The 71,111-nt window shown below is 42.6% G+C and overlaps 2 protein-coding genes across 8 annotated transcripts; one reads left to right on the top strand and one right to left on the bottom strand.

Moving 5' to 3' along the window:
- Positions 1-13,826: 13,826 nt before the first annotated feature.
- Positions 13,827-60,727, bottom strand: LOC115089759 (apoptogenic protein 1, mitochondrial). 2 transcript variants are annotated; one of them, XM_029598033.1, is made up of 6 exons: positions 60,448-60,727; positions 51,723-51,920; positions 48,329-48,392; positions 22,830-22,920; positions 20,140-20,505; positions 13,827-14,703 (listed from the first exon to the last, which is right to left on the bottom strand). In XM_029598033.1, the coding sequence occupies exons 1-5, from the start codon at positions 60,586-60,588 to the stop codon at positions 20,463-20,465; spliced, it is 537 nt and encodes a 178-aa protein (XP_029453893.1). In that variant the 5' UTR covers positions 60,589-60,727; the 3' UTR covers positions 13,827-14,703; positions 20,140-20,462. The 2 variants fall into 2 exon arrangements, with proteins under 2 accessions (XP_029453893.1, XP_029453892.1); XM_029598032.1 differs by lacking the exon at positions 20,140-20,505.
- Positions 60,728-60,893: 166 nt separating this feature from the next.
- On the top strand, positions 60,894-66,575 carry BAG5 (BCL2 associated athanogene 5). Of its 6 annotated transcripts, none has more exons than XM_029598026.1 (2): positions 60,894-61,228; positions 63,126-66,575. In XM_029598026.1, the coding sequence occupies exon 2, from the start codon at positions 63,159-63,161 to the stop codon at positions 64,512-64,514; it is 1,356 nt and encodes a 451-aa protein (XP_029453886.1). In that variant the 5' UTR covers positions 60,894-61,228; positions 63,126-63,158; the 3' UTR covers positions 64,515-66,575. The 6 variants fall into 6 exon arrangements, with proteins under 6 accessions (XP_029453886.1, XP_029453891.1, XP_029453889.1 ...); XM_029598031.1 differs by lacking the exon at positions 60,894-61,228 and adding an exon at positions 61,283-61,845; XM_029598029.1 differs by lacking the exon at positions 60,894-61,228 and adding an exon at positions 61,283-61,849.
- The last annotated feature ends 4,536 nt before the right edge of the window (positions 66,576-71,111 follow it).

Genomic DNA, 71,111 nt, shown 5'->3' with positions numbered 1-71,111 from the left:
CATTTGGAGATGCTTTGCTACTCTGAACTGGTTCATGAACTCCTGAACTCAGAACGTCTTAGGTAGCCACTCCTTGGGGGCCTTGTTACGTTCTGGCTATCTGCTCCTCGGAGGGCCTTCCTGCCTGGAGAATCCATTTATCCTTATTCGGGATCCTACCTGTTCAGCCTTGTGAGTGCCATTCTCGCTTCCATCCAGGGGCGGATTCACCTATCGGGAGATCGGACTTCCCCCAGTGGGCCGGTCTAGCGTGCAGCCTGCACTCAGCCCAGTGACCTCCATCAATTCAAGGTAGGTGGTGAATTGGTGATTGCAGCCTCGCAGGCCTAGCCAGTCCCCGCTAGAGACCAAGCAGCGGGGGCCGAAGAAATAAAAATCGTGACCGGCGGCGGCCGAAGAAAAGAAGATGGGCCGGCCCGGTGCCTCCCAGACAGCCCCCGTGGGAGACCAAGCCCGCAAGGGCCGAAAAATTGAAGATGGGCGCCGCCCAGCCAGCCCCCGCTAGAGACCAGCGGGGGCCTAAAAATCGTGGCTGGCGGCGGCGAAAAAATGAACACCGGTGCTGCTAACCCCCGCCGGAGACCAGCTGTTCTGCTAGGGGCCTTAGATCGGCAGAGTGCTTCTGTGTGTGTGTGTATGTGTAAAAGGAATGGCGCTTCTGGGTGTGTGTGTGTGTGTGTGAGAAAGGAATGGTGCTTCAGTGTGCTTCTGTGTGTGTGAGAAAGGAATGGTGCTTCTGTGTGTGAGGAAGGAATGGTGTGTGTGTGTGTGTGTGTGTGAGAAAGGAATGGTGCTTCTGTGTGTGTGTGTGTGTGAGAAAGGAATGGTGCTTCTGTGTGTGTGTGTGTGTGAGAAAGGAATGGTGCTTGTGTATGTGTGTGTGTGTGAGAAAGGAATGGTGCTTCTGTGTGTGTGGTGTATATGTGAGTCAGGGAGGGTGCTTGTGTGAGTCAATGCGTGTGTACGAGAGAGAGATGGAGCATGTTTTTGGCTGGCTTGTGGCTGTGATAGGAGGGCATGTGTGAATGAAATCCTGTGTATAAGTAAGGGGAGCGAGAGCATTGTGTGATTGAAATCCTGCGTGTAAGTAAGGAGAGCGAGAGCATTGTGTGATTGAGAGAGACTGGCCAGAGAGGCGACATATGTGTGAAACTGAACAGGGAGGGTGGTATGTGTGTGCTTGTGTGTGAGAGAGAGATACTGGTTGGGGAGATGATTGGTGTGTGAGAGACAGAAACTGGTCTTGAGGGTGTGACTGGTGTGTGTGTGAGAGAGAGAGAAGATACTGGTTATGGTCCCTAAGGAAGAGGACCATGAGGACAGCTTCAGCAGCTACTGCTGCTTCTGGTGTGGCCTGCAAGGGAAAGAAGTAGGAGAACTGCTGGAGAGGGTAAGTAAAGGTGACTTTTTTAATTCATTTTTCTTGACTACCATTTTAATTATTCGGTAGTGTGTGATGTCTTCTGTTTGAAATATTTTATTGGTGTTTTGATAAAGGTTTCAAAATTTGCTTGAGTCTTTAATTATTGGATATTCTATTCATCAGCTGTTTTGAAATTATTTTATTAGTATGAAATTATGATTCATGATTTATATATCTTGATTTTATTGATTGTTTCATGAAGAATGGTGACATTTTTGTTTTTCCATTGTTGCACTGTATAGAGTCTGGCGTGATACATTTTACAGTTTAGTTTTTGCCTGCGCATTTCTATTTATACTTTATGTGGCTTTATTCTGTATTTGGTGAGAGTTTGTGTTCTGCATGCAAAGTCTGAGATGAAGCATTCTTTTAGCATGTGGTTTCTCTGTAGGGATCTGTAGTAGCTTGGCCTGTTCTGTTTTCCTGATAGGAGGTGTATTGATATTTTAGATTCTGGTGTAATATTTGTGGTATTCTTTTTCATAGGTGGGGTTGTTATTCTTTGAGTTTTGGCAAATAGTACTGTGTTGATACGGGAGGACCATGCCAAAATATAGGGGTGTGTACATATATATGTAAATTATATATGTAAATGTAATTGGGTACCCATGGGCCAGTATGGAGAAAAATCCCCCGGGCCACTATTTTCCCTCAATCCGCCCCTGCTTCCATCATCTTGCTGATGGAACCACTGGTGTACCCCATGCCTCGAGCCACTACCGGATCTACCCTGAGAGGTGTGTCATCAAGAAAGGAGTTTCCTGCCGTTTCCCACTCCGCGGGCCACTACCAGGGATATCATCATTGAGCAGCCTTACTACTCTGGACTGTGTTTTCTTTCCACGCTGTTTTCTCTCACATCTGTGTCCGTCTCAGCTGAGGCCACGCCTATCGTAGTGAGTCCCCACAGGACTCCTCCCTGTGGGTGGAGTCAGCTCTCACTATGATCCAGGGTCCACAACCACACCAGATTATAACATTTTGAAGGCCCCTAAGTCAGCAAGGTCTAAAGTTTCAATGCCACATTTGATTTAGATTTAAAAATGGGTTTGAAGTCTTTGATACACCCTCTTTTGAATTAAGTTATGCTAGTCTTTACTTTTTTTGACAATCAAAGTTTTCTTCTTGCATATCATTTGTTCAACAAAAGGAGTTAATGAATTAAAAGCCTTGTCTTTAATGTCTCCATCTACATTTTTTTCAAAACCTGTTCCATTTGTTCCAAAATTTATTTTGCTTTTCATATTAATTAAAAGATTGTGTTGACAACGTAATCCAACTTCTCCCAAAGAGAAGGAACATTATTCTTTAGATGTTAGAAGAACTTTAAAGTTTTATTTATAAAAAAACAAAACTTTTAGAAAATCTGAAGTTGTTTATTCTTTATGGAACAAACTAAAAAAGTCTACTAGCCTTGAAGGCATCCATTTCTCAATAGATTGGATGTTGAATTTCAGAAGCATATGAAAGAATAAATGAAGGAACAGGCTTATTTCATAAGTCTCGATCTACAAAATCAATAGCTACCCTCTATGCAGAAAAAGCACAAGCAACTGTGAAAGATACAAACAGAACTTCAGCTTGAAGTTCCATGCATATCTACATTAAACATTACAGAACATAAGAACTGCCATACTGGATCAGACCAAGGGTCCTTTGAGCCCAATATCCTGTTTCCAGGTTACAAGTACCTGGCAAGATCCCAAATAGTAGATAAATTATATGCTGCTAATGTCCAGGGATAAGAAATGGCTTTCCCCAAGTCTACCTGGTTAATAATAGTTTATGAACGTCTCCTCCAGGAACTTGTCCAAACCTTTTTTAAACCCAGCTTTGTTTACCTTTATCACATCCTGCAGCGATGAATTGCAGAGTTTAATTGTGCATTGAGAAAAAAATAATTTTCTCCAATTTGTTTTAAATGTGCTACTTTCTAAGGTCATGAAGTATCTCCTAGTCTTTGTATTTATTGAGAGAGTAAATAACCAATATATACATTTACCCATTCTATTTCACTCATACTTTTAGAGACCTCGATCATGCCCCAGCACCAACCTCTTTAGCTTTTCCTCATAGAGGAACCTTTCCATGCCTTTTATCATTTTGGTCATCCTTCTCTGTAGCTTTTCCAGTTCAACTACCGTATATCTTTTTTGAAATGCAGTGACCAGAATTGCACACAGTAATCTAGGTGTGAAGCATACCATGAAGCCATACAGAAGCATTATGACATTCTCCATTTCTTTCCTAACATTTTATTTGCTTTCTTAACTGCTCTGTAAACTGAGCCAAGGATTTCAAAGTATTGTTCACAAATGCATCCACATTCTTTTCCTGGGTGGTAACTCCTAATAAGGACTCTAACTTCGTGTAATGACAGTGTGGGTTACTTTTTCCCAAGTGCATCACTTTGCATTGTCCACATTAAATTTCATCTGCCATCTGGATGCCGTCTCCCAGTCTTGCAATGTCCTCCTGCAATTTCTCACAGTCCACTTGTGATATAACAACTCAGAATAATTTTGTGTCATCTGCAGATTTGATCACTTCACTCATCATTCCCTTTTCTAGATCACTTATAAATATATTTAAAAAGCACCAGTCCCAGTATAGCTTCCTGAGGCATTTCACTGTTTACCTTTCCCCACTGAGAAAACTGACCATTTAGTCTTATACTCTGTTTCCTATCTTTTAAACAATTTGCAATCCACAACAGGATATTGCCTCCTATCCCTTTTCAATTTTCTCAGGAGTCTTTCATGGGGAGTTTTGTTAGACACCTTCTGAAAATCCAAAATTACTATATCCACTGGCTCACCATTATCCACGCTTATTAACCCCTTAAAAAATATAGCAGATTGGTGAGGCAAGTCTTCCCTTGGTTAAATGTGTTGGTCGTGTCCCATTAAACTATGTCTTTCTCTATTCTGTGACTATTTTCTTTAGAACAGTTTGTACAATTTTTCCTGGCTCTGAAGTCAGACTTACCAGTCTATAGCTTCCAAGATTACCCCTGGAGCCCTTTTTAAAGATCAGCATTACATTGGCCACCCTCCAATCTTCAGGTACAATAGATGATTTTATTGAAAGGCTACAAATTAGTAGTAATAGAGCTCCAATTTTATTTATGAGTGCCTTCAGAACTCTGGGGTGTAAATGATCTGGTCCAGATGATATGCTATTCTTTAGTTCAGGGGTGGCCAACTCCAGTACTCAAGAGCCATAAACAGACCTGGTTTTCTCGATATCCATGAGTCAGTATGCATGAGATAGAATTGCATAGGTTGGAGGCAGTGCATGCAAATGCGTATTCATTGTGAAAACCAGGCCACTTTGTAGTTCTTGAGGACCAGAATTGGCCACCCCTGCTTTAGTTTGTCAATCTGTCTTATTACATCTTCCAGGTTTACAATGATTGTCAGCATTCCCCTTGTTCTAGTTTAAAAACTGCTTTATATCCTTTTTAAAGGTTAGCGCCAGCAGCCTGGTTCTATCCTGGTTAAGGTGAAACCCATCTTTTCAGAATTGGCTTCCCCTTCCTCAAAATGTTGCTCATATCCTAACAAAGGTCCTGTTCCCTGCACCATCATCTCATTCATGCATCAAGACTCGAGTTCTGTCTGTCTCTAGGGTTCTTTGCATGGAACATGCAGCATTTCAGAGAATTCAAGCCTAGTGGTTCTAGATTTCAGCTTTCTACCCAAGCCCAAATTTGGCTTAATGTCTCCTTCTTATGTTTTTTGTGTCTACATGTACCTTGACAGCCTGCTTCTCCCCAGTACTGTCTAAAATCCTAGCTAGGTGACATATGAGGACTGCCACCTTAACACCAATAGATTCACCAACTGTGTCAGTCACTTTAACTCTTCCCTCCTGAATCCAAGCCCTTTGAGACCCTTCCTCTGTGCAAGAGGATAATTCATTACCTGGAGAACAGGTTCTAGCTCCAGGATCACTTCCTGATATACCAAGGTGAGGCTCTCCATCCACGTGATGTTGCTTCTCCAAGGCAGCACAAGGAGCGGCAGACTGGAGTTGAAACTTGGCTACTGTTTCCCTGAAGGTATCCTTTCTGTTTGCCTCAGCTCCTCCAGGTTTGCCATTCTAACATCTAGAGATCAAATTAATTCTCTGAGAGCCAGGAGCTCTCTGCACCAGGCAAGTGGTTCTCCTCAGAATGGTCTGCACCAGGTATAGCTTTTGTATTCCTTTTAGCACAGTGTGAGAGCAAAATGAAATAGAAATGTCTTGCCATCAATCCCCTTCCAGATTCCAAACATGATTATTGATTCTGTGAGTTGATACATACTTTGATATAATTAGTTACCTGAATAGCTATTTTATTGTGAAAATGAACTTTATTTTGAGCTGTTTTCAGATTACACAGCATGCTGGACAGATTAGTCTGATGTCAATGGGCAGCTGTGCTTGAGTTAATAGGTGGAAAAGTATTGAGTTCTGATAGAGAAACATCTTGACTGCATGCAATCACAAGTTACACAAACTTCTGCACCAATCAATTATTTGCAATAAATGCAGTGTGGTAAAAACAATCTGAGTCTTCCTTTTCTCTTTATCGTAGTACGAGATATGAAAGTAATGTCACAACAGAACGTTCAGGGAATATGAGAAAGGAAAGCAGTAATTACAAAGAAAAGAAATTCCAAGTTTTGTTCGAGTGGCAACTGACTGAAAAGTTCACTTGTCCCAGCTCTAGATGCAGTTGGGTTTTTTGGGGTTTTTTTTTTTCAAATGACTGCCATTGTGACACTGATTCTAAAAAGGCAATAAAGAGATTAACATAGTATGTGGTAGTGTGTGTGTATCAAGCTTTGCATGAAAGCTCCAGACTTTCTCCAACACCATGAAGAACAGGAATGAAGCTGGCTAAAAGACGAGCAGTCCAAGGAGACTTAAGCTAGCCAAAAATCACGTCAAAGCAAACAATATGTTAACACAGCAAAAACATTGCAACTTATAGTTAGCATTCTGTAACTTATATTTCATGTCTTAAAGTCCTTCAAAACATAGCAACAAAATTTGTTTACAGACTGAAGAAGTCTGACCATGTCACTCCATTTGCTGCCTGGATCTTGTTGAATAAAGTTCAAAACTCTGTCTTACAGTCCAGATTTCCACTTTATCTCTCAAAACCTTTGACTCCTTACTGCGTCTTGAGGTGGCTGAGGTGTTCAAAAGGGCCCCCCTCCCTATGTTATTAGACTAGAATCTACATGAGAAAGTTATTTTTCATATCAAACGTCTCTTTTACAGAACGCCCTCCCGATGGAGATAAGGGCAGACGTGGTCTTATAGAACTTTATATACTGCTTGCAAAACAAGTTATCCAGGCAGTTTACACAATAAAACATCCATAATATGAGGAAAAGTTAAAACAAAGTGTTAGAAACCATCTGCATCGACTAAAGCACAAACAGAACATCAGCAACTAGTCGAGTCAAAAGTGACTCTATAGCAAAGGTTCATTCTCACAAGCATTTGACAGCTAACACCTGAAAAATGAACCTTTGCTATAGTCACTTTTGACTCTAGTAGTTGCTGATGTTCTGTTTGTGCTTTAGTCGATGCAGATGGTTTCTAATGCTTTGTTTAACTTTTCCTCATATTATGGATATTTTATTGTGTAATCTGCCCAGCTAACTTGTTTTGCAAGCGGTATATAAAGTTCAATAAGTCCAAATCCAAGGTTAAATAGGAAAACCAAATTAATTAACAATTGTTTCCCAAAGAGCAACACTGCATTTTCATATATTATAGAGAGAGAGGGAGAGAGAGAAAGAGAGTGAGTGTGTGTAAAACAGCATATTTTCATTTACCTTCATACTCCAATTATTTTCGTTAGTCAGTTGGGATGCGGAAAATGCAGAAGAACCAATAGAAACTAAATAGGTGCAGTTCACTGCATTCCATTTTAGTTTAGTGCACTTGAAAATCTTTTGGTGTATGTAAATATACATAGAGAAGAAAATTTTTTTTTTTTAATTACAATGACAATAATCTAACCGGGACCAAAATATGATCAGCATATTCTCAACATTTACGCTCAGAAAGTATTATAGGCGATGTACTTCAGATCATTTCCCATGATGATTTGCAAACAAATCCTAACTAGGTGGAAAAAGTTTAAAAGCTGCTCCTTCATCTCTAGAAAGCCCACCTCCCTCCAAACACAAGCAGAAGTGCTCTGCTCAGTCTCTGCCCAGGAACAGTAACTTTAAAATTTGTGCACCCCAATAAACATGTATATGGGTTCACAGCCATATATGCTGCAATGAGAAATTACTAATTACCTGATAATTTCCTTTTCTTTAGGGCAGTCAGATGAATCTAGACCATGTAGGTTATACACCTCTACCAGCAGATGGAGACAGAGCAAACTGACAGCACAGTATATATACCCCTGCAGTGACATCAGCCTAGGAGTATTCTCTTCAAAAGCAATTGTGGACAGACTAGCAAAAAACTTGATTAAAAACAATCATTTCAAATCTCAACTAACAGGCAACACTGAGCTCAGTCAAGAATGTAATAACGTTAGTCTAGGGACAGGACTAACACTTACCAGTAATCCCTGTAATACGTGGTCACACAGGTGGACCACACTACAATCATTCAGCAGCCAAGGGAGGGAAGCTGGATTCATCTGACTGTCCTAAAGAAAAGGAAATTATCAGGTAAGTAGTAATTTCTCATTTCTTAGGGTCAGTCAGATAAATCCAGAACAAGTGGGATGTACCCAAGTTACTCTCGAATAGGGCGGGAGGCTGCTCGTGGTCCAGTCAAAACCGCACGTGCAAAGGCTGCGTCCTCCCGCACTTGCACATCCAGACGATAATACTTGGAAAAGGTGTGTAAGGAGGACCATGTCGCAGCTCAGCATATGTCGACAGAAGACAACAATTTCACCTCTGCCCATGACACTGCCTGAGCCCTAGTGGAATGAGCCCTAACCTGACTAGGTAACGGCTTCCCAGCATCTACGTATGCAGTTGTGACAAGCTCCTTAATCCAGTGAGCTATTAAAGCATGCAAGGCCAACTCTGTCTAGTATTGCCGTGAAGGACGAACATATCTCAGAAACCTACAGATACCTGACAATATGTCTCTTGACATCCAAGGGTCGCAACAGGCGATACTCCTATATATCTCTCTCTCTGTCCAGAGTCGGTAGGAAGATGGACAATTTTCTCAGTGGAAGGGAGTGGGCAGTGGAGTGCCTCAGGGATCTGTATTGGGACCTGTACTTTTCAATATATTTATAAATGATCTGGAAAGAAATAAGATGAGTGAGGTAATCAAATTTGCAGATGATACAAAATTATTCAGAGTAGTTAAATCACAAGCAGATTGTGATAAATTGCAGGAAGACCTTGTGAGACTGGAAAATTGGGCATTCAACTGGCAGATGAAATATAGGTGATGCATATAGGTGATGCATACAGGGAAAAATAACCTATGCTATAGTTACACAATGTTAGGTTTCATATTAGGAGCTACCACCCAAGAAAGAGATCTAGGCGTCATAGTGGATAACACATTGAAATCGTCAGTTCAGTGTGCTACGGCAGTCAAAAAAGCTAACAGAATGTTGGGAATTATTAGAAAGGGAATGGAGAATAAAACGGAAAATGTCATAATGCCTCTGTATTGCTCAATGGTGAGACCGCATCTTGAATACCGTGTACAATTCTGGTCACCGCATCTCAAAAAGATATAGTTGCGATGGAGAAGGTACAGAGAAGGGCGACCAAAATGATAAAGGGGATGGAACAGCTCCCCTATGAGGAAAGACTAAAGAGATTAAGACTTTTCAGCTTGGAGAAGAGATGGCTGAGGGAGGATATGATAGAGGTGTTTAAAATCATGAGAGGTCTAGAATGGGTAAATGTGAATCGGTCATTTACTCTTTCGGATAATAGAAGGACTAGGGGGCATGCCATGACGTTAGCATGTAGCACATTTAAAACTAATCGGAGAAAGTTCTTTTTCACTCAATGCACAATTAAACTCTGGAATTTGTTGCCAGGGGATGTGGTTAGTGCAGTTGGTGTAGATGTGTTTAAAAAAGGATTGGATATGTTCTTGGAGGAGAAGTCCATTACCTACTATTAATTAAATTGACTTAGAAAACAGCCACTGCTATTACTAGCAACAGTAACATGGAATAGACTTAGTTTTTGGGTACTTGCCAGGTTCTTATGGCTTGGATTGGCCACTGTTGGAGACAGGATGTTGGGCTTGATGGACCCTTGGTCTGACCCATTATGGCATGTTCTTATGGACTGATTCAAATGAAACTCAGTGACCACCTTCGGTAAAAAGAAAGGAAGAGTATGCAGCTGTACCTTCCCTGGAGTCACCCGGAGAAATGGCTTCCGGGAAGACAAGGCCTGCAGTTCGGAAACCCTACGCACATAACAAATTGCCACAAGAAACACAGTTTTCAAGGTCAGCAAGTGCAAGGACAGAGTACACAGCAGTCTAAACATAGGACCTGCCAAGAAATCCAATACCAAATTAAGACTGCATAGAGGCACTGGAAACCGCAAAGGAGGATAAAGATGTTTCATTCCTTTCAGGAAACGGGTCACATTGGGATGAGCCGATAGTGAACCACCATTCTAGCTGAAATGCGTACCAAATCAGAGTCTGCATCCGCCAAGAAGGCAATGGCTGGTTCCATAACTGCCCTGGAGTTTACTCCAGAATCATCAACCTCCTGGGAGAGAAACAAACAAGAGCAAGCCACCAAGGAACAACAAAAAGTGATCTGCAAGGTCATTGTCACTGTTTAAAATGTTGCTTAAGGATAGTTTCAATTTTTCTATCATGAGCATTCTTTAAGGCCGTTCCTCCCATGGGAATAGTGGTTCACTTGGAGACTGCACACACAAGTGCATTTACCTTCAGAAAATGTAATCGCTCTCTTACTACTGGATCCATAGGGTACAGGCCTTCCAAAATTCGACCCCCTTTGAAATTAGCCTCTGGAGCACCCCACTTGAGATCAATCAATTCTTGAATGGTCTTCATCACAGGGAAAAAAACAAGAGGCTTTACATAAGGAAACCTAAATGGGATTTCCTTTTGGCCCAGACATGGAATCTGCCCCCAGGAATCCCAAGCATTTTCAAGGTCTGGGAAATCAGAGATGACAGTTCATCTCTATGAAAGAACCATAGCATAGTTCTATATGGTTCTAACCCTGGAGGAATTTCACCATCCTCAAGAGAGCCAGGATCAGCGTAATCAACTGTGCCATCCGGTTCTCTATCGGGCAGACCTGCTGCCACTCTAGGAGTACTCTGGCGCTTAACAGTAGGTCCAAGGAAGGATCCTACCCACAACACTGCTTTGGGAGCATTGGGCAGGGCTGAGGACTGCACCTGAAGGAAGGATTGCAATCCCTGGAAAACTTCTACCCAGAAAAATGTAGAACTATTCATACCAGGAGGTCCTTGAGGCATACTTACTGAGCAACCTTCCCCTGCTGAAGAACCAGTTAGGAGAGTTCCAAATTCAGGCTCCCCAGATGACACGTCTTTACCCAGACCTACATCCAGCTGGGAAGAACCAGGCTTAGTGAAATCAGAGGATGATAATTCTCCCTGAGCTTCCAAACAGCGCAGGCACGCCTGGCTGAGATGCCCGCATATGATAGGCAGTGCAAAGAGAAAGGGGCTTAGGTTTCTTAGGTATAGGCGACATTATGGTCGACATTGCGCTCAACAGCAACCGGAGGCGGGCGTCTAGCTGTGATTTTTTTTTTTTTAAGATGTCCAAAAATTCTAGGCATCCAACCTAGATGTCCAAAAATAAGGCATCCAAAACTTAGGTGTCTCACACCCAGGCGTCCCAGACTTAGGCATTCCTAGGATAAGCGCCGCAAAACGTAAGTGCACAGAAACGCACAACTTGTGCACACAGGTAAGCGTAGGGACACTAAAGGTGCCACTTAACTTGAACGCACAGACTACAAGGCCCGACTAAGCGTCCGCACAACCTGGACACACACACACACCAAACCAACAATCCTGTAGAGGGTAGCCTATAGAAAGCATGCAAAACGCTGTTGAGGCCTACCACGCAGTGCGCAGTGAAAAAGCCTCAGAGCGGGGCCTAGCCTCAAAGGCTTCTCAACCTGCCAGGCTGCCCATGTCTCTCGACCTCCCATGAAGTGGGATGAACATCAGAACAGCGCGTCAAGCATGGAGACCGGGGGAAGGAGAAAGCCCTATACTAAAAATCCTTCCTTCTCAGTCTCTGTATAAAAAAATAATTTTTTTTAAACCTAAAGACTTACCTGAGCTCAGCCTTTCCTGGCAGAGTACGAAGACAGTCTCTGGCTGCTGGGGGAGAGGGCATATGTCATCACCACCACACTCAGCTTCCTGCACCCACTGTCTTTCAGCTGCTTAATCTGCTAAGTCCACGCCAGGTGAAAAACAAGCTACTGACCAAGGCACTCATCTGAGGAATGTATATAGGCCTTAGGCCTGATCTGTGTATTTCCTGACTTTGCTGGCAACATATTTCACAACCATGTGCTTTGGCAAGACCAGTACCGGAAGAAGCCAACTCCCCAGAGACGATACCTGATTGGACTAAAAAGTAACGATCATAATTGGATATTGGAAGTAGATAACACACCCAGGATGCGCATCAACGTATTTCTATTGGACAATGCAAAAAGTTTAAAAGTTCCAGCCCGAGGGCTCCGCATTTGAGAAGCAAGCTGAATACCCAGTTGTCACAGACTTACGTCTCCAGGGAACAACGACTTCCTCTTTTCCTTGTTCCTCTTTTTATATTGCCTTTGTATTTCTATCAAATAAATCTGTCTTTTAGATCACACAGCTGTCTGAAGTTGCTTTCCTGAATTCCCGCTGGAAAAACAGGGACCACAGAAATCACCTCAGGAATTCTCAACTAGGGGAGGGACCATTTGGTATCACCACAGGAGAGCGGGTAAAATTTAATTTCCTTATTTCTCCTTTTTCAAAATGAAGCAATCCCCAGTAGGGAGATGCACGTCCAACATCTGCTAGAGTCAGAGAATACTAGCATGTCACTGCATGGGTATATACACTGTGACATCAGTTTGCTCCATTTCCATCTGCTGGTATAGATGCATAACCCACTTGTTCTGGATTCATCTGACTGGACGCTAAGAAATTTTATATCCTGCATTCAGGTGTCATAAAATAGGTCTGGTGCGTATATGCATGCTCCTAGTTTTAAGTGTGTATGCACACAGCAGGGAAATGTCGGCAGATGCACAAATGAAGGAATTTTATAAAATGCACGCATCCAGGAACTAACCAGTTTAACCAATTCATCCACCAGTTTCCCCAATCTATAGCTATGTCCTCAAGACCCCTCTGTTTCTTTAGCCTACACTCCCCTCAGTTAACACAGACCTCTCAGGCAGTTCATATATGGCTAGAAATAGTTATATTTAGGCTTGCACCTCTTCTATAGCAGAGGTAACTTTGCGCTGAAATATACCAGGACACACGCCCATGTGCATGGCTACATACGCACATATCTCTTGACCCTGCCCAAGAATGCCCATGCCTCATCCACACTGCACCTCTTTTTTCCCTGATGTGAGATGTGTGCACATAGGTGGAAGATTTATAAAATTGGGCGGCCATGCACATGTGCTAGATGTACGTGCATCTCTCAGTTTGGGCACCCGTATCATTTTGAAAATTCGTCTTTAAGTGCATTAATGAGTGCACTGGGGCAAGGAGTAGTCATTTCAAAAAGTATGCAGAGGATGACCTTGAAGAATTCCACTGAAAACCTCAAGTTTTTATCAGCCATCCAATCCCCATGCAGTGCACCACCCTTGTCTTTTTTTTCATTTGCTGTTTTGCTTTGATCCTCATCCATCTCCCACCAGCTTCTTCTCCTTTCCCCACTCTCCTCAATGGGACTTCCTCTTCACCGCAGGCTGGTGGCAAGAAGCTGGCCCAAGCTTTCAGCAGCAGCTACTTTTCTTCAGTGGTCGAGTGGCTCCAACGCCTCTGCAGAGATTTGGCAGCAGGAGTCTCCCCCAGCAGCTTTCTCTCTAACGAAGAGTCATTAAGGCTGCTCACACTCAGCAAGCTTTCGAGCAGATATCTCAGAAGAAGAGATTGATCTTGTGACCAGCCAAAATTATAGAGATGGATGTATGATGCAACTGAGACTTGTAACCTGTACATCATCATTTGTAGCTTTACAGAACCTGTACCCACTGCTATAACATAGCTAAGAGTGTGATGGAGTGTTTATCCTCACATAGAAAATACTGGAAATACTAGAGCTAAAAAAATAAAATAAATTAACAGCACTAAAAACTGAAGACCTCCATGTGATGGATACACTGTTAGGATAAAGGATATAAAGATTTTATCTTCTACTTACACTGCATTTATTAACGCAGTGGAAAAACAAACTCTAAAAACACATAATTAAGCATACAATTTAAATAAAGTACGTATTTAAAATAAAACTAAACAAATAGATTGAACACATCAGAAAATGACAGCGGCTTGTCCTGAAAGGCATCTAAGCATTTTGGCATCATCTAGACATATTTAGAATAAAATATTTTCTTTAAAAAATTTCCATCTGTAACAACATTTATTCTAAATATCAGAACAGATATAAGCAGAGTAAAAAGCAGCAGTTTTTACATAATATTCAGGGCAAAAATCACACACGAAAAGGCTTGTTATTGCAATCAAGAGATTATCTCCTGGTAAGGACAATTATTACATGTTTTATGAATTTAACATCTAATTCATATTTGCTTTGTAGGGACAATGATCCTGGCAGGTTCTTTTCCTCTAATCTATTTGTTAATTGAACATATGCTGAATCTTATGTTTAGCACCTGAGAAATAGCATCTTTGAACTGGAACATCTGGGCAGCCCACACAATGTTCCTCACCACATACGTTTACTGCACTCAACATGTTTGTCCATCCCATAGCTGTAAGCAAAATTTGAGACATGACTATAAAACAAACAACAGTAGCAATTTTCATTAACAGAAAAATATGAATAAAACAAAGCCGTTGTTTTCACCAGACTTCCAACAACGTCCGTCCTCAGCTCCAGCAGTTGACATGAGTGCATCAGCAGGCTCAGGAAATAATTATTAATTGCCAGTCTTCATGCTTTTCAAGCCAAGCTTCCTCCAAATCCTTTGTAGAGCCACAAGTCCCATGAGGTACGTGATGGAAAAATTACGTTTATACCAATCTCTGGTTTATGCCCAGTTCCAAAAAGCAAGAGAAAAGTGCATGATTATATTTAGATTTACTTGCGGTGACTACCAATATACATTACTCTTATTTTCTATCCATAATGATCCTTATTGCTGTTTTGCTTTGTTTGACTTTTCAGAGTTAAATTACTTTCACCATGTATAACAAAAAAAAAAAAAAAATACAATAAATATTCACCGACATCTGCATGCTATATAAAACCTTCTAAAGTGCTTTTAAAAGTAACCTGTCTATACAGCATGCATGATTTATTCAATAGCTAGTTAGACAATCTCAGTATTTACTTCAGATATATATTTCTATTTCTGTCAGTCTCTTGCCATTTTGGAACATATAGCAGGGCTTCCCAAACCTGTCCTCGGGACCCCACAGCCAGTCGGGTTTTCAGACTATCCGCAGTGAATAGGCATGAGATAAATTTGCATATCATGGACACTCAGTATATGCAAATTTATCTCATGCCTAATTCATTGAAAACCCGACTGGCTGTGGGGTCCCAGGACAGGTTTGGGAAGCTCTGACTTATAGGGTATAGTACCACCTGTTGGAGGCCAATACTATTTTACTTAGCAAGTGTTCACAGGACATTTCCTTCCACCCAGGATCTCTTATGCTGCTCCTTTTCTCTCGGTCAGAGCACTTTCCCAAAACAGAGGAAGAAATAAACTGAGCCATGCTAGAATAGGAGCATAAACCCGCATTACACGCATAGCGAGTTCACACCTGTCATTATGGTGATATTTAGTAAAAGACCCACTTTCCAAATGGCAGCTTTAGAAATCTTGGCCACATATGCATCCACTTATATATATGATGTTGCTACAGCTCATTAAATAAGTTCTCAAAAAGCCTGGTGCCGAAAATCAACCTGCCTTGTAAATCTTCAAAGACTCATTATTTTAGCCACCTGGCAATGGATAGCTTGGAAGCCAGCTTACCCTTCTTGTTTGCCCCAAACTGCTCTAGTTTCTGAAAGGATTTCACCCTCTTGAAAGAAACCATTTAAGACACCTCTTAACATTTGGAGACTTCTATTTACTGAGGTGTGGCACATAAGTAAAACATTATCGCTGCTCCCATTATTTCTAATGGGGGCCTATTCATTAAAAATGCTCAGAAAATGTGCATTGCATTATTGCTCATCGTATCTTAGTAAACAGACCCCAAAATGTGTAGATTACTCTTTAGTTCAGCGATTCTCATTCGCAGCTCCCGGTGTCCCACTGCCCGAATTGTGCTTCCCTCCTCCCTTTTTCCTGCCCCCTCTGGCCAATGGGAAGCCTCCTCCCTTTTTCCTGCCCCCTCTGGCCAATGGGAAGCCTCCTCCCTTTTTCCTGCCCCCTCTGGCCAATGGGAAGCCTCCTTCTTTCTTCCTGCCAATGGGAGTAGGAAGACAGGAGGAAGCCTCCGATTGGCAGGTGGGACAGGAAGAAGGGGCATCCCATAGCTCAGGACTGGGGTAGATTTGAAGGGGGGGCTGGGAGGAATGGCAGTTTGCAAGCTAGTGGCAACAAAGGAGCCTGACCCCGCTGAAGCAAGGCCACCACGGGCCGGCTGTGCTGAAATTAAACGCGGTGGTGAGCCGCAAAAAGAAAAGAGGCCAGCCGCGTCAGGATTTCCCCCCCTTCCGAAGTGGCAGGGAGCTGTGACAGAGCAGGGATTCCCCAATGTGGCAGTGAGCTGCAAGCACGAAGAGGCCGGCTGCTCCGGGGATTCCTTCCCCGCCCCCAACGCATCAGTGAGCGCAGCAGAGTTGCGATTAAAGTAAAAGTGGCGCTCAGCCGCGCTGGTTACAGATGGGGCCACTGGAGCTCCCGGCGGCCATAAAAGCAGGCAGATGGGGGCCATGGGAGCTTGGGGATTGGATGAAATTCAATTGTTTTCTGAATTATTATAAATGATTGCATTTCTCACCAAGTGTGGGGGGCAATCCCAGATATAGATAAAGAATACAATTAAACATATCTCTTCATCTAGGTCACTAACGCGCCTATATTGCAATTATGTTGCACTTGTCTTTATTTCAATAACTGTAAAACTTAGTTTGCACTGTGCACAGAAGTTGCTTACCCATTATTATTATCCTCCCAGGCAATAATGTTCTGAACTAATAATAATGTTATCTGTGACAATTTGTGCAATATAGTTTGCATTGTGCAGATATCCTGGCATCCAGAAGCTCTCACTCACGCACCCAGGCACCCATTCTAACACACACACAAGCTCTCACTCACGCACCCATTCACACACACACACACACACACACATACAAACGCCCACACTCAGGCTCCCATGTTTACATATAAATAAACACCCTGACTGGTGCGTGTGTGTGAGAAAGACAGAAATTGGTCAGGGAGGTGACTGGTGTGAGTGAGACAGAGACTGGTCGTGGGGTCTAACTGCGGAGGTGTCTGTGTGTGTGTGAGTGACTGGTTGTGGGCTCTAAGAAAGAGAACCATGAGGACAGAGCTTCAGCAGCCCTTGCTGCTTCTGGTGAGTGCTTTTGGCCTGCAAGGGAAAAGAGTAGGAGAGTTACTGGAGAGGGTAAGTAAAGGTGGCTTTTTAAGGTTATTTTTCTTGATTGATTGCCATTTTAATTATTGGGTATTATGTGCTGTCTGCTGTTTTGAAATATTTTATTGATATTTGGACATGTTTTAATAATTTTTGGGAGTTTTTAATTGTTGGATGCTATTCTGTTCAGCAGCTGTTTTGTAACATTTTTAGTATAGCTTTATAATTATTTCTGTGTGGGGCTCTATAGCAGCTTAGCTTATTCTGTTTTCCTAATAGGAAGTGTATTAGAATTAGTGTTTCATAGATAGGGTTGTTACTGTTGAGTGTGTTCCATAATACGGTGTAACTTTGTGCAGGTTAGTTTGTGTGCATTATTGCAAATCCTGAGTCTGTTAGGTGCTATATTTCTCTTTCCATTTCTCCAGGTTTGCACTGCATGTAGAGTGGCTTTTTTTGTTTTCCATTCCAGTTTGTCTCCATATTTATAATTTGCGGTCTTTCTGTACTTGGTCAAGGTCAGTTCTGGGTGTGTGACCGAGGTGAGGTATTTCACTAGCATGTAAGCATTTGTATCAATCTTATTTGTTGTGTTTTTTTCAATAGGAAATGCATTGGTAGTAAATTACTGTCTTCATAAGGAAGGCTATTGTGCCTAGTAGTAAAGAGAGTTTGTTTTGCTTTTACTGGGATGTCATCAGAACCAGAATATCTTTTTTGTAATGCCCTAGATCTGCTCTGTACTCATTGCTGGGGGTTGAGGGGGTTACTGAGGATGCAAAATGTATGTTTACATTTAGCCCCGTGATGGTCACATGTTCAGTGTGTCACGCATGTGAGAACCAACTGTCAGGTGTGTCCTGGCCAAAAAAAGGTTGAGAACCACTGCTCTAGTTGAATCCAAACATAAGGGTAGCAATACCACCTACAGATTCAAATACATCTTCCAGCTTCACAGTGATTTGCATCAGTTCTTCTGAATCATTGCCATTGGAAATAGTTTCTGGTAGTAGACTTCTAAACAGAGGGCAGGAGAAGTTATTTGCCTTCAAAACTCTTGCACTGATTGTGTGGGAATACACTTCTCTTCCTCCCTTTGGACCTCGTATTCCAGACAATGCTGCTACATGCACTCTTAAATGTAGCCACTTTTAGACCTTTATCAACCTCCAACAACATTTCAAAATAAATTTTAGAGAGAGGGTTGGTTTAGTGGCAGAAATGGTTTTCTCTTGACACCAGGAAACACATTTTCTCCAACTGATATAAGCAGGTTTATTTGTGAAAGCCCTTAACTTTGGTAAGCCTTCCACTACTCTGATAAGCTTTTTCTTCTTTAGGAAAAAGATCTCAAACTTCCAAGCCATCAACGAGAATGATTCTAGGTTTAAATGAAGGATACTCAAACATAGAGCGGTAGGGTAAAGAACTTCCAAATGTTCAATGTCTCAGTCACGTATTAGTCATTTATGATCTGTCACAAGACAACCCAGTTTCTGTGTAGATAAAATGGTCCCCCAACATGGACCATGTAATCCACTGCTTATCCCCCCCCCCTTGGGCTCAAAATTAAACTGCTCTCTTTATTCTCTCTGAAAAGATAGGTAAAAGCAAGTTTGCTTACTGTAACGGTAGACAGTAGAATTAATTAGCCATTCTCAGTGAGTGACGTTAATTCAGAATAATTTTGTATTGTCTGCAAATTTGATCACTTCATTTGTTGTTCCCTTTTTTAGATCATTGTAAAATATATTAAAAAGCACCAGTCCCAGTATAGTTCCCAGAGGAACTCCACTGTTTACCCTTCTCCACTGAGAAAACTGACCATTTAGAGCTTCCTATCTTTTTTTTTCTCTTTATTAAGTTTTCCATAATAATATACAAAGCATTGACTTTGTTAAAGAAAAATGGTGTAGTACATAAAAAAATTAATAAGCAGAAATATTATTCTCAACATCTCTCAACTTGAAATACCTACACCCACTAGACCTCAAACACCTAAAAGGAGGGGGTTGGTGTAACTGCAATACAAAGGGAGAATTTGAAGTAACAATAATCATTAGGAAAATAGGTGCCCTGTATATCGGATTCTTACTATTTGGACTTCTTCTGCTACCACCCATTTGCTTTTCCACTTTTTTTGGCCTCAAAGCTTTTTAGCTGGTCCGGATGGAAAAAAATATAATTATCTCTCCCATACTTAAGGACCCATTTACACGGAAACCTTAGTATGAAAGAGGCACTCACTGCTAGAACTTCCTGCTTTAGAGCTAAAATGTTTTTCCTTTTTTTGATCTGGGAAAATTCTAATAACAAATCCCATAAATGGAACATTGATTTTTTTTTAAAGTAAGCACGCATTATTTCTCCCATATCATTTTGATTATGAAAAGATATTAATAATGTTGCTTTCTCAGCAATCTCATACGTTGAAGATTCTAGGAAGTCCATTAGATTTTCTTATACATTGGGAGCTGATTTCTCCTCGTTGGTAGAAAATAAACTTTTTCTAGGGGTGGAGTCTTTTCAGGGGAAATCTCCAAAATCTCTTGAAAATACCGCTTCATGGTCATTCTAGGAATTTCTCCAACAACCCTTGGAAAGTTTATTATTCTCAAGTTTAGATGCCTCAGCATATTTTCTATGTTTTCAATTTTCCTTTTGGCTGCTCCACAATCTTGAATCAATATTGTTTGAACTTCTTTAACTTGTTTTATATCATTTTCCAGTCACCTCCAACTTGTGTCCCTCAAAGTTCTTATTCAGCATATCCAATTGGAAGGAAACAGTATTAATCTTAGTCGAACATTCAGCTATCAACTTTGCCATTGCCGATGACAATTTCCACAAGCAGTCCAAAGTGACTACTTCTGGCTTTTTAAAAAGTTATCTCACCATTGGTTTGAGGAAGAGGCTCCTGCCCGCGAGTTTCACCTCCTGGGCTCTGCCGCTCTTCTCTTCTTCCTCGATCACTCTCACCGAGGGAGTTCTCTTCATATGCTACGGAGGTCTGCAGTAATCCTTCCAACGACGTCACCCCTTCAGGCTGCTGCACAAGGATATCCACTTCGGGACTCTCGGGGAGCCGCGGCATCGAGGTGGCACGCACAGCCGGTGGAAGTCGGTCATCCAATGGGCTGAGGGAAATTTCTGAGGTCGGGTCACATTCTCCCCTCTGTGACCTGACAGGTGGACCTCTCAGCTCCTTCCCTTCCGGTTTAGGGACACACTGATCGATCGTCTTCTGCTTTGCTGGAATCGCTGAAACAGAAGGGTAAGTTCTCAGCCTTCCTTTGCATTTTGGAGGCATTCTTTGCTTAGGAAAATTAGCTTAACGAGGAAAAAACGCCAGAGCAGTTTTCAGCGCTTCCACTCAAGGCGCCATCTTGACTCCACCCACCTACTTCCTATCTTTTAACCAGTTTTCAATCCTCAAAAGGTCATTGCCTCCTATCCCATGACTTTTTCATCTTCTCAAGAGTCTCTAGAAATCTACACTTTGTCAAATGCCTTCTGAAAATCCAAGTAAACTACATCCACTGGCTCACCATTATCCACATGTTTTATTAACCCTTTCAAAAAAAGTAGCAACTTGGTGAGGCAGGATTTACCATGTATAAATCCATGCTGGCTGTGTCCCATTAAATCATGTCTTTCTATATGTTTGGTGATTTTGTTCTTCAGAATAGTTTCCACAGTTTTTCCCGGCATTGGACAGACTCACTGATCCATAGTTCCCAGATCACCCCTGGAGCCCTTTTTAAAGATTAGGGTTACATCGGCCACTCTCCAGTCTTCAGGCACAGCACATGATCCCAATAATAGGTTACAAATTACCAGTAACAGATCTGCAATTTCATTTTTTTGTGTTCTTTCAAAACTCTGGGTTATATACCATCTGGTCTGGGTGATTTCCCACTCTTTAATTTGTCAATCTACCTTATTACATCTTCCAGCTTCACAGTGATTTGCATCAGTTCTTCTGAATCATTACCATTAGAAATAGTTTCTGGCACAGGTCTCTCCCCAACATCCTCTTCAATAAACACCGAAGCAAAGAATGTATTCAGTTTTTTCAAAATGGCCTTATCTTCCTAAGTGCCCCTTTAACCCTTCGATAGTCCAACCAACTTCCTCACAGGCTTCCTGCTTTGGATATATTTTTAAAAGTTTTTATTATGAGATTTTGCCTCTAAGTCTAGCTTCTTTTCAAATTATTTTAGCCCACCTTATCAATATTTTTCATCTAACATGCTAAGGTTTATGCTTTTTCCTATTTTCCTCAGATAGATCCTTTTTCTAATTTTTGAAATAAGTTCTTTTGTCTAAAATAGCCTCTTTCATCTCACCTTTTAGTTTTGCTGGCAGTTGTTTGGATTTCCTTCCACTTTTTTAAATGCGTGGAATACATCTGGACTGGCCTTATGGGTATGCATTGTCCTCTCGCACTGAGGATTTGTCTCCCAGAGCTACTGCCCAGAAGGGAAGGACTAAGTTGGTTATTATAACTGGTGATTTGATTATTAGGAATGTAGATAACTGGGTGGCTGGTGCATGTGAGTAGTGCGTAGGTGGAAGACCTCATGCTTCACCTAAACAGTATTTTAGACTGTGCTGGGGAGGAGCTGGTTGTCATGGTACATGTGGGCACAGACACAGCAAAATATGGGCGGAAGGTTCTGGAAGCTACTACCTGCCTTTTCAGATCCAAAGCCTCAGCCCATGGCCTTCTAGAATTCTTTTCTGGTCCCACGATGGCCGGAAAGCCCAAGAATTAAAATATCAGTAATCCCACCAGCCCATTTCAAGCATCAATGCAGTTCCCTCTATAAGTCAGATTATTGTATCATGAGTACCATTAGCATGCCAAGTGCCCTGTTTCAGAATGCCAGCAAAACAATAAAAAGACTAAGGAAGGAGAAGCAGTAGAAGAAATTCTGGGGAGGAGCAGGCATCATGGGAATCTTTCCCAGGATGACTGCTGTTCATCTGCTGAGCCAGAAGGTAGTGCTGTGCCCTACAAGACACAGACTTACAGACAAGAGAATAGATGTTTCCTTTCAATCTTTTATCACTTAAATCATTATGTATTTTTATTCTTTGATAAGTTTTTCATTCCATTTTCATGTTGATACACAGTGATGGTAATGACTGACAAAAAAAAGAATTTGAATTAAGATATGGTCATAATTCCAATGCATTTTGTAACCAGTCTAGTCTAGAGCATACATTGGAATGCAGAAGATGCCCACTATTGTAGTTACATTTCCTAGTTCAGCTAGAAAGAAAGAAGATGACAGAGGAAAAAAAAGTATGCCCAGGAAGATAGACATGTGTATACAGCTGGAGACACCTCAGTTTACTTAAATTATGAAAACTTTGATGCTAGTAATGGGCAGGATGATTTTCTATATCCATGTTTGTTATTCTAAACCAAATTTTTTTTGCAAGAAATTTACAAAATGTGAAATAAGCTAACACTTTCCACTGACAACTTAAATTATATGATTCATCTGGCGGGTAATGTGTCATTCAACATGCAACCTTTTGGTATTTAAAATATTGCAAAAGCAAAAAAAACTTACCTATTATAACAAGCATGCTTTTTAAAGTTTTTGCATAAAAAATATTTATAAAATTCTGCCATTTCTTCTGCGGTCAAAGTTCTTTTTCGACCTGCAAAAAAAATCAAAGCAAACACAATATTTCATCCAACATTAAACAAAATAAGATTGATATTCTGTCCAATAGGAGACAGGCTACCATTTAGTTTGAAGATTAGTACATTTAGAAGAGAATTTTCAAAAAGGTTTCACATGTAAAGCAAGTTTGCCTACAGTAAATGGTGTTTTCCATAGATAGCAGGATGCATTAGCCATTACCTGTGGGTGATTTCATCCAGCAGCACCAAACGGACCTGTCTCTCTTAACTAGTAGAGCTTTGCTCTACTGATCATGTGTGTGAATTCGCACTTGGGTGTTGCTTTGTGAGCCCCCTCAGTCGATCTGAGAGCTAATTCTGGCTAGGTAGTCAGTTCTCCAGGAAGGTGGGTGGGTATTTAGTATGAATAATTCATCCTGCTTTCTACAGAAAACACAGTTTGCTTACCATAAACTTGCTTTTTCCACTAATAAGCAGAGTTGAATTAGCCATTACATGTGGGGAGTCACAAGCTGAGAGCTGCAATGGAGTGTTTACTGAATAAGCAACCTAGACCTCACTGCAAAAAGTAGACTATTGTGTGAACAGGTTATACAAAAACTGCTTAGCAAATCTGTCACTCTGACAGACTATCCAGACAGTAATGGGATGCAAAGGTGTTTGCTGACGACCATGTTGAAGCTTTGCAGATGTCTTCAAGTGATACGGATGCAGCCATGGATCTAACTTGATGAGTCATGATGGTGTCTATAATTTGTAACCAGCTAGACCAGTGGTTCTCAACCTTTCTAATGCCGTGACCCCGCAATACAGTTCCTCATGTTGCGGTGACCCTTCGCCCCGCCCTCGCCCCGTGAGGGTGGGGTGAGGGCGGGGCTTTGGTCATATGGGGGCGGGGTTATGGATGGGGTTGGATTTTAGTGCACACTTATCATTTAATTATGACATTTATAATGTGAATGTAACTCAACTCACCATAGGTTCTCACATGCATGGCACACTGACCCATGATCGTCATGGGGCTAGATGTAAAAGTACAGTTTGTATCCACAGGAACCCCCCTGACCCACAATAATGGATGTAAAGCAGAATTATGACATTCCCCATACAACTCACCCTACAAAAAAGATATTCTGGTTCTAGTGACATCTCAGTAACAGCAACTCAAACTCCTTCTATTTCCAGGCTCAATAGCCCTACTTATGAAAAGACAGCAGTTTACCACCAATGCATGTCCTCTGAGAAAACACAACAAATAAGACCGATACAAACGCTTACATGCTAGCAAAATATCTCATCTCGGTAACAGACACAGAACCGACCTAACATACTCCCAGGATCTGTAGTAATGCACATAAACTAATCCGCACACAGTTACACCTGTATTATGGAATACACTCAAACAGGAGCAACCCTATCTATGAAAAGGTAACACTACAAATATTAAATCAGGTCCTAAAAACCAATACACCTCTTATTAGGAAAACAGAACTAGCAAGCAGCTATATATCCCCACACAGAAATAATTGTAAAACTATACTAATAAGCAGAATAAATGTTTCAAAACAGCTATGAACATCCAACAATTAAAAACTCATAAAAACTATTAAACATTCTCCAAACACCAATAAAATATTTCAAAAAAGCAGACATCACACAATTAAAATGGCAGTCAAGAAAAATAAACTTAAAAAGCCACCTTTACTTACCCCCTCCAGCAGCTCTCCTACTCCCCTTCCCTGCAGGCCGTGGCACTCACCAGAAGCAGCAGTAGAAGCTAAGCTCTATACTTATGGTCCTCTTCCTTAGTGCCCATGTCTCTCTCACACACACACCATACCAGTCATGCCCCCATGACCAGTTTCTGTCTCTCACACACCAATCATCTCCCAAACAGTCTTTGGCACACACACACCAGTCACCTTCCTGAACAGTTTCTCTCATGCCATACACACACACACACACACAGGCTTCCCACTCCCGTGTTCTACTTACATATACGGGCTTCTCACTCTCATAATCACTTTCTCACACACACACACCAGTCACCTTCCTGAACAGTTTCTCTCATGCCATACACACACACACACACAGGCTTCCCACTCCCGTGTTCTACTTACATATATGGGCTTCTCACTCTCATAATCACTTTCTCTGTCTCTCTCTCTCTCACACAAACACACACACACACACTCACTCACTCACTCACCAGTCTCTCACTCCCATGCTTGTTCTCGCCACGTGCACAGGCTTCTCATTCCCTGAATCACATTCTCTCATATTCACACACACACACCAGTCTTTTTCTCTCACATGCACCATCACCTTACCAAGCAGTCTCTCTCTCTCATGCATGCACACTCACCCAGGTTTCTCACTCCCATGCTTTCTTTCACCCCCACAACACCAGGCTTCTTACGCCCATGCTTTCTCACATACCCAGACTTCTCACTTCAATGCTTTTTCTCTCTCTCACACACACACAGTCACCTCCCTGACTAATGTCTCACACTCTCACATACACATCAGTCATCTCCCTGAGCAATCACTTTCATTGTCTCTCACATACACACACACATCAGCTCTCTGACCAGTCAATCACACAGGCTGGCTGGCTGCTTCTCTCTCTTTCTCTCACTCACTTCCTTCCCCCCCCCCCCCCCCGAGCACAAATGGGAGCTGCAGCAGCCTCCGCTGGCCAAGAAAGAAGAATCCCATCGGCCGCGGGAGGCTCATGCTGCTGTCTCCTTTCTCCATTACCGGCTGCTTCTATTGCTCGAGGACCGATGCTGCAGCCGCTGCTGCTACTTTTTCGCGCGGCTCTCTCTCCTTCCCGCGCACCGCGATTCACTTCCTGTTCCGGGTCACGGGAGGGGGGGGGGCAGGCGCAGGAAGAAGAAAAGGCCCAGCCACGGATGCACAGCTTCTTCTAGCGCCGCTGCCGTTCCCGCTGGGCTTGAACGTGCTGACAGCCCAGCGGCAACGGCAGCGGGAGAGACCGGAAGCGCGCGACACAAGGCGACCCCTGTGTTTTGGGCGTTCGACCCCCGCCGGGGTCGCGACCCATAGGTTGAGAACCGCTGAGCTAGACTAAAGCAGTGAAAAATGCAGTCTACTAACCAGTTAGACAATAAGGGCCGGATTTTATAAATTAGCGCGATCACGTACTTTTGTTTGCGCACCAGGCACGAAGAAAAGTATGCAGGATTTTAATAGATCTGCGCGTAGCCGCGCGTATCCATTAAAATCCGGAGTCGGCGCGCACAAGGCTGCCCAAAATCAGCAGCCTGCGCACGCCGAGCCGCGCAGCCTGCCTCCGTCCCCTCCGAGGCCGCTCCGAAATCGGAGCGGCCTCGGAGGGAACTTTCCTTCCACCGCGGCAGCCAGGCGTCCGTCAAGAGCAGGAGGAGCCGCAAGAAAGGAAAGGTAGGCGGAGTGAAGCCGTCGGGAAGTGACGGTCGCAACAAACTGTTCCCCTCTGATAGAATTCTTTATGACCAATCTAACTTTAAATAAGCCCATCATCATTTTAGGAGACTTTAACATCCACATGGACATCCTCCCCCACTCTCCCACATGTGCGACAATAACAGACGCTCTATCAACGCTAGGTTTAAAACAAATCATCACTGGCCTAACTCACAAAGCAAGTCACACTCTAGACCTCGTCTTTATTAATACAGACATCTGGGCTACATACCACACAAATACAACAAAAATCCCCTGGTCAGATCACTCTCTAATTCAGTCTTAACTGACTTCCAACTTCAAACTTACAATGGAAAAAAAACTTACCTATGTCGATCTCCTACCATCCGCCTTTCAATATTGAGACGATTCAGGAAAAACTTCAACTAGAACTAACAAGCATAGACCTATCTAACTCTGAAAACTCCACAGCATCTTGGCTCAACATTACTAAAGCAATCTCGGACAGGCTTCTAGGAAAAGTAAAACGTCATGGGATAGGTGGTGATGTCCTTTCGTGGATTGCAAACTGGCTAAAAGACAGGAAACAGAGAGTAGGATTAAATGGGCAATTTTCTCAATGGAAGGGAGTGGACAGTGGAGTGCCTCAGGGATCTGTATTGGGACCCTTACTTTTCAATATATTTATAAATGATCTGGAAAGAAATACGACAAGTGAGATAATCAAATTTGCAGATGACACAAAATTGTTCAGAGTAGTTAAATCACAAGCAGATTGTGATAAATTGCAGGAAGACCTTGTGAGACTGGAAAATTGGGCATCCAAATGGCAGATGAAATTTAATGTGGATAAGTGCAAGGTGATGCATATAGGGAAAAATAACCCATGCTATAATTACACATTTTCTTATGTTCTTATGTCCTGCAGAATAGGGTCCTTGCATTCCCACAAGGTAGATGCCCACGACAAGGCTCTCCCATCCAAGTATGATAGGATGTAACTGGTCTTAGAGAGGCCCGTGGGAAACAATGAAGGTTGTAAGGTGAAATGTAAGCTGCACTGGTTCAAAAGCCCTGAGTCTTCTGGAGTTCTCCGGAGAATCGAATAGGCGCCACCAGTGGAACAGCTGTCTTTAAAGTTACCTCCTGTAACTGACCTTCTTGTGTAGAAGCTGTGCCTTTTATCTTCTGTGTGTGAAGCTGATGAAATGCTGCAATAAGTTTCTCCAAGGTTTCTTGCTGTTCTGAGATGCGTTGAGCCAGGCCCGGTATAGCCTGCAAAGCGGAGAGGTGTGCCGGGTCCATGGGTTACTGACATTGCATACCTTAAGCTGGATTCCCAGGAGTACTGCTTCTCCAATTTTAAAGCCGGATTCACTGGAGTTTGCTCCTCCAGAAGGGAGGAGTTAGCAATCTATTGTAACCTGCTGCTGGATACTCCTGTAGTGGGAGGAGTTAGCAATCTGTTATGAGTCACCATGCGGAGTTGCAATCTGTTAGGGACTGGCTCCCGTGGAAGGAGGAGTTAGCAATCTGATATGCTCCGTAGGCAGAACTAGCAATCTTGTTATGATATAGACTGCTGAGTTGGCAATCTGTACCAACGGAGTGCTAGAGAGGGTACAAAGCTGGAAAGGAATGTAAATAGGTGAATCCTTGGGCCGATGGTGGATGACAGCGCCCCCAAGAGGATATCCTGAGAGGGACCACTGGCTAGGCTTGGGTATGGAGACAGACACAGATAGTTCTTTTATTAGACAGTTTAGTAGAACCACCAGAGGTGGCAGTAGTGAGCTAATATGCCTGGCAGGGCGGAAGTCCCTCAGATACTGGAACTGCAAACCCAGGGTTGCTGAGCTGTAGAAAGACTATAGATAGTAAGTAGAAAGGGTATGCTGTATTCATACCCAGTAGTAGATGACAAACTCACATAGGGTAATAAGGAGGCTCAGTAGCTGGAAAGAGTTAGGCCCTCGAAGAGCGAGTACCTGGTGCCAGGGAAAGCTCTGAGAGAGTGGTGGTAACTCATGAATGTCTGTATCTGCGATAGCTTCCAGGCAGTAGAGAATCTTCAGAGTATTCAGGAACATGGGCCCTAGAGTAGCGAGTACCGATTCCTATCTACAATCTGAAATAGAGAAAAGAGAGCGAGGCCCCCTAGGAGCGGGTACCTCTGGTAAGTCCAAGGAGCAGAGTAGCTTGGATGAATCCGTATCCGTCCATCTGTCCTTGCTAACTCAAATCATAAGCGAAAGTGAAGACCTTTTATGTTGGAAGCAGATGATGTCAATACAGGAGGACGCCCCTGAGGTTCACGCCCTTTCTGGTACATACTTCAGACCGCGCACACGTCCACGTCATCAGGAGCGTCGAGCCGGTCCGGGGACGCCAGGGAGAAGCGGCATGGAGACATCGCGGCAGCAAGCCGTCCATAAGACCCGGAGGGTGTCGCCACCGAGGTAGAGAGGGTGGAGTAAGGGCGTAGAACAGCCACGGACACAAGAAAGACTAATCGGAGAAAATTATTTTTCTCTCTACGCACAATTAAGCTCTGGAATTAGTTGCCAGATAATGTGGTTAGTGCAGTTAGTGTAGCTGGATTTAAAAAAGGTTTGGATAAGTTCTTGGAGGAGAAGTCCATTAACTGCTATTAATCAAGTTTACTTAGGGAATAGCCACTGCTATTAATTGCATCAGTAGCATGGGATCTTCTTAGTGTTTGGGTAATTGCCAGGTTCTTGTGGCATGGTTTGGCCTCTGTTGGAAACAGGATGCTGGGCTTGATGGACCCTTGGTCTGACCCAGCATGGCAATTTCTTATGTTCTTATGTTCTTATGTTGGGTTCCATATTAGGTGCTACAACCCAAGAAAGAGATCTAGGTGTCATAGTGGCTAACACATTGAAATAGTCAGTACAGTGTGCTGCGGCAGTCAAGAAAGCAAACAGAATGTTGGGAATTATTAGAAAGGGAATGATGAATAAAACGGAAAATGTCATAATGCCTCTGTATCGCTCCATGGTGAGACCGCACCTTGAATACTGTGTACAATTCTGGTCGCCGCATCTCAAAAAAGATATAATTGCGATGGAGAAAGTACAGAGAAGGGCTACCAAAATGATAAGGGGAATGGAACAACTCCCCTATGAGGAAAGACTAAAGAGGTTAGGGCTTTTCAGCTTGGAGAAGAGACGGCTGAGGGGGGATATGATAGAGGTGTTTAAAATCATGAGAGGTCTAGAACGGGTAGATGTGAATCGGTTATTTACTCTTTCGGATAGTAGAAAGACTAGGGGGCACTCCATGAAGTTAGCATGGGGCACATTTAAAACTAATCGGAGAAAGTTCTTTTTTACTCAACGCACAATTAAACTCTGGAATTTGTTGCCAGAGGATGTGGTTAGTGCAGTTAGTATAGCTGTGTTTAAAAAAGGATTGGATAAGTTCTTGGAGGAGAAGTCCATTACCTGCTATTAAGTTCACTTAGAGAATAGCCACTGCCATTAGCAATGGTAACATGGAATAAACTTAGCTTTTGGGTACTTGCCAGGTTCTTATGGCCTGGATTGGCCACTGTTGGAAACAGGATGCTGGGCTTGATGGACCCTTGGTCTGACGCAGTATGGCATTTTCTTATGTTCTTAAGATAAACCCCACCATTAAAAAAACAATAAAAAACCCAAAACACCAGAATCAATGGTACAACGACAATATCAGATCAGCCAAACGTGAACTCCGAAGAAAAGAGAAAGCCTGGCGTAAGAATAAAACAATCCCTCTACTTATCGCCTATTGATCCACCTTAAGGGCAGACTTTAAAAGCCTTGCACGAGTAAATCCAGCTGGATTTACATGCGCAGGGGACTTGCGCGATGGCGCGCCTATGTTGCATAGGTCGCCGGCGCGTGCAAAGCCCCGGGACGCGCACAAGTCCTGGGGCGGGAACGTGGGCATGGTGCCGGTCCGAGGGTGTGCATGTTATAAAATTAGGGGTAGATTTGTTCGCGCCGGGTTGCGCGAACAAATCTACGTCCGCGCATAACTTTAAAAATGTAGCCCTTAGCCTACTACAAAAAAAATTATCCACAATGCAAAAAAAAAGAATTCTACTCAACAAAATAAATAAATTCCAACATAACCCCAGAATGCTATTCACCATCATACAAAACCTCACCAAATCCCCCAATGACCAGAATACACCACTTTCCAAGAATACAAGCAACACATTTACAGAATTCTTTAATGAGAAAATCAACAACCTAATCAATAACAACCTCAAAGATAACTCTCAAAACATTAAAATGCAAATTAAACAAACACCAAGCTGGTCCAACTTTGACGCAGCCTCCTCACTGGAAATCCAATCTATCATCAAAAAATGAACCCAGCAAATCACCCTATTGACAGCATACCTAAACCAACGACCAAAGTTATCGAAACATCAATAACCAAAACGATAACCGACATAAGATAGGAATTAGAGCAGAGGTCAGGTACACCTGTGCATGGAACAGGGCCCGTCCAAGACGCGACTTCGGACGTTCATGGACCTTGAGGGCCCGTCCCGCTGCCTTGAGCGCCCAGCTGGATGCCCAAGATGTGACTTCGGACGTTCATGGACCTTGGGCACCTGTCCCGCTGCCTTGAGCGCCCAGCTGGACGCCCAAGACGCGACTTCGGACATTCATGGACCTTGAGTGCCGTGACCTGAGCGCCTGACTTGGATGTCCAGGCAGGCACTCAAGGCAGTGGGAAGATGCATGAACGCACGCCACGCCCTGACCGGCTACGACAGCGACAGCAAGCCCAGCGGCAACTGGTACAGCGGCATCGGCATGGGCTTCGACCAGCGGCATGTCGGCCCTCGCTCCAGCTACTCTGACTCGCGCTATGGGGCCCCGGGCGACCCTGAGGCTGATGCGCCGGCCCACCGCAGGCCAGTCCACGCTCCAGCCTGTGCGGTCAGTCCCTGGAACTGGAGAAAGAGCTGGTGCTGCACATGAAGAAAGAGTATTTTGGTGAGTAACTAGTGTGTGGTACTTGCTTCAATGCCGACAGACGTTCATGGGCCTTGTTTGCCATGGATCTTGGGCGCCCAGGCTGCCTTGAGCACCCAGGCTGGACGTCCAAGCTGCGACCTCGGACATCTGGCTTGGACATCCAGCCGAGCGCTCAAGGCAGCGGGTCTGTAGGAGAACCATCCACTTTCCTGGTGGAATGACATTCCAAATGACATTTGAAATGACAGGTACCAGCGCACCCAGGATACTGTATAGGCGTTGTATACCGCTCTATACAGTAAAATGGATTGCGCACACACCTACCGCTTCATGGACGCGCTTTGGACGCCTCTTGCATTTGCCTCTCATTTGAATACTGTATCGAGCGGTATGTGAACCAAATTGTGCGCGCGGCAAACGAGGGTGCGCCCGGCACTGCCACACTCTTTCTTACGTGTCCTAACTGTATCGGCCTGATTGTTAATTTATTCCTCACAGAAGGAAACTATCCTGACTGCTTAAAATCAGCAATTATCAAACCCATCCTGAAAAAGAACAACCTAGACCCAGACAACACACTAAACTACTGACCCATATCTAAGCTACCATTCATTGCCAAAATCATTGAAAAAATCGTCCACTCCCAACTCACTGACCACCTAGAAAGGAACAATTTGGTTTCTGAGCACAGAAACACTACTCTTATCATTAAACGACACCGTGCTCAAAGGCTTTGACAATGGCCAAAGCTACCTATGAATTCTATTAGACCTATCAACCGCATTTGATACCATAAACCACACAATCCTCATTGACCATCTCACTGAAATAGGATCAACTGGAAAAAACTCTACAATGGTTTTCATCATATCACACAGACGCTACCAGGTGATAATCAACAATACCCTCTCGAAGAAAATAAACCTAAACACCGGAGTTCCCCAAGGCTCAGCATTATCTGCGACACTCTAACATTTACCTACTTCCGATATGTCACTTTCTAGCTGATCTTGGGCTTACCCACTTCATATATGCAGATGATATCCAAATACTAATCCCAATTCATAATACACTGGAAGAAACCTACAAAAAAACAGCCATGTATCTCACCAAAATAAAGCAACTACTAACCAAAATGAAACTCATATTAAACATCAAAAAGACAGAAATAATTTTCCTGGATAGAAAAAACAACTACCACCCCTACTACCACTCAAACCAAAAGGCAGCAATTTCCCCGTCTCGCATGCTCGCAACTTAGGGGTCATCATTGACAGAGAACTATCCTTCAAGAACCACATCACTACCAAAATTAAGGAGGGATACCACAAATTACTAACACTAAGAGAACTAAAACTTTTCCTAACTCCAGACGACTTCAGAACAGTCCTACAACTACTCATTTTCTCCAACCTGGACTACTGCAACTCCCTATTATTCGGCTTACCACGCACCACCATCCGCCCACTCCAAATCCTACAAAATACAGCCGCCAGAATCCTCACAGGAACAAAAAGCCACGAACATATTACTCCAATCCTTATATCACTACATTGGCTCCCAATAAAATACCAAATAGAGTACAAAATACTGACCATACTACACAAAATAATATATGAAAAAACAAACAAACTGGTTAAGTACATCGATAAAATTCCACTCACCACATCAAAACCTCCGCTCAAGCAACAAAGGCCTCCTGAAAATTCCACTGGTTCGATCCAAACAACTAACTTCAACTCGTGAAAGAGCCATATCCCTCGGAAGCCCTAAACTCTGGAACACACTCCCAACTGAACTAAGAACTCAACAAAACTTAAAAACCTTCAAGAAAGAACTGAAAACCTGGATGTTCACCAAAGCCTACCAAAACACCCAATGACATTTACAATTCCTCCTCACAATATACTATGGCTCTGAACCTTTATATATCTTTTCCTCCCAAACTGTTAACCATTATACCTTACCTTTTCTATGTAACCACTTGTAACCATGGGAATCGCATATTTAACCTTACTAATTCTATAACTGAAATCTGTTCTATAATGCCTCTACTAACCCTTTAACACTTTGTTATACATCGAAACTTGTAAACCGTTATGATGGCGAAACCGAACAACAGTATATAAAACTCGACAGATAGATAGATAGATAGATAAATAAATAAATAAATAAGAAAGTGGCAGGAGTAGAACCCCTGGCCATGGTGATAGGAAGAAACGGATTCTCTCCTCTGATGTTTGAGGAGCAACTCCACTTCCAAGCAGAGCTGCAAAGAGTGAGACAGATCCAAATTGAAGGCTGAGCGATGAGGAAGTGTGGGAAACCGGGAGAAACGTAAGCAGTATCCAGACTCCACAATCTTGGTGATCTTGCGCTACTCCTCCAGGTAGTGCTGGATTCTCTCTCTTACTGTTGAGCATGGGTGCTGGGTTTGAAAGGTGGTCAAAAACCTGGCTGGACTTGTTGCATAGTTTTTAGTCGACAGCCCTCACACTGTCAGGCATGAGTCATAAGTTTTTGTTGTTGCAGAAGCAGAGGCAGCATCTGATATCATTATTATTGCCAAAAGGAGCATCTCTGGAAATATGGTCTTTTAAAAGTGTAGTAAGAGCACCTTGCAGAAGACTGTTATTTTGCCCTATGGCAAGTTACTGGACTGCCACACACTGTTCCTTTATTTGAGCGACCATTTCTCTCCAAAAAGGTGCTCACTTAAGCTTGGGACATCCACCAATTTGTCATAATCATCATCGCATAGACTACTGGCTCTCAACCAAGCTATATGGTATGCTCCAATGGACACTGTCAAGGTGTGTGCTGTGGTATCAAATGCTTTATAGATGGATCAAAGAAGATGGCATATACATTCTTCCGCATCTAAGAGAGGCTGAGGATATGCAACTCTGCCTTCACCTTGTGGAAAAAAAAAGGTTTCAGTTTTTGTACACAGTCATGTAAGTATGAACCATAAAGAATTGGTGAGAAGAGTTTTGTGCAATGGGTATAGCTTTGGAAAACATTTACCAAAATTGCTCAGTATTCTGGGATCCTTCCCTGGTGGGGTATTCAAGTATATCTGTTTTCTTTGCTCTTTTAAGAACTGATTCCACCACAACTAATTGGTGGGGTAATTGCACCATTCCAAACCCTGGAGATTTTTGTACTCTATACTTAAGGTCTAGTTTCATTGCTAATGGGGCACAGGAAACAGGATTTTCCAACATTCTGGTCTGTGATTCTTGCAGGATACTATGGATAGGGATTGCTGCTGTCTCCATTAGTGTGTTCAGAATTTGGAGATCAAAGACATTCACATGAGGAACTTTATTCCTGTGCACATTAACTCCAATGTTTTTCCAAGCTTGTCCAGAAATCTGGAGTAAGAAAGGTCTGCTGGTGGAGGGTCCGGAAGGAGGTTGAAAGGGATCCCTGTTGTCCCCTCTTTAGAGCCTAGAGAAATGGGAACACTGAATCAAGATCCCAATGATGAAAAAGGTGACTGAGGAAGGGTCCTTGGTCACTTCAGAGGAGAATACTAACTGGTGGACATCCTCTGTCTCTGTGGCCTCCACTGCATACAAGTGCCTTGGACTAGAACCACCTAATGGGAATTCAGATGGACTATCTACCCAAATCATGGATACTAGGACTCCTCCTTGTAGGGTAAATCAGATATCCTAGAAAGGAGAGGTTGGAAGTTACCCTCCTTTATCCTTAGCCACCACAGAAGTAAAGAAATCCTTCTCCAGCTCCATTATCTGGTCAAGGGCTGATGTGCTCTTTGTCCTTGTGAGGGTGATGAAACATTCTCAACTGATACCAAAATGGAATATTGCACATCTCCTGAACTCTGCAAAATTTGAATTGAGGCCGATTGAATGTGAGAGTTCCAGAGAACAAATGGGATCTGTGGTCTCCAGATATAGCCCTTGTTCTGTTAATTTTGTTGGTAATTGGTGGAGGTAGGGGTATTATATCCCCTTCCTCCCCTGTCAGAATTCTGTGCAGCACTATGTGTCAACGATGGAGCAACCTGTCCCCATGGTAAAAGTGTTGATGACTGATGCGTTTCACTCTCCAAGGCTTGCCATGTCAAGGATTTACACGTGACCGGTTAGTGTCTTTTGCGATGACAGCGTTGGGGGAACTTGTGCTTAGACAGTGCCAATGCACTGATGGTGCCAGTGTGCCATGTGTTGATGGCACCGATGCACCTGAGGCTCAGTGCTTTTTGTGTGCCAGCTGCTTTGGCGGTTCTACAGAGCGGTACCTCTTTTTCAACACATGTCGCTTAGCTGACCCCAAAGGTTCGGCCTATTTCGCCGATGGAGGAGATACCTTTGAGGAACTCTTGGTTAACAATTCCCAGAAAGGCAAACAAGTCTGTGCTTCAGGAGGACTGAGAGACTTACTGAATTCTTCCATTTTCCAGGCCCTCAATTCTTGGGTACATGGGAACATCTGTCCACAACAATAACAGCCTGGTCATGGTCCGGTTCCATGCAGCAGTAGCAGAGTTGATGTCCATAAGTAAGGGACATTAGTCTACCACAAATACAGTCCTTGAATCTACTCACCATACATTTTTTCTTACTGGACATGTGAGGAAGAAAATGTTCTTAAAATTTCCCTTTTTTTTTTTTTTTCGGTAGCATTGAAAAGTACAATTTGGGGGCTGCTAAGGCAGCAAGGCAACTTTAAAGAAAAAAGTTAACAAGATATTAACAGAGAGAGGGAGATAGAGGTTCACAGTGGTGTTGGTGCTCAGACAAAAATGACTGAGGGGACTCATGAGGCAACACCCGAGTGGGAATTCCTGTATATGCCCAGAGCAAAAGCTCTATTAGCTAAGAGAGAGGTCTGTTTGGTACAAGCAAATGACATCACTCACATGTAACGGCTAATTCAGCCCTGCTTATCAACTGAACAATATAGCATATGTGCACAAATGTAGCAGGTATATGCCTTTTTATAAACCTTGAGAGTATGCACACATTTGTTGGTTGTGTGTGTTTATATTTTGCTGGGGGGGGGAAAGGGGCAGTCTAGGGGTGTTCCGAGAAGGGATTCAGAAGTATGTGCAGTGGGTGCTGTTTTATAAAAAATATACATTTATACATTAACAAACTTGTTCATACCCTTTCACACCTGCTAAACGATTCATGCAAGTAAAATCAGACTGTCAGCTGTCTGCAGTTTTTGGGTGGGAGGTCTGAGTGGAGCCCCTGATGGGGCTCAGGATAAAGTGCTAGAAGGTATGGGTGAAGGTATCAAACTGGCGATTCCAAGTACTCATGCAAGTATTTTCATAACAGTATTCTTTATAAATACCTGCCTCTGTGTTTAATTCGGGTTTATTTGCGCAGCATCACAATTATTTTGTGTGTAAAATGTATGTGCCTATGTTTATAAAATGGAATAAGAACGTATGTGTTTTATTGCATTACAAATATACGCACACACTTTCAGAGCAGAAATACGTGGTATTTTATACACTGTGCAGCTCCCGCCATATGGTTTATAAAATACTAGCATTAATCTCCACATATCCACTTGTCAGCATAAATGCTGCATGTGCATAGGTTTGGAAGTTGAGCTCCCTAGGACTAAAAAAAGAAAACACCACAGGAGAAAGAGAAATAGTGACAGTTTCTACTGCTAGTGAAAAGTAGTGTGGTTTTGTGTTAATCTACTTGACTGCATAGAAATAAAAGTCAACATGTAAGTTCTAGGCAATATCTTTTTTACTGGCCTGACTGACTGGCAGGGAATGTATTAAAATAGCCCAGCAAAAAGATATCACTTACAACTTTTGCTTCTGCTGATACAGAGGAACTAAATGATGCTCTGTTCTCTACTTTTTTCATTGTTGTAGAAGATGCCCGACTGAGAAATAACATTATGACTTTCACTTAATGAAGGAACACAAGTACATCTGAGTTCTGCCTTAACTAATTCCTAATACTTGAGACAAACAACTAAAGTAGTGTTGCCAGTATTCATTTTTTCAAATGATAAACCAATGGCATGAATGGTCTGTAAAAGTGTAACGCACCATGAAATGCATATTTTTCTGATTTACAGATGAGCTTTGGTATCAGTGAACATGTCCTTAGCCCATTTTCCTACAGGAAAACCGGCCTTCTAAAAAAACCATCAAGCCTGGGCCTGTCTGTTTCTTCTAATAACGTTTGAACCGTTCGTCCAATTCCTTTCGCATTTCTGCCACAGAGAGCAGAGCACCTGGTGACCCCCCCAAGCTCACGCTTTTTCTGTGCCTCAGTGCCCGAAATATTTAGAATCCTTGTTTCTCTTTCTTTCCTATAGCAATATGGCCCAGTTCAGTTGCAATCGCAGAGATCACACATCTTGAAAACTGCCCTACATTGACCAAAGAAAATAAATGTTCACCCATTCCCCTACTGCATTATTTAGGAAGCCCGAGAGCCTGCACCCCTCAACAGCTGCCCCTCCCCCTTCCTTTGTGCAGCACGACCCAGGCAAGTAAGTTCCTGCTTAAAACCTAAGGGGTGGATTTTAAAAAAAAAAAAAGTGTGCACACGCACACACACGGACAAGCGATTTTATAAATCGGTGGCGGCGGGCGCAAGGGGGGGGGGGGAGTCGATTTTGTCCATATTTGCGCAGCGATGCATCGGGGGCCTTCTCCAGTTCCCTCCCAGTCTGATTCAATTAAGGAGTGGACCAGGAGGGAACTTTGCTACCCCCTACCCTAACCTCCCTTCCCGTATCCTATCCTACCCGCCCGCTATCCCTATCCTAGGACCCCCCCCCCCATATTTTGTTACCGTTTTGTTGCTTCTGCAAAGGGGCTGTAGTAATTTGCGCTCGCCGGCAGCGATCCCCCGGCACAGCATGAAATGGATACTGTACTGGGCGCCTCTAGCTCCCACCCCGGACTGCCCCTCTGCTGAGGCCTGGCTCTTGTGTGCGTAACAGGGGCTACGCGCACAGCCGGGCTCCTTTTAAAATGCCGTGCACGTAAACCCTGTGTTTTACGCAGGCGGGCCATTAAAAATCCAGCCGTCAGAGCCAGAAGGTATTATAGGAAAAGTGGGGAGCTGGGCTGGCCATCCCGATAAAAAGCAGTCCGAATTTCACTGCATTCTCTTTTGGGTACTCTGTGCAGCAATACATCCTCCCATCCACCAAATGGTTTGGTTACATAAAACTTACTTTTATTTTGTTTGGCCACGTGATCTTAATGATTTATGTACAATGTATCTCAATATACAATTTTCTATTGTTATGTTGTTGTATTTGTTGCAGCAGGTGGGGTTCCTGCGCCAAGGAATGGAGGTTAGGTGAGAATTGTGCTATACTGAGCCATTCCCTGAGAGGGGTCCCTATCCCTCAAGGGGCAGGGATACTTTTGTAAATTGATGCTATGGCTCACACAGATTTGTGATCAAGGTGGTGCTTTAAATCTTTTGTTATTTATTTTATTTATTTATTGAATTTTGAAATTCTGGGGGTTTTTTTGTTTTTTTTTTACCATGAATGGTATCAAAGCAGATTACAATACATTTAAAGTAGGTTACAATAGTATTAGATCAACAGAATATTAGTTGAGCATCTATATATTTAAAGAAATATTGATAATTAGGTTACTTTGTTGTTGCTGCAGAAAGCTATATGACTATATATTCACCAGAAATTGACCAACTACATTAAACCCCAAGTTCACATAATAACATAGCAGATGGAATGTTACTCTATGTGCCTGGGGTTTATTGATGGAAAAAGCCAAACCACCTAATATGTGGTCACATAACAATGATTTAAGGTAGGCCCCCCCCCCCCTATATATATCCCACACTGCCAGGAATGTCTATGCAACAGAACAAAATTGCCAAGCCAGAAAACTACAGGAAGGCAGCAGTGGAATAAACAAATCTGGAAGTATATTTCACCCAGGTCTCCTAAAAGCAAGTGTCTCACCCTAAAGTAGGAACACAAAGAAGAATATCTATTAAAACTGAGGGAGGCGAAGAAAGAAATAAGGAAAGCAAAAGGTCAAGCAGAAGAAAGGATTGCCAAAAAGGTAAAGCTAGATGACAAAATATTTTTCAGATATATCAGAGAAAGAAGGGAGGCTTGAAGTGGCAATTGTGAAATTGAAAGGTGACAAGGTGCAATGGGTGGAAAGAGACTGACGAATGGCGGAAGTATTAAACAAACACTTCAATTTGGTGTTCACTAAAGAAAACCCTGAAGAAGAAGATGGAGTAGATGAAACTCTTGTTTACAAAAGAGAATACATGGGAATTGTTAGGTAAACTGAAAGTGGAACAGGCCATGGGGCCAGATAAGGAGCTCAGAGATGTGCTGGAGGGTCGGCGGAAAGATCTGTTCGATAGACCCCTGGAAATGGGAGTGGTGCTGTGGGTTTGGAGAGGAGTGGCTGTGATCCTGCTTCACAAGAACGGCAGTAGAGAGGAGGCTGGAAACTACAGGCCAGTTAGCCTCACCTTGGTGGTGGGAAAGTTAATGGAGACTCTGCTGCAGGAAAGGATAGTGAACTATCTACAACCAGATGGGTTGCTGAACCTGAAGCATCAAGGATTCACCAGGGGAAGACAAATCTGATAGGATTTTCTTTTTAATGTTTATGTATCAACTCGTTTACACATGAACAAGCAGAAGAACATAATTAAACCTTGATAGGAATACAATAGAGATACCTGTACAATTAACCAATACGCTCTGCCCCATTGGGTTTCAAAGAGTATAAACTCCCCATATTCACAACACTAAAGGTTTCCACATGCTTGGAACAGTAATCTGGCATCCTCAATCAAAATCATGCAAGAGGTTTTTTTTTTTTTTAAGTCTCTTCTCATAAGCAAAAATAACAATAATTGCTTGTTTCTTCTGTTTGAGAAAATCTTCCTTCCTCAGCAACTCCAATGTAGCAAGGTGATGCAGTTCCATCTTCCATTGTTGCTATTACTAGCAGTGGTAACATGAAATAGACTTAGTTTTTGAGTACTTGCCAGGTTCTTATGACCTGGATTGGGTTTTGGGTACTTGCCAGGGTTTTGGGTAATTTCCAGGTTCTTATGGCCTGGATTGGCCACTGTTGGAATCAGGATGCTGGGCTTGATGGACCCTTGGTCTGACCCAGTATGGCATGTTCTTATGTTCTTATTGTTGAAAAGTAGGCAACTCATTCCCCTTCCAGTTTAAGAGAACCAACTTCTTTGCCAGCAATAAAAACATACAAAGGAATTTTGATAGGAATACAACAGGCATCTCTGTTGTATTCCTATCAAGGAAACATACAAGAAGATGTGAAAAGATGTAGTAACACCAAGACATGAGAGCACTCTACAGAGCAATTCAAAATTCTTTCCAGGAAAGCAAAAGATTTGTTACCAAAAGGATCCCAATTCATGACAGCCATGTGACACATATCAGAATCCCATAACTTCAGTTTTGCTCCTTTCTCTCTGCTGAGATGCACACAGTAAATACGTTTAAATTGTATTTCTTGCATAACTGCAGAAAAAAAAAGACTGCAATAATCTTCTTTAAATGCTCTACTAATGTGCGCGGCCTCTAGAGGTTCACCCGGATCAATACTCCAAGCAAGAGCCAAGTTGTCAAGATGTGGAGTTTTTAAGTTATAATGAACTGAAGTGTGCCATATAGCAAGTCTGTTGTATTTGGGAACTGTATCACAAACAGATTCCTCTGCATCTGTAAATAAGCAAGGCTGGAAGGGCATAATAAAAAAAGACAATAATGGCATGCTTATAAGTATGCATAAAAACTATGAGAAGGTAATTCCCATTCTTCCCTAAGTTCCTGAAAAGAGAATAAACATGAATTGTCTGTATCCATCAACTGCCCCAAACAAGTAAACCCCAAGGAGGCAACCTTAAAAAATAGTATTTGCCAGGCAGCTGGAAAATCCACATTGCCTACTAAAGTAAGAAATGGAAGCATCTCGATGGAGGTAAAGCCTCCACCAATGCCACACGTTCTGCAAACTACCCAACCAAAAACATGGACAGATAATCAAAGACCATTTCGTTTTGGGGTCATATAGTATGTTAATGGGTTTGTTTTCTAACAGCCCCTTGGCATCATATTTGTGTTCCTCAACCATCCACTCTTGAATAAATCTCAGCAAGTCGGCCACATTGTAAAGCCTAAGGTCTGGTAAATTTAACCCCCCCCCCCAAATTTTTATCAAGAATCAGTGTATCATAGAGTATATGGGCTGGCTTGTCTTCCCACAGAAAAAAAGCGACCACAGAATGAAAACTTTTAACTTCCTGGACCCGAATCCATAAAGGAAGCATCTGTAGTCGATAAAGGATATTGGGGAGAATAACCATTTTGATACTAGCTACTCTACCCTAAAGTTACAGTGGTAACAATTTCCACTTAGTTAATAGTGAGTGAGCAGAATCTAGGACAGCTATTATGTTTAACTAGTATATTTCTTTGATGGAACATGCTAAAATACCTAAATATTTAATGTTCGGCAATGCCCACTTAAATGGAAAGTCCCCTTCCCAGCTATCCCCTAAAGATCTATTAAGAGAAAGAGCCTTTGATTTTTCATAATTAATCTTTAGGCCTGAAAATTTCCTAAAAGCCGATATCTCCTTCACTATATCCCAGATGCTATCTCTAGGATTTCCAACAAATAATAGCATGTCATCAGCAAACAAGCTTAATTGTAATTGTTTTGGCCTCTCTTTACCCATGGAAATTCCCTGAAAGCTATCCACTGATCTCAGCTTGATTGACAATGGCTCTAAAAAAAAACAACAAAAAAACAAAAATTAAGGGACATATAGGGCAACCCTGGCATGTGCCCCTGCCCAACACAACATTGGTTGAATAACAGTCCATTCACAAATATTTGGGAACACTATACAACATCCCCAAAATGGTATTTTTGTAATAGCCAATTCAAATAGTCCCAATTGACCTAGTTGAAGGTCTTTTCATTGTCCAGTCCAATCAGAAGATTATCCAAATTTTCCTTATCCGCAGATTGGATAGTTAAAGGGCCTTCAGTATGTTAGAATTCAAGATCCTGCCTTTCACAAATCCTGTTTGATCATGGCCGACCAGAGACGAGATCATTGTATTGAGTCTAGCTGCCAATACTTCTGATAAAATTTTGATATCTTGATTCAGAAGAGATATCGAACAGTATGACTCTGGGTAATTCAAATCTTTATCTGGTTTTTGAAGCACAATTAGGGTTGCTAAGTTCTGGTCTCTGTCTAATGCACCGTCCAGCCTTGCCTGTTGAAACATATCCCATAAAGATGGTGGAATGAGATCTCTCAAAATACGATAAAATTCTGGACCGAAACCATCGGGCCCAGGTGATTTAGCCAGTTTCAATTTAGTTATCACCTGCATAACCTCTACCAGCTGTATAGGAGCATCCAAAAAAGTCCTATGCTCGTCAGTCAGCTGGGGAAACCGTAAAGAGGAAAAAAAACTCCTCACTAGCTTCCGAGAAAAATTCTCAGCAATGTATAATTATAACATTTTTAAAAAACCTATGCAATTTTAGCAGAAGAATCATATGTAATACCTACATATTGAATGCAAGCAACAACAGTTCTTTCAGATAATAGAAAGACTAGGGGGCATTCCATGAAGTTAGCATGTGGCACATTTAAAACTAAGCAGAGAAAGTTCTTCTTCACTCAACGCACAATTAAACTCTGGAATTTGTTGCCAGAGAATGTGGTTAGTGCAGTTAGTATAGCTGTGTTTAAAAAAGGATTGGATAAGTTATTGGAGGAGAAGTCCATTACCTGCTAATAATTAAGTTGACTTAGAAAATAGCCACTACTATTACTAGCAACAGTAACATGGAATAGACTTAGTTTTTGGGTACTTGCCAGGTTCTTGTGGCCTGGATTGGCCACTGTTGGAAACAGGATGCTGGGCTTGATGGACCCTTGGTCTGACCCAGTATGGCATGTTCTTATGGTTTTTTTTACCAGTTTAGCCAATATTTTACCACTCTTGTTCCCCCATTGACACAATTTTTTAATGATAATATAAGATATTTTGCTGTACCCGATGATTCAAAATACTGTTTAACTCCCTTCTCACAGAAGCAATTTGTTTTTTTAAATCATCAGATAAAAGGTAGGTATGCGTTTGCCTAAGGGAAGTTAACTGAGAGTAGAGTGACAATAATCTCCGATTCCTACTTTGAGTATCTGTTGTATTGTAAACCGATATGATTTGTAAATCCTGCAAGAATGTCGGTATATAAGAATTCAAAATAAATAAATAAATAAATGGGACGGATTTTGCTGCATTCCATAAAAAACAACAGAGCTCACACTAATGGAGTTCATATCTGAATATTCCTGCCATTTGTTGTGTAAAAAATTAACAAATTCCTTATCTTCATACAATAAAGGTGACATCTTCCATAAAGGAGTGATCTTCCCCTCCCCCCCCCCCCCCAAAAAAAAAGACTGGACTGCATAATAATCAGAGAAGGGCACTTCAATAATATCCGCATCTACCAATTCTGTAAAAAAGGGATTCAGACAATAATATATAGTCTAGTATGAGTACACATAATGGAAAGGAGAATAAAAAGTGAACGTACTATCCTCTAAATGCTTGATTTGCCATGCATCTATCAGACATAATTTGGAACATATAAACCCAATTCTTATTTGCGCCTGATTTTCCTTTGGGGCTCCAGGTGGGTGACAATCAACTAATGAGTTATCCGTGACATTAAAATCCCCACCCAAAAAAACTGCATATCCTTTCCATTGGGCAATTCTAGAAACTAATGCAGCAAAAAAGACTATGGGAATACTGATTAGGGGCATAGATGTTGGCCAATATAATTCTGATACCAAAAAGTGAACCCAAAACCAAGATATACTGGCCTTGCACATCAGAAAATTGGTGCTCAAAAACAAACGGTGTATTTTTATTCAAAAGTTATGACTCCTCGTTGTCTATCAGGGAAGCAGTAAAAACATTGACCCACCATGTAATTTTTGTGTGTTCTTGATCATCAAGATGAGTTTTTAGTAAGAAAACTATGTTAGCATGATTTTTACTCAGAGCACTCAACATTTTCTTTCTTTTTATGGGAGAATGAATCCCATCAATATTAAGAGAGGATATATTTATGTTAGCTATTATCCAAAAAGCGTTCATACAATCTGCAAGGTATCAAACCAATGGGGCAGATTTTCAAAGGCTACGCGCGTAACATACGTGGGTAACCTGAGAAAATCTGCCCCTGCGTGCGCCGAGCCTATTTTGTATAGGCTCAGCGGTGCGCGCAAGCCCCGGGAAGCGCGTATGTCCCGGGGCTTCAAAAAAGGGGCGGGGCCAAATCCCCCGGCACAGCGGCCTGTGCTGAGGGATGGCGAGCCGGCAGGCATAACTTTTGAAATAAAGGTAGGGGGGACAGTTAGATAGGGAAAGGTGGGGGGTGGCCGAAACAAGTTCCTTCCGAGGCCGGGAAAGCCATCGGGGCTCCCCTCGGGCTTGGCGTGCGCAAGGGGGTGCATGTGCCGAGCCCGGATTTTATAACATGCGCGTGGCAGTGCGCACATGTTATAAAATCGGGCATAGATTTTAAGATCTGGCCCAATGTGTATACTAGGGGGACCCCAGCCCAAACCCCCACTCCCAGACAATAAGGAAGTATTGCATGAGCACCATCTGTCTACACGTGAAGATAAACCAGAAACATGATCACACATATGGAATCATACATACGCATTCACAAAACCTTCTCACCCCCCCAAATCCCTCTGTAGAACAATAAAATTCCCCCCCCCCAAGAAGCATGCAGATCAAAGCCATCGTGGGTTATTTCTTCAGCCCTGTCTGGTTGGAAAATGCACACATTTCAGGGAAGCGCTCTGGAATCAGCAGTCATCAAGTCAAACCAAACAGCACCATATCAAATTATATAGATGCATCCTGTGAGTCACAGTAGCTGGTAAAAAATGTGGCACCTGAAACAGGTGACAAGCCACTGGAACATTTAGCTAGATAGGCAAGACACTGAAAATGCAAAATGACCCGACTTGAAAGTTGTGCAATAAAGGCTTTACATCTTTTTCCACAAAGATACGTATGCCTCCTTCATGAAAGATTTTTAATTTGGCAGGATACTGCAGCGAAAATGTAACGTTTTTGAGGAACAATTGAGAGCAGCATGGAGACATTTCTTTGCGCTTACCCAGGACTGTTGTCGAGTAATCTGGAAACATGACCAATTTGGCGAATTGCAAATATTGCCATTCATTTTCTTATATGAAGACAATATTGCCATCTTGTCCACAAAATTTAAGAAGTGAATAACCATTTGCTAGGGTCAACATGAAAGGGTCAACATGATGAGCATGTTCCACCAAAATAGGGCAGGTAGTCGTTTCCAGGCCCAATTCACACTATTTTGCAGAGAATCACCTTGCAAAGACTCTGGAAGTCCCAGGATACGAATATTGTTCCTTCTCCTGTTTTCAAGATCATCGAGTTTTTCCTCTTGATAGCTGGTTCCAATTTTGAAGATGGATAAGTGATGTATCAACAGCATCAAGACACTCAGTATGCTGCATCACAGTATGATCCAAGATGGTGATACTACTCGTATGTTGCTCAAATTTCTCGAGTAACTCGTCCAGGGAAGATTGAATCTTTTGAAGTTAATCATTCACTGCAGCTGATACTGCTCACATCAGCTCCTTCAAAGACACCTCCGTTATACCTTAAATGCACCATTAGCTTTCCAAAGCCATCCTGTTTTCAGTAGATGTGGTAGCTTTCTCTGTGCAAGTATGTCTGCCCATTTCCCGCAATAGCCGAATCACAAAATTGTCCATGTGCAACAGTGCAATATAATAAGGGAAATAAAGTGCATTATGATCAAAGAAGAAGTGAAAAAATACAAGGTTGTACTGCTGTGGACCTAAGAGCATGAGCTGCAGACTTCTGCTTAGCTGTGCATCATCATTGGAAGTCCCAAATCTTGATTGGGTGACTAGAAAACTGGATCAAGGAAGAGTGCTTAATGTGATCTTCTTGGATTTCAGCAAAGCTTTCGATACTGTGCTGCATAGGACACAGGATACTGGGCTTGATGGACCCTTGGTCTGACCCAGAATGGCATATACTATGTTCTTAGGAGGCTTGGGAATAAAATGAGAAGCTTAGGAGTGAGCGTCAAGGTGATGGTGTAGATTACAAACTGGGTAACTGATAGGAGACAGTGAGTAATGTAAATGGAACCTATTCTGAAGAGGGAATCATTAGGTGGAGTGCCACAGGTATCGATTCATTCAATATCTTTGTGAACGACATTGCAGAAAGGATGGAAGGTAAAGTTTGTCTATTTGCAGATGATACTAAGATCTGCAACAGAGTAGGCACTCCTGAAGGAGCAGAGAGAATGAAAAGAGATTTAAGAAAGTTTGAAGAGTAGTCAAAGATTTGGCAGCTGGGATTCAATGCCAAGAAGTGCAGAATTATACATCTGGGATGTGGCAATCCAAAAGAGCTGTATGTGATGGGGAGTGAAAGACTGCTATGCATGGACCAAGAGAGGGACATTGGGGTAATAGTGTCTAGCGATCTGAAGATGGAGAAGAAACGCTGGGCTGCATAGAGAGAGGAATAACCAGTAAGAAAAAAAAAAAGAGGTGATAATGCCCTTGTACAGGTCTTTGGTGAGGAGCCTGTATCTCAAAAAGGATAGAGACAGGATGGAAGCAGTTCAGAGAAGGTCAACCAAAATGGAATGGGGTTTCCATCAGAAAAACTTACGAGGAGAGGCGGAAGGATCTAAATATGTATAGCCTAGAAAAGAGGAGGTGCAGGGGAGATATGATACAGATCTTCAGATACCTGAAAGATTTTAATGACGCATGAGCTCTTCTGTTGGAAACAGTAGAACTAGGAGTCACAAAATGAAACTCCAGGGGGATGACTCAGAAAAAAACATCAGAAAATACCTGGAATGCCCTTCCAGACAGGGTGATGAAGATGAAAACAGACAAAGAATTCAAAGGGGCATGGGATAAACACTGTGGATCCCTAAAGGCTGGAGGACAGAAACAAAGAAAAGGATGCATGAGGGTAACCTGCTCGGTGCAGTGGTTACTACCCTTAGGAAGGCACGGGGATTACTACCTTTAACCAATAAGCCTTGATGCTTTTGATGCAACTGCAGCATCGCTCTCCACTTCGATGGCAAAGGGAGAAAAAGGGGGATTTAGATTCAGACAACAACTAATGCAAGCCCTGACTTTTACAGTCTGGGGTACTGATAAGCATAGGGTTAACCTGCATGGAGCAGCAGTTACTGCCCTTAACAGAAAGCACGGGGATTACTACCTTTAACCAATAAGCCTTGATGCTTTTGACACAACATTGCTCTCTGCTTCAACGGTGGTGGGGGAAAAGGAGAAATTAATTCAAACAACAACTAATGCAAGCCCTGACTTTTACAATCTGGGGTACTTATAGCCAGATATAAGGGGGGGGGGGGAAAAGAACAGGACTGCTTCTATGGCCAAGTCCAAAAGCAAAAGTACGTCAAGAAGCATTGTGTGAATTTTAAATAAGGCTCCTTACCCAGTAAAAATGTTGCTAGCAGTAATTTTTTTTAATGGGTTTGACAGTTGCTTGGTTTTGATTATAAATATTACTACCCTTATCATAAGACCTGAGGATAACTGCATGGAGCGGCAATTACTACCCTTAACAGAAATATGGGGGTAATCTGCACAGTGTGGCAGATACTACTAGAAGAAGCTTGCTGGGCAGACTGGATGGACCATATGGTCCTTTTTCTGCCGTCATTGCTATGTTTTTATGTATATTAAGTACTTAGATAGCTGCTGGAAAACCAAGGACAAACAAAATCCTCTGTCAACCATCTTAACTAGGAAATACTGCATGCTAGATAATCACAGTAATACGTTTCATGTACCATCTTCATCTCTTTCTTCCAGGCCACTAGCCTTTAATCTTGAGTGAATAAATACTTCTTTTTCCTAAAAAAAAGAAAAAAGAAAAGAAAAAGGTACTTAGGTTTTCAATGTGTAAGTTACCAAGTCACTCTCAGAAGTACAAGCAGTGATTATAGCTCTCAAATTAATCAAAGAGTAGGAAAACATGCAGCGGTGTATTCTAATCATGTCTCTAACATCTATAAGAACATCGAAGAACTCAGGGCCCAAATGATGTGTATTATAATATTGATTGTACATGACTTTGAGCAATTTGTAATCGGGAACAGCGATTCATAAATGTTTTTAAATAAATAAACGGAAATTGTGTAAGCAGCCAAGACAGATAAATCCATGTGGACTTTTCTGGGAAATAAAATCTTGATAGAAAGGTATGTACAAGGTCTGAATCAAGTTCATGTAACTCTTTTTCATAGATTTTCCAATTCCCAAAGGGCACAAAAAGAATTTAGGTTTTCTGGGGCTGTCTTCACTATCTTTTCCCCAAGGAATATGGCAGTGAAGACAGCCCTTCTTGTCCCAGGCAGGGGTGCACTTCTCCTTGTGTATGTGTATCTCTCTGTGGCTGATACTATGCTGCAGGGACAAATTAGCTGGACACAGAACTGGGTGTTCAAATAAACTTTACTGGTTTTTGAAAGAAGTTAAATAATTGTCCAATCATAAAAGAGTGGGTTTTCCAGCTGAAGGTCCATTCTCTTCTGTGTAGGTGTCTCTGAGCTCAGGTTCCATCGAGCCACTTCTTACCACTCCTGCACTGAGTGTATAAGATGCCCAGCTACTGGGGAAATTCCTGCTCTGTGAGGGGTCCCCACAGAACATGGAAGAATCCTATCTGAGACCCGGTACTCAGCCTGCACACCCTGGACCCATGGGGTGAAAATCCAAGGGGAGGGTCCCCGATGTCTTTCACCTTCTTCCTTAGTGGTGTGACCTCTCAAAGGGAGAGGTCTGAAGGGATGGTAAAACCCTGACAGACAAAAATCTCCTCTGGAGGGAAATCACTGTCCCTGTAGATCTGTCTCCCTCCTAGACAAGGCTCTACTAGGTCGTCGGTGTCCTGGCCTCCAGATCCGGGGAACTGCCATCACCAAAAGGGCCACTCAGAAAAAATAGCAAAATACTAAACAAAGTCTCTACTCTTATACAGAGGCAGTTCCAGACTGGCATGCAGGGCCCAGAAAGTTTCCAAAAATATACCCAGCGAAGGGAGAGGCCTCACGCTGAAACACCAAAAGCTCCTCATTCCTCAAACGCTCAACTCAAATGCCACACCTCACCTATTCATAGCCCCCACTTCTAAGAAAGGGGTCCAACCATCAGAAAGAATCCTCAGGGGGAGGTGCTGATAAGATGGTATCGCCCTCTAACTATCTAATTCCTGTGGTAGGGATCTAGGGCCATCTAGTGTGTGACCAGGGGATCCCCCACATTCCTAAAGAATTACAAAAATAAGAAGTTCTTGGAGGTTCATTTTTAGAAAGATACAAGCAATTATTGTATATACTACTGATAATATTGCATGAGAGCGCTAGCTGTTATATGTACTAGGCCAGTGGCTCCCAAACTTGTCCTGGGGTATCCCAACCGGTTGGGTTTTCAGGATATCCACAATGAATATTCATGAGATAAAATGTGCATGTATTGCCTCCATTGCATGCAAATTTATCTCATGCATATTCATTGTGGGTAATAATAGTACAAAATGTTTTAATTTAAACTTATACAAAGTTTTAAATATTTTATACAAAACTATCAATCAGTAAATCAATTTATAACAAAACCAAAAAATAATGAATCTAAATACTCAATAATATTAAAAATATGTCTAACACAAAAGACAACAAGAGACAATACAGAAAAGACCCACAAAAATAACTACACATATACCAATCACACAAAAACATGCAACACTATAAAGTCTCATGAGATTTCTTCTTGCTAAGCAAATTGGTAAGGATGAACGTCCTCACTAACAGGCCTTACTAACAGGCCTGCACATAAAATGTGCAGCCAAGCCGCACATTTTACTTTCAGAAATTAGCACCTTAATTTCTGCCGGCACCGGGAAAGTGCACAGAAAAGCAGTAAAAACTGCTTTTCTGTGCACCTGCACCCTCCAACTTAATATCATGATGATATTAAGTCGGAGGTCCCGAAAGTTAAAAAAAAGTTTACAAAAATAAATAAATTTGAAATCGGCCTGTGGCTCGTGGGTTGAAAACTGGATGCTCAATTTTGCCACCGTCCGGTTTCCGAGCCCGTGGCTGTAGCGGGCTCCAGAACCAACGCCGGCAAAATTAAGCGTCAGCTGTCAAACCCACTGACAGCCGCCGCTTCTGCCAATAAGGAGGCGCTAGGGACGCGCTAGTGTCCTTAATGCCTCCTTATTACCGCAGGCCCTCATTTGAATACTATTTCGCGTGCCCAGAAGAGTGGCCTGGGCGCGCGTCGGGAGAGCGGGTGCTCGCCTCGGAGCGCCGGCTCTCCCGCGCATTTTACCGTATCGGCCTGATAGAAAAAGTACAGAGAAGGGCAACAAAAATGATAAAGGGGACAAAAAAAGTTTCCTTATGGAGATAGGCTAAACAGATTAGGGCTCTTTAGCTTGGAAAAGAGATGACCGAGAGAGGATATGATGAAATTTATAAAATCATGAATGTGGTGGGACAGTTAAATAGGAAGTGGTTATTTACCCTTTCAACCATCACTAGGACTAGGGGACATGCCATGAAAATAGCAACCAGCAGATTTAAAACAAAATCATAGTTAGTATTATTTCACTCACTGCAGAATCAAGCCTTGGAATTGTGGAATTTGGAATTTTGAACCCCACAAATGTTTAGTGGGGTTCAAAAGAGGATTGGAAAAGTCCATAAATAGTTTTAAGCCAGGTATACTTGGGAAAATCAATGCTTATCCCTGGGAGTGAGATACAAGAAACAGATAAACTATTGGGGATTTGATGGGTCCTTGTGACCCAGACTGGCTCGGAGACAGAATGCTGGGCTCGATGGACCTTGGTCTGACCCAGCATGGCATTTTTTATGTTCTTATGAAATTTTTTTTTTTTTTAACTGAGAGAAAGTGGAGTTGCTTACCTATATCAGGCATTCTCAGAGGACAGCAAGATAGTAGGTGACATCATCTGAATGAGCCTGGCCTGGAACTTTAACTGAGCCTACTGGGCCTCTGTGACATGGCATGATGCCATGCATCCACATGTGGGCACCTTCAGTCAAACAATATTGTACCCTCTATGCTATCTCAGCTAGAAAGAGTAAACATTCCTGCCTAGAAAGACCATCAGCGCCATCAAGTGCTTTATAAGGGAAAACACACTTCAGTACTGACCTTACAAAAAGTTATATTCTGATTTGCCCAAAACATTTGGTTCCAATCTTGAGTTTCTTGTCTTAATTCCCTTAGCTTTTGTTCCAAGGAAGATTCATGTTCACCGATATAAAATTTTATTGGACGTAGGTTTGAATATCTATCCGGGGGACCAATCCAATCACAGGATGAATCTGCTGGGGCACAGGAATCTAAAACCTACAAGGACAGTAAAATAAGGTATATTAGTAATAAAACGCACAGAACTCCAGAAAAATAAACTGGATTTTAGGTTTAGATATCTTTATTGACCACAACAAAAACATTCACAAGAGTACTGAGGATTCCACAGAAAACATAATTGTACCACATCAGAAAATGTGCAGATATACAAACAATCAAACAATTTTATTTATTTTATTTAATAGCTTTTATATACCGATAACCATTTGCACATCGTATCGGTTTACAAGTAACATTGCGTTTATATAGAATAGCATAACAGTTACATAGAACAATTGGTAACATATAGGGTTAACAGATATATAAATAATTGAAAACTAAGTACAGGTTTATAATATGGCGAACGTATAGAGTTAGCAATAGAAAAGGAAATGTCAATCTGTATGCCGTTTCCCAATATAGTCGGTTATTAGTTGTAAATGTGTTTTCGTGTTTTTTAATTTTTATTTATTTTTTAATTTTTGTATATATATATATCTATATCTAGCCGCATCAGCAAGCCTGTCGGCGTGCTTTCTTATGATATTTCAAACGAAAGCCGCCCGGACTTCTAATCATTTGCGGCAGTCCTTAATATTCTAAATATTCTTTTGTTATATAGTGTATTCCTACAGTTTTTCATTAGATCATCAATAAATTGTGCCGTATACTAATCCAACACTGTTCACTCCTCATCGAGTGTATTTTCTCAAAACGCAGTGCATTGACAAAGTCAGATCTTGGTTCAATGATAGCTCAACAACCGGCCGAAGTTTCGCAGCTTGTGCTGCTTCATCAGGAGCTTGAATTATAAAACTTTGTCAGAGCGGCATGTAACTCTTCAAAGCAGGACGACCGTATAGAGTTAACATGAATGAGTATAACTATGTACAAGTTGGTAGGTAGTGCAATAATTGGAGGGGTGTTATTCGAATGCCTGTTTGAAGAGCCATGTTTTTAATTTTTTTTTAATTTTTTTAAATAAAGTTACTTCGAGCATCCATTTTTGTTGTTTATCCTCCCCTCCTTATTCCCTGTGACCTAAGAACTACTCAACTAGGTCAGACATCTGTTTCTGGTACATCTGACCTTTACTCAACAACCTAACCTCCCCTTCCCTCTCTGCTCCATATGGTCGTGTCCCCCCCCCCCTTAGGACACAACCTACAACACCATGTGGAGAAGCAGAATCAGTTCTCTTTACAAAGTATTCAGGATCAGATCCTAGCTTTACTAGACGGACCTTGAATATATGGTTCCCAAATTAGCTTTAAGGCTAATATCCTACAGTGCCATTGATCAGAAAGCTGTCACTGATACGCTGTGCCCAGATTGGCCCTTCAGACGGCTCACAGTGAACTAGCCCTGAAGTTGCTAGAATTCTCTAGTCTCGGCTGAGAGAACAGAGAGACAGAATCCGTGCTGTGACCCTGTCCAGCACATATGAACAGTTCTTTCCTGACCTCCGCCGGCACTGGATAAGAACAGTGAAAAGTGTTTAGTTTTTACTGAATGAATGCTTATTATTTTACCTGTTACTGTTTGCAAATTGAAAATTTTCCATTCACTGCTCCTGCTTTTTGTCAATAAACTCTTCAGTTCTGATAGCTCTGCCCGGGACCGATTTATGATCCCAATATTTTCTGTATTTGGTCTGTAGGTGCACATTGTGACCCCAGGGTTGTGTGGGGTCTCAGAGTCCCTAGAAACCACCAGCTTGTGAGTGCCATACCTGGGAACTTTTGATTTCCAGTCACCCTGAGATTGTCATAGATTAGTGGAGAAGGAGGAGAGTGCACACTTTATCCTCTCTCATATACACAAATTCCCTAACATACGTATTCATTCTCTCTCACACATTAACTGTCATGCACACTCCTCTCACACAAAAACACACTGGCTCTATCCCTACTCCCTCACACACACACAGGCTCTCTTCTCCCTCCCCACCCACACACAGGCTCTCACACTCACAGGCTCTCCTTCACATATACACACATCTGCAGACTCTCTCTCCCTTACATACACATACAGGCTCTCACACTCACTGGCTTTCTCTCCCTCTTGTACATACATACATACATATACACAGACAGGCTCTTTTCCCCTACCCCATCCCACCACACATATACACAGAGGCTCTTTCACACTCACTAGCTCTCTCCCCCTCACATACAGGCTCTCACACATAGAAGCTCTCCCCACTTGCACACTCACTGGCTCTCCCCCACATATACACACACCCACAGACTCTCACATACTCAGGCTCTCTCTCCCTCATATACATAGCTCTCGCACACTTACTCTCCCTCTCTCACATACACACACACAGGCTGCTCTCCCCTCACCCCACTCAACAGGCTTTCTCAAATTCTAGGGCTCCTCTGCTATGGGTGAGAAGGAAGATGCTGAAGGCCCCACCCCATTCTCTGCTCCTACATTTGCCTGACAGGGTTTGGATATCCTGCTGGCTCTCTACTTACGAGATGTATCGTCTTCTGCTGGCAGAGCCCGAGCTCCCTGCCAGTTTGCTGCTCCCAGGGTGCAACTTTTTGCTGGTAGGGCTTGGGTTCCCTGCTGACCCACTGCTCCTTGTGGGAACCCGTCTTCATCGACTGGCAGGGCTTGGGCTCCCTGCTGGTTGCTACCCCTGGGGCGCATCTTTTCCGGCCTGCAGAGCTTGGGCTTCTGTTGGCCTGCTGCTCCTGAAGCACTTCCTCCTTTCTGCCTGGGCCGTGAATACAATCCCTACTGCGAAGGTCGGCACAGCGCAGGTCAAGCATCAGCTGTTTCAACCGCGTGGGCTACGTAGGCCCCTCCACTTCAAACAGCTGACGTTTGACCTGCGCCACCAGACCGACATTTTAGCCCTCCTTCTGGAGAAAATCCGGAGAGTTGGCAACCCTAGGGCACCTGGAGTTTGTGGGTGTCGGCCCGGAGACTTGGCAATTCGTTCAGAATTCCGGAGTCTCTGGGCCAAATCCGGAGAGTTCCCAGGTATGGTACTTGCCCAGAGGCAAGTAGGAACTCAGTTGGCAGGTGGGAGATTGCCCTTGTAAGGACATGTGTGCAGGCAAGCCTGGGTAGAATTTGGCACGACCCTCCCAAGTGTCCTCAGGATTAACCCCAGAGCTTAATTTCTGGAGGAACAGCCTGGAATGCAGTTCTGACACTTTTTTTCAGACTTAAGAGGCAGCGGAGCAGGGGTGACCTACTCCAGTCCCTTCCCTTTGGGCAGCTTGCAGGGAAGGGGGTGGGAAGGTGTTTTCTTGAAGAGGTCAGAGAACAGCCACTCTGTTCCCTAATCCAGCAGCCTTCTCTCCTGTTGTTCTCCTCCTATATTCTATAGGGAACAGGAGGGAAGTTGTGATTCTGAAGCAGACTCTGTAGAGCAAAGAACGAGCACAAAAAGAGGTTGAATTAGCACAAGTTTAAAACTTATGAACAAGCAATGCCAGTCATCGGGGCTTCAACCTAGCTTTGGTGACTAGCACAACTCAAGTTTCAAACATGTGCTAATGTAACCTCTTTTTGTGTCTGCTCCCCAAGGCTTAATTTCTGGCGGAACACAAAATGGTGTCCTGTCACCTATTTTCAGGGACCCAAGCAGAGTAAAGCCAATGGTAGAAATCAGTTCTGGCTCCCGTACGGGGCTAGTGGTGGCATGGATCACTTCTGGCCCCTCCGGACCCCGAGCACTATTTAAGACAGTAAGGGGCAGGGACCATCAAAGGATCCCTGCCCTCATGAAGAGCTTATTTGTATGGCTTCAGCACCCTCCTGGAAGAGGCACCCAAATAAAACCTAGTTCTCTCCAGCGGTGTGGGAATGATGTGCATGTACTGTGGATGTCAGTGGGGGATGTGCAAGTGGTATCGGGAGGTGAGTGGAGAATGTGTGTGGGGAGGGGGATCCTAACCCCACTCCTCCCTGTGCAAGTATATTCTTTCCCCCTTCCTCCCCCATGAGTGTGTGCATGTGTGTGGCAGAAAGGGGGGGGGAAGTTGTGCATGTGTGTTGGGGGATGTACTCTTCCCCCTTGCAGGCTCCACAGACTCTCCCTACCCACTATGCATGCTGGTGTGGGGAGGGGTGTGTGTTTTTGTTATGGGGTTGGTGTGCGTGCATATTGAGGGTGAATGACCTGGGTGTGTGTACACACAATCTCCCCTTCACACGCTCCACTTTGCTCCCTCTCTACTCTCCCTTCACCCGTCTTCTCCCCCACTATCAGGCTCCGGTGGAGCGCACTGTTAACCCGTGATTGGACACGCGTTTTCGACGTGCTAGCTTTACCCCTTACTGAATAGCTTTACCCCTTACTGAATAAGGGGTAAAGCTACATGTCAAAAACACGCATCCAATCGCGGGTTAACAGTGCGCTCAGTTTTTACCATGTTCCGATAAATATGCTTTGAACACAGGTGTACCACAGGGTTCATCCCTGTCAGCATCACTGTTTAACATCTACATGTTGCCACTGTGTCATCTGCTATCACAACTGGGTATGACTTATTTTTTGTACACTGATGACATACAGTTTTTAGTCCCAATTGATGATTCAGTGGAAAAAGCGGGCAAACTCGTGTCTCTGTATCTGAAAGTTATAAAGCAAGTTCTCACACAGATGAGATTGATATTGAATGTTAGCGCTCGCCCCGCCAGGAGGGCAGAGTGAGCGATCTGATATCGATCAGCTCCTCCCGAGGGCAGGAGTTGGCAATCTGATAGGCTGGGCTCCCTGTAGGAGGAGAGGTTAGCAATCTGTTAGTGCTCTGCTCCCCCAGAAGGGAGTAGTTGGCAAAGTGTTATGCTTTGTTCCTGTAGAAAGAGGAGCCAACAACCTGTATGATCCTCACGGGGAGTTAACTATCTGATATGGTCTGATGTGGGTTGGTTCCCACAGAGTGGCAGATGATGATACCGCTCTATTAGTGTAAGGAGTAACACTTAGTAGAAATAGTGAATCCCTGGGCTGATGGCAGATGACAGCGCCCTCAAGTGGAAATCCTGAGAGGGACCACCGGCTAGGCTGGAGTATTGAGACAAACACAGATAGTTCTTTATTAGACTGGAAGTAGAACCACCAGAGGTGGCAGTAGTGAGCTGATGTACCCGGCAGGGCTGAAGTCCCTCAGATACCGGAATTACGATCTGTGAGTTGCTGAGCTGTAAGGAGAGACTATAGGTAGTGAGTAGACAGGGTATGCTGGACATATAACCAGTGGTAGATGATACACTCGCACTTGTAGATATCTATAATGTCTTCTTATGCAACAGAGAGTCTTCAGTATTCAGGAACAGGAGCCACAGGCGAATACTGGTTCCTGTAGGCAGTCTGAAATAGAACTCACAATAACTGTGTAGGGGATGGCTTCTGGAATAGAAGAGAGGCTAGAAGAGATTTAGGAACATAGGCCCTCGTGGAGCGAATGCCGGTTCCTATCTGTAAATCTGTAATAGTAATCCATAGGATATAGGTATGTGATATCTTCTGAGGAAGAAGAGAGTTTGAGAAAGGTATTAGGAACATAGGAATCGGTACTCGCACCACGAGGGCCTATCTGAAATCTGCAATGGTAACTCAAGATCTCCGTACCTGTGATAACGTCTTAGACTGAAGGGAGTCTTAGAGATTAGGAACATGGGCCCTCGTGGAGCGAGTACCGGTTCCTGTCTGTAATAGGACTCACTGTGTTCACGTCTGCGATCGCCTCCAGGCAATAGGAGTCTTCTGAGTATTGGGAACATAGGCCCTCGAGGAGCGAGTACCGGATCCCGTCCAACTATCTGAAATCAAGAAGAGAGAGAGCGGGGGCCCCGAGGAGCGTTACCCCTAGGTGAGTCTGTAGAGGCGGAGCAGCAGAGAAAGGATTCCCCGAGAGTTGCGAGGAAGGGGTTCCTACTCTTATCCTTGCTAATTCGATTTGAATTAGCAATCAAAGACCTTTTATGTTGGAAGCGGATGACGTCACTATGGGGGGATGCCCCCGAGGTTCGCGCCCTTGCTGGTACAAAGTCTGGAGCGCGCCCTTACGTCATCAGGAACATGGCGGATCCGTAGCGTCATGCCAGCCCGGGGATTCCAGGAAGAAAATGGCGAAGAGAAGCCGCGGCCACATCTGTCCGTCAGAGCCGAAGGGAGTCGCCACAAGGTAGAGAGGGTGGAGCGAGGGCGAGAATAGGCACAAACGCAACAAATGTTGAGAAGACAGAAATTATACTTCTTGAAAGGAAAATATCTCCAAGAACAGCAATCAGATTGTGCTTGAGGATAACACTATACTCAAATTCGCAGAGAATATCAGGGATTTGGGTGTAATTTTAGATTCAGAATTCAGTTTTAAAAAACATGTCACAACAAAAGTAAAGGAGGGATATGCAAAGCTTTTAATTCTTCGGCGACTGAAACCATTGCTTGAGCTGAATGATTTTCGTACAGTTTTACAATCATTACTATTTGGTAGTTTGGATTATTGTAACTCCCTACTATTAGGATTACCTGCTTCCACTATCCGACCTTTACAGATACTTCAGTACGTAGCAGCACGTATTTTGACTGGGAAAAGAAAAAGCGATCATATTACACCAACCTTAATTCATCTGCACTGGTTACCAATTGAATACAGAGTTAAATTAAGTCTCTCTGCATTTTACATAAACTGATTTACGGGGATCAGGTAGATTGGCTAAACGCAGCTATTAAATTACACGTTCCTCAGAGAAATCTGCATTCTGCTAATATAGGGCTACTAACTGTACCTTCAGTCCAATCAGCTCATCTAAATCAAGTGAGAGAAAGAGCCCTCGCATTGGCAGGTCCGAGTTTATGGAACATGCTTCCGGTAGAACTTAGAATGGAGGTGAATTTTAAACAGTTTAAAAAAGGATTAAAAACGTGTCTTTTTAAGGAGGCATATTCCAATCAGCCTTGAAGTCTGTTTTATGCTCTATTTTACTGTTTAATTTTTTATGTATTGTTCCGATTTTATTGTTTTAGGTTTTAGGTAGTTTAGAGTTCATACAGTAGCTTATTTTTAAGAGAAAGGAGGTGGAGTGAACAAGAGTTTTTGATGTATTTTAGGATTATTTTATGTAATAATGCTATTGATTGTAATTTAAGTTTTATATGTATTTTATTTGATTGTTTTATTGTTTATAATGTATTTATTGTTGTGAACCATTGCGATGGAACCCGAGTGATGGTATATAAGACCCAATAAATAAATAAATAAATATTGGGAAGCAGAAGCTGGGAAAGTTTCTATTGGAGCTGGTTCCTTTCTTGCATGTGCAATCAAACCACTGCTACTAAACTATATGTAACTCCCTATCCTTGCTAGGGAGGGTGGAATTCAATATTAACTGTATTTATGCTCTCTCACTATATTAATTAGATTTGCTTTATGTTAAGGAAGAAATAAAAATAGTGTAGTAATTGTGTACATACCCTTGTTAGCTACAGCTGTTGCTCTTTCATGAGAATTCCACTGCCTTTGCAAAAACTGCAGTTATAAAATGGCAGTTGGCAAATTGTGCATTACATTTTATAAGAGTGTATTTTCAATCACTTGCAATTCAAAATGGATGTTTAGAGTCTTATCAAATATGCACTGTCTCTGCATTTAACCTTCTACTTTTATTTTCTGGACTGACTACTGAGACTGCTTCTGGAGTAATTATAACAGTATAAACTCAGTGCATATGAAAAAAAATGCAGCTGATTAGCTGTAATGTCTTTATTTATGTCTGATAATTACTTTTTTTTTAATTACAAGAATCTCACAGGTCACAGAACTACAACCACGGTTACACATGATTCCTCTATGCAGGAGCCCCAGCCTTTGTGAAAGCCCATTTCAATCACTGCTATTGAAGATTGCAACTGTCACTCTGTGCAGGTTAGCCCCAATGCCTCCTTGGAAGTACAATTCATTGTGCTATATCCACTGCTTCCAATATGTTATCCCAGTGCTTCATTCCCATTGTCTTGCCACCAGGGATCCTCTCTGTATACCCCATGTTTTTTTAGAACTCTATAGTGGGCATTCCAAGGATCCACTACCCTTTCTGCAAAAAAGTATTTTCTGACTTTGCTTCCAACTCTACTCCCTTGGAACTTCGTTATTTAAATGTTTGTATCTCTTTTCTATTATGCACATATTTAGATATTTAAGTCTCACCTCATATAGTTACAAAAATAACTGCAGTTTATTTCCCTTCCCGGGCTCTGCCCCTTGATTCATATTAGTATTGCAAGGATCAATCACTAGGGTAACCGTCTGCACAGTATTTAAAAGAAATGTGACTTGTTTTAGTGATCAAAAAGCAAATATTCTGCTCCACTTTCATGTACTGCAAGGATACTGGGTGTTTTATTTGCACCATGCACACCCCTAAAAGGTTCATGCAACAATGTTTAAAATGTTGGCCACCTGACTTCCTATTCCTTTGGGAGCTCTGCGCCCTCGTTTTAATGTTACTGCTCCTTTTCCGTATGTTAAGCTCTGTGCTAAAACCTCACCTTCGGCCCTTCTGTTGCTCTCTGTCCCAGCTCTGGGTCGCCGGGACTTGAGGAGACACTGGAATACCTTCCGCCACAGAAAACAGCGACCGACGACTTGAGGGTCTCACCCGTCCTACAGGTCGTCACCCTGACCAACATCCCCCTTAGCCCGCAGGCAGTCGTCCAATCCAGCAAGAGAAACAGAACTGAAAAGTCGCCGCCGCCGCACCAACAGTCACACTACAGAAGGGAAGGCTAGCCGTCAGGGCGCGCGCCGCCCACGTCACATAGCTCCGCCCAGAACCACCGGAGAGAACCTTCCATTCGCGCTCTCAGCTACGTCATAAACATTGCGGCGAGCCCCCGGAACGTCGAGTCAGCGACCAGTACTTTAAAGCCTCGGGTTTTACCGCCAAGGACAACTAGCGGAAAGTTTCTTTTTTTTTTTTTTTGTTTAACGAACCTACGGTTGGAAACAAAGGAGAAGGGCGGAAATGTCCAAGAGGGAAGGGCGGATATCTCACGGCCCCGGTTTTGTTATTATTGGTATTGCAGCTCGCGGCTGGAACGGACTGACGTCATCGCTGGCAGACTAGCACCTGCCAGCGCCACGGGCGCACCGGGAACGGGTTCGCGGCGGGTTGGAGACGTTCGGCCGCCGCCGCTGCTCTCGGATGGGCTAAAGAACGCCGTGCGCTCTGTAACCAGGATTAGCGGAAGAGCTGGGGGGGGCGATGAGCCTTCCTCTGCCTTTTAGAGGCTCTTTGTCTCTGAGGAGCTGGAGCGGTGCCTAGCCGAGGTAAAAATCACCGCGGCGGAGCGCGCGCTTGTATTTATGTTTTCCCTTCTCTATGAATGGCGGGCCTCGTGGGAGAGGGGTGGTGCTACGAAAGGGCCTACAACGGCAGGGCGCCTTTTCACGCTTCGCTGGGCGCTTCGCTTGTGTTAACAGTACTACTAATGAATGTTTATCCATCTCATGCGAGGAGGCTGGGCACGGATGCGGACGTGGGGGTCTATTTTAGAGAATTTGATCCCTCAGAACTTCGTTTATAATTGGACTTTGGTTGCAGTGTCGAGCCTCGGCCGTCACATTCTCGGTAGTAACGCGTTTTTCTTGGCTTTCAAGAATTTTTCTCCGATGGGAAGGTTCTTTCCTTATCATTTTTACCAGTCTGTGTGCAGACACATAACGTCACTTATTTGTCCAAACACGTTCTTTGCACAGCCGAAACTGCAGCAGCCCGGGCCACCATAATATACTAATTCCTGCACGCCTGTTCACGGAAGCAGGTGTTTGGACAAATTAAATTCTGTGACACGGGCGTTTTTCGTGTGACGTCGATATTCTGCGGCAGTCTGGAAAGGGGAGGAAGGCCTGAGCTTGTTAGATCCCCGTGTAGTTTGGACAAATAAGTAGGTATGCAGGAATGAAGACTTGCTGTCATATTAATAACTCAAGGCGGGGACACCACGATTATGAAGTCAAATACTGACTGACTGCTAGAAAACAGCTGGGAGAGGGTATGAAGGGGCTGAGGGAAAGTTTCCATGGCGGCGGCGGGTTAGGCGGGGTAAACCGAGCAGGACGCCGTCTGCTGAGCGATTCCTGCCAGGCAAAATGCAGACACCCTGTAAGGAGAATGCTACTTATAATTCTTTTGGATCTTGTTTTCTGCCAACCGATTTAATGGTAAAAAATGTAGGTTTTATATTTGATTTCTTCTTCCCTTTTCAAGGATCAAATACTCTTGGTTGTTTTCGGGGCTTTGTAGGTTTGGGCTATCTGTGCTCCTTATAATGTAGGCGCTTTCATGGCTGCAAGCACTTTGTTCTTTCATTATATTTTCCTTTTAGCATTAGACGACAAGTAGGGACAATGGATTTACCTTCTTATTATGTAGAAAGTAATAGGAGCAGGTAGCATACCAATGAAAAATACATTCAAAAGAGAGGTTTTATCAAAATATAGAATTATCCACTGTGGGTAATGAAAGGCATGCTTACTATGTTACATTTTATCTTAATTTTCTTGAATTTCTTTTTGCAAACCTTGTTGATGTAAAATCATAGTAGACAGAATTTCCCTTTTTTAAAATGTGTATATATTGCTTACTTTCATATGCTTTTTGGCATATTCTTAAAACTTGAAAATATTGTATTTCTTCCCAACTGAAACACTTGGCACTTTAAAGGGAAAAGAGGGAATAACAGTGGTTCTGGTGTTGGATATATATATATATTTTTTAATGAAGTAAAACTAATTGTATTCTTGCCATTTTTCTTAGAAATGCATGACTGCTAATTGTGTGGATGATATAGCATATCATGAGAGAGAGAGTTGCATACAATGGAAGCAGTGCATGCAGATCTATCTTGTGCATATTCATTGTGAATATCCTGAAAACCTGGGCTAGGTGGCCCCGAGAATTGGATTGAGGAGCACTGTGATGTAGATGAATGTCTTTTTGTGTGTGTATATTTTGAGATGTTTGCAATAATTCTAGTGTATTAGGTGGAGGATGGGGGGATTGTATGAACACACCTTTTTTTTACTTGTACAGTATAATTTTGTGTTACAAATTTTAAAATTTTGTATTCATGATTGCAGAGGTTTTTAGTATGATGAAGCTTAAGGGTTTATGAATGTGGCTCATTTACTTTTTATTAATCGTGTATATTTTTCTTCTTTTTAGCTCAGTGTATAGATAATTGGATGAAAGAAGAGTATGGATATGGGCAACCAACACCCTTCTATCACTAAGCTACAAGAAATACAGAAAAAAGTGAAGGATCTTGGGCAGCAAGTGACTTCCTTTAGTGGTCTTCTAGCTGATGCAGAATACAAGAAACTGGAGAGGTCTCTAACTAGGCAGCTGTTTGAAATAGATTCTATTGATACGGAAGGCAAAGGGGCCATTCAGCAAACTAGAAATAGAGCTGCTCAAGAAGCAGAGAAACTACTCAAGGATTTAGAGGAGAATGCTAACCATCCCTGCCGACTGGAGATTCAGAATATTTTTGAAGAAGCACAGCAGCTTGTGAACAATGAGATTGCACCTCTCTATGGAGGTGGGAGCTGCATCACTGAAGAGTTTGAGGAAGGTATTGAGGGCATTATATTGAGACTCACTCAAGTAAAAACTGAAGGTAAAATATCTTTGCGGAAAGCAAGATACCGTACTTTAACCAAAGTTCTTGCCATTCAAGAGATCCTGGAAAGTTGCATGAAGCGTCAAATTTTGCCTCTGCCACTCTCCACTGATACGCACCCCTGTGTTTCTAAAATTAACTGTGTTATGTGTGAAGTGAACAAAGCCAGAGCAAGTCTCATTATGCTTCTTATTGGTATAAATAATGACGAGACCTACAGGCATTTATCCTGTGTGCTTACAGGCTTGGTTACAGATCTAGATTCCTTGGATGTCTCAGGACATCCCGAAGTAAGAAATTACCGGAAGGAAGTAGTGGGAGAAATCAATAGCTTGCTGAAACATTTGGATTTAGAAGAGGAAGGAGCCACAACTGCTGCTTATGATTTGGCCCAAAATGAGTCAATTATGAAAATAGAAGAGATCCGCAAGATAGCGACAGGAATGAAAAATGACCTGTTGAAAGCAGACACAATTTCAGATTTGCAGTTAGGATTTAAGGCAGAGTTGCAGTACCTAATTGCTCAGTTGGATGAGGTGAGTCCAGGAAGGAATCCATTTATTAGAGAAGCTAGGAGGAGAGCAGTGATAGAGGTTCAAGCGACCATCACTTATATTGACTTAAAAGAAGCACTTGCAAAAAGGCAGAGTTATGGTGAAACAATTGATACTGAGCATCCATCGCATAAAGCAGTCTGGAATGTGCTCGGGAGCTTGTCAGAGCTTCAAAGGGAAGTACTGTCATTTGATGGAAACAGAACTGATAAGAACTATAAAAGACTGGAGGAACTCCTCATTAAGCAACTTCTAGCTCTCGATGCTGTTGATGTCGAGGGAGATGATCGCTCCAAAGTAGCTAGAAAGCAGGCAGTAAAGTTTGCAAATAACATCCTAAGCTATCTGGATATGAAAACAGACGAATGGGAATACTAAAGTAATGGCAGTCCTGCAGTTCACATTGCCTTTTTTGACTTGATGCATAGTATATATTTAGAGCAGAGTAAGGATTGTGGCACATTTCAACCATAACATGTTATGTGACCTGAGAGAGCTATTTTTTTTTTTGTTACCAAAATTATTTTCATAATATCCTAACACTGCATGCATCAACAAATCTCATAAGTTTTAGCACTTAAATTAAAACTTTCATACAGTGGCATCCATTTTCTAATGCTAAACCATATTCTTAAAAAAACAAACATACCAGGACTATATGGATGTTAAATGTGTGGGCATGTTTGTTTATTTTACAGACTTAAATAGGATTTTATTCATAAGCCAGATGTTTGAGTAGAATGCCTGCAGTTCTGTATTTTTTTTCCACATGTTGAATATGCTGTATTAGAAAAAAAACGTGGGAACATGGACTTGTGGGCACATTCTTATTTTTAATATTAAAAACTGAATAGTATAAAAGAAATAGGCAGTTATGTGACACGTGGAATAGGGTACAGGATTACTGAAACAATTTTTCACAAGATTACTCCGAGATTGACGAAAAATGCTCTGCACAGATTTTTGGGTATATTCTGCTAGTTTGTATTATAATGAAAAATACAATTTAGTAATCATGTGTTCCTGTATTTTTTGTTACAAGAGACAAAATAAAATTCCCACTATTTTTAGCTTTTTATAAAACGATACCAAATGGTTAGTTATGAAAAGAAAACAATGTAGGTCAATAGGTAAGACATTGTAATGACCTGGCTCTGATTCGATTTAGAAGAATAAAATTGCTGCTTTGGGGATATTTGTCCCATTTAAGGGTTTTTTTTTTCTTTTTTAAAGAAGTTTTCTACTGGAATTCTGTTGGTGGTTGAATTTTGCCACACTTTGAATTTAAAACAAACAAACAAAAACTTACTGTGGGAAATCTGTGTTGTATTTTAAAGACCAACTTAGTGTGGGTTTGTTGAGAAGGGTATCTTCCCTCCCTCCCCATGGGCAAACAGTGTGGAAACCGTCATACAGAAGTTCATCACAAGTGGGCCAATCTGCTGCAGGTTTCAAACCGGAGACAGGTATGTAATAAGGGTTTGTGCACAGGGGGAAAAACGCACATATAAACCCGCTAACCAACCTGTGCCTTGTTCTGCACGAATGTATGCTAATGGAATGCAAAGGAGGCGATTATCTAATCACAAGCAATGTAGGGAGCAGCACTAGCAGTGAGATCAGGTTAGTGCGGGCTTTTTAAATGCTGTTTTTAGTGCCTGGGTCAGGGGAGGAGTTAAGTGAAAGCATCTCTTTTTTAATGCTTTTGTGGGTCAGCCAAGTGGACAGAACTGGTAAAGAGAACACAGCTTCTTAATGAAGCAGAATCATCTGTTTGCATTTCTCGATTTCACCGATAGTTGGAGTTCGATCATGAAGGGATTGCTCTACTCAACTTGCTTCACATCAATTTCCGGACCACTAATTTTATGTTTTGTTTTGTTTTTTTTTTAAAAGGCTTTCGCCCCCAGAATCAATCACGGGTGTTCACACACCGATGGGCGACTGCGCAATTTATTACGTAGGGTCTTGAGCACGTATTATGGTGTGTGTGTTTTGCACGTGGATTTTATGCATCGATCTGATCGGCATATGCGGCCGTTATTAAATCAGTGAGGATTTCAGCATGGGTCTTGCTACATCAGTCCCAAGGAGAGCAGCATTCTGTTGTATAAAGTTTGTGTTTTGCTTTTGTCCCAGGGTTACAAAGTAAAGTTGGTCATTTGCTGTGAGATTTTTTTTTTTTTTTTTTCTTGGAAGCTGTTGATATCCATCTGCCCCGTATTAACAAAAAATTACAAGTAAAAAGTTAAGACATCACTTAGCATTCCTCTGTCAGCTATTCCCCTGCTTAGGCTCTAAGATTTTGCATTTAGAACCTAGGGTGTTATGACTGGTATGTGGAAACTGTTTTTTCCTATTTGGATATCATGATGGTGTGTGGTTTATTTTTGTGAAGATTCTATTAAAGACAAAATGCATTTTTCTTTATTTTTTTTTTTTATTGTTTAATGTGAGAACATGTACACATTTCTTACATAGAACAATGAACAAAAGTTTTATAGCATGGTATAAACACAATGAAAATTAAACAGGTCCAGAAACAATTTTCAAATTATTTTTATAACTTTTTTAGCCCCACCCTTAAACATATGATCTAGCAACTATTCCTAATAGAAACACACACCATTCATACTTCCTTCACACACACCACCAAATAACCAATCATTACCTTAATTTTCTCTTTAGATTCAGATTTGTAATAGTTTCTCCATTTTTTCCCTTAATAAATAGTAATTTCTCTGTAACAGTAAGACTTATGAAGATCTTTGAATTTTAATTTATCCATCAATGCATAAAGTCTGCATTTCTGATTTCTAAGAGTGAAATACAGGTAAAACATCAGAATTCCAGCAAGATTAAATAACTTTTATGGTAATAGTAAATTAAATATTAAACATGTTGAGCCTCCCAGCAGGGAGTCTAAATGATTTTTCAAACCAGTAAAAATTCATTTTACCTTTCCAAGGGATCATCTTCAGCAAACATTCCAGCAGAGTATGAACTTGCCTCTAGTAGGATTGTAGTGTAGGACAGTCAGTTGTTATGACATAATTACATTTCAAATAGCTGTTTGATTCCCACAAGTTCGTCCTAGCTCCTCTTTCTGTGGTCAGGTATATCCTATGTAATAACTTGAATTGAATCTCTCTCAAATTAGCAGGTTGAATAACCTCAATATCTAATGGAATTCCAAAATATGTTCCCCATTGATTGGCCAATTTACATAGCTGTTTATCAAGTTGTTGCTGTTTGAATATTCTCAACCCATATCTTCAACTTGTTAAATTTAGGTATAGTTTCAATAAGTTTCATCATTATCAATAAATGCCAAGGATTTAAGATCACCATTACAACTTAAAACAATGTCTTGTTTGAAAATAAGCAAATAGACTGTCTAGGAATATCTGTCTTCCTATAACTGTTGCTTTGAAGTCTTAAATATGACATGATCCGTTCCCCCTGGAAATACTTGGTTGCTCACCAAAAAGAGGTAAGGGTAAATGTTGCAACCAAGTTCATGTAAACCTCTCTATCATCTCCATGTTTTCTTGAATGCTGGTAACCAAAATCCCCATGCTCCCCTTGTGGGTAATTTTGATCATGCAAGATATTTACTGGGTGATAAGGTTGTGCCAACTCCTCCAACAGTTCATAAGAGTTGAATTTTATTTTATTTTTTTTTATGACTATCCAATCTTGTATGTAGCATAACAAAGAGACCACCTTATGTGCCTTAAATCTGGAAGAGCCAGACCTACCAGACTTTTAGGTTTGGTCAAAGTCATACAACTTATTCTCGCTAACTTCATTCATATGGGAAAAAAAAGTAACTCATGACTTATTTAATTTATTTATTTAAAAACATTTCTATACCGTCGCTAGGAATTATTAGGGAATGGTTAATAAAATGGAAAATGTCATAATGCCTCTGTATCGCTCCATGGTGAGACCGCACCTTGAATATACAATTCTGGTCGCCGCATCTCGGCGATGGGCAACCAAAGGTTAGGGCTGTTCAGCTTGGAGAAGAGACGGCGAGGGGGGGATATGAGAGAGGTCTTTAAGATCATGAGAGGTCTTGAACGAGTAGATGTGAATCGGTTTTTTACACTTTCGGATAATAGAAGGACTAGGGGGCATTCCATGAAGTTAGCAAGTAGCACATTTAAGACTAATCGAGAAAAGTCTTTTTCACTTAACGCACAATAAAGCTCTGGAATTTGTTGCCAGAGGATGTGGTTAGTGCAGTTAGGGTAGCTGGGTTAAAAAATGGTTTGGATAAGTTTTTGGAGGAGAAGTCCATTAATGGCTATTAACCAAGTTTACTTAGGGAATAGCCACTGCTATTAATTGCATCAGTAGCATGGGATCTTCTTAGTGTTTGGGTAATTGCCAGGTTCTTGTGGCCTGGTTTTGGCCTCTTGGAAACAGGATGCTGGGCTTGATGGACCCTTGGTCTGACCCAGCATGGCAATTTCTTATGTTCTAGTCTACAATATGCCTAGTGTACATGGGAATAGAAAGAATACTTATCATTCACATGTAAAAACCTTCAAAAATCAATAAGATAAAATTTCCTAGCCAAAACACCACCACCCATGTCATTTTTATTTTGCCTGGGGAGTTTTGAAAATTTGCAATCTATAATGGAACTATCTGTGATATTGAAATCCCCCCCCCTCCCCCAACAGTAGCTGTATAAACTGTCAAATTCGCTATCTTAGATGCTAACATTGAGAAAAAAACTTTCAATTATTTGTTAAAAGCATAAAGATTAACAAACAACCTTTAATCCATGCAGTTTTCCTAAACGGATTATCTGCCATTGATAACTGAGATTTGGTGTTCAATCTGAAAGGTAAAGATTTGTGTATCAAAATTGCCACCCCATTCTGTCTGAGAGGTAAGAAAAGAGCATTGCTCTACCTATTCTCTTTTTTAGCTTTTAGTATTAAAAATCATTGTGGTGTGTCTCCTGAAGGAAAGCAATATCTTCATGCACAGAGTCTTGACAGGGTTGAACATTCTTTCGCTTTATTGGGGAATGCGGACTGCAGACTATCAGCATTTAAAGATCACACTTGTAACAATACCATTTAAGCAAACATAATGAATCTGCTTATTTGTTAAATAGTACATTTCCTAGCGTGTAGCAGATGGACTCAGGACTAATGGGTATAGTGTACTCCTGTTAGCAGTTGGAGACGGATCAGAATTCAATCTGACGACAGCCCCTAGTACATATACCCCTGCAGGAAGTGCAGCTCTTCAGTATTTTCCGTTTCCATAGCAGTTAGGGACTATCTGCATGCTCTCACAGCGTTAGAACCAAATCCAAAGGAGAAACCTACCTGAAGATGAGCCCTGTTCTCCTGCGGTGATTCCCTCAGAGGTGAGCCTTGGTTTGGCGGCTGAATCGCGGCGAGGACCTAGCCCCCGATCCTCGGGCGCAGCTGAGAGGCAGCGGGTGCACCCTCTAGCTTGGCGGTGAAGGTATTTGCCCTCTCCCCCCGTAGCCGGAGACTTCCCGGGACGAAACCGGGAAGCGCCGAAGACAAGGTAAGGTAGAAATCGTCTGCTTGAATCCGGTCTCCAAGGATCGAGGAGGAGCACAGGTCACTGGCCGGGACCAGTGCCACCGGGTTGATCCGCCCTAGCAGGGCCAGGCCCTGGCTATTTCCAAGTGTCCTCCCACGTGGAGACCCTCCGAGGGGGGTCGCCATCTTGGCCCTACTCGTCGCTCCATTCACTGTTTGGCCCGAGCACACAAAGCCGAGCTGAGCACACAAGGCACATGTGCGCATAGACTTACACGCACATAATCCTTGTGCGCAGAAGTTACGCACACAAGAATATGTGCACCCTGCACGCCTACGGTGCTCTGAGCATGCCTACGGTGCTCTGAGCATACCTGCAGCCTGGACGCACAGCTGCGCGCACAATTCACACGCACGTCTTAGGCACACCAGAGCGCATAAGATTTTACGCGCTGACAGCCATGGCACCTCCGGAAACAGGGATAAAGGCTCAGAGCTTCTGCCCAGCATGCCACATCAGAGCCGCACAAAGCGAGGAGACAGACACCCTATGCACCCAGTGTGAGGAGGCCCTGGGAGATCCAGTTCAGGGCCAGTCCCACTCAGGGCAGAGTACTAGCTCCTCAGGGGGTACCCCGGACCAAGCAAAGCCAATTGGGACCTCCCCACAGACGGGGACCCCCAGGGAACCAGCGCCCCTCAGCTTGGATCCAGAGTCTATCTCGTGGGTGGAGTTCTTCAAAGGGGTTCACGCCTTTGTTCAAATGCAATCTGAACCTCTGACTAAGCAACCACATGCTCCACTGGAGGCCCCTTAAGACCTAGGCTCAAAGTCCACTACCCAGAAGCTCCACCTATGGGGACTCGGACATCTCTGAAGAGGAAGCCGAGCCCCTAGAAGAAGGAGCTCCCCCTGGGGACTGAGCCTCACCGAACCATGAGACTCTTCTTCATAAGGGACGAGCTCCCAGACCTGGTCACCCAATGTCTGACGGAGCTCGCCATCCCGGGCCCAGGTACTTCAGGGGACCCTAAACCGAACGCCCTGCTGGAGGGCCTTCGTCAGACTTCCCGCCATTTCCCTCTGTTACGAGCGGCACAACAGCTAATTGACCTGGAATGGAATGCTCCGGAGGAAAGCCACCAAGCAACCAGCAGAATCATAGCTCTACTGGAGAGCCTAGGATGGGTGGTCAACACAAACAAGTTGTCTGCAGCCCTCACAGTCGTTGGAATACCTAGGAGTCCGATTCAACACCAAGGAAGACAAGGTCAGCCTGACCCCCCACAAGGAGATCAAAACTGTGGAACCAGGTGCAAACCTTGCTGAATGATCCTCGTCCCACAGCATGGGATTACCTGCAAGTCCTCGGGCTCATGGCATCCACACTGGAAGTTGTGCCATGGGCATGAGCCCACATGAGGCCCCTACAGC

The sequence above is a fragment of the Rhinatrema bivittatum genome, chromosome 4 (assembly GCF_901001135.1).
Source record: "Rhinatrema bivittatum chromosome 4, aRhiBiv1.1, whole genome shotgun sequence".
In the NCBI taxonomy this organism is placed as follows: Eukaryota; Metazoa; Chordata; class Amphibia; order Gymnophiona; family Rhinatrematidae; genus Rhinatrema; species Rhinatrema bivittatum.
Note: the sequence above shows the minus strand (reverse complement) of the source record. Positions and strands in the feature narration are given on the sequence as shown.

What these genes read in the sequence shown, in the direction of transcription:
- BAG5 (XM_029598026.1), top strand. Translation starts at nt 63,159, where the DNA reads ATGGATATGGGCAACCAACACCCTTCTATCACTAAGCTACAAGAAATA.
- LOC115089759 (XM_029598032.1), bottom strand. Translation starts at nt 60,588, where the DNA reads ATGTTGGTCAGGGTGACGACCTGTAGGACGGGTGAGACCCTCAAGTCG. An exon ending in AGAATATAACTTTTTGTAAG is followed by an intron (nt 48,393 to 51,722) that starts GTCAGTACTGAA and finishes TCTTTTTTTTAG; the next exon opens with GAAAAAGAAGTATTTATTCA. An exon ending in AAGCATGCTTGTTATAATAG is followed by an intron (nt 14,704 to 22,829) that starts GTAAGTTTTTTT and finishes GGCATAAACCAG; the next exon opens with AGATTGGTATAAACGTAATT.